The 59924-nt window shown below is 35.0% G+C and overlaps 2 protein-coding genes across 2 annotated transcripts; one reads left to right on the top strand and one right to left on the bottom strand.

Moving 5' to 3' along the window:
• The first annotated feature begins 5654 nt into the window (after positions 1–5654).
• LOC141846585 (uncharacterized) lies at positions 5655–49305 on the top strand. Its single transcript, XM_074734620.1, is given in 28 exon segments — positions 5655–6058; positions 7192–7351; positions 11492–11584; positions 11929–12028; positions 12160–12322; positions 15459–15630; positions 15853–15981; positions 16069–16677; positions 16784–17395; positions 17961–18026; positions 21165–21275; positions 21375–21620; positions 22586–22633; positions 22802–22942; positions 25910–26062; positions 26175–26237; positions 26330–26437; positions 26535–26618; positions 26748–26795; positions 27212–27286; positions 31641–31707; positions 31710–31735; positions 31832–31912; positions 31986–32057; positions 38921–38965; positions 40929–41012; positions 41090–41193; positions 48696–49305. Coding segments are annotated over 28 exon segments (3897 nt in total). The 5' UTR covers positions 5655–5942; the 3' UTR covers positions 48817–49305.
• A 713-nt stretch (positions 49306–50018) lies between these two features.
• Positions 50019–53470, bottom strand: LOC141846776 (cytochrome P450 709B2-like). The gene is made up of 5 exons (XM_074734821.1): positions 53200–53470; positions 52699–52922; positions 51287–51525; positions 50709–51078; positions 50019–50450 (listed from the first exon to the last, which is right to left on the bottom strand). Exons 1-5 carry the CDS (start codon positions 53468–53470, stop codon positions 50019–50021), a joined length of 1536 nt encoding a protein of 511 aa, XP_074590922.1.
• Positions 53471–59924: the final 6454 nt, after the last annotated feature.

Below are 59924 nucleotides of genomic sequence, written 5' to 3'. Positions count from 1 at the left end.
ATGCTTGGCAAGAAAAATCTAGAGGGGGATCAAGGATGATCGGATGTCTGACAAGCGACAAGTCCAAGCATGTCAAGGTGACCGAGTGTTTGACAATGAGAAAATCTTAGGGGAGTGAACTCTAGGTAGAAGTCTTAGAGGAATGAACTCCAAGAAAAGGTAAACTCAGTAGGTTAGGTAGACTTATAGGACTAAGGCTTTGTTGTGTTTGCTTGTTGTTCTTGTATATGGGTATTGCAGGAACTTGAAGTTGGAAATAAGACAAAGAATAGACGAATACAATTGGACGCAACTAGACTAAGTTTGAACAAGTTCGAAGTGAACCTGACATGAACCAGTCCGGTCGATTGAAAAATCGATTTGGTCAACAGGCTAGGTTCGATTGACTAAGTGTGGGCCCGAACTCAATTTGGTGATGTGACCTGGTTCAGTTGATCAGAAAGGTTTTGGTAGATAGATAAACCTGAAAATGATGCGATCGCATGTCTTGGTTTAGATTGAGAAGAATTTGATCGTGGGGATCAAGTTTGACCAAGTTTGATCGATCACACGAGGTTTATAGGTCAACCGATCAAGACCTATAAAAAGAATCTTTAGATCAGAGCTCAAGACATCTATCTCTCTACTTCTACTCTTCAACTTTGTTCTCGTGAAAACTCTCGAGGCTCTACTCGTGCGATCGAGGAAGTGTTAGGAGGAGTGTGAGCCACTCAGGGCTTTCAGACTGATCATCTACAAGTTTGTTTGCATTTACAAGATTTGCTTTAATTGTTTATATTCAAGCTTGTGTTATTAAATTTATAAGAGATTTCTTTGCCTTCAGAAAGTTCTACATAAATCTTGGAGTATCAATCCTGTGGATTGGAAACTAAGTAAAACCTTGATGTTATCCTTGTGTTGTTATTATTTAATTCCACTATAAGTACTTGTCTAATAGAAATGAACATATGACAAAATTGAGGAAGGTGACGATCGATATTTACCCTAGGGCTCTTGATTGGACTAACCGTTAAAGAAACAAGAAGACCAAAGATTGAGGGGGGGGGGGGGGAATTTAAAAGGTATGTTGGTAAATTCAATTTTCAAATTTCATGTTATTTGCTTTAAGTATAGGGAAAGAAATTACAAAAATAAGTATCATACTCTAAGATTTGTTGGATATATTTTATATGGACTAGCATAATTAACATATTGTTATTGGGCTTAGCTATAATGGGTAGGCTTGGCCCATTAAATCATAGCAGAGGCCCCTTCTCCTAACCTTAAAATGTGGTTGTCGCCCCATTGAGACATACACGAACATTCTGGAATTGGGCGATAGGAGAAGTTTCTCTGCGTTTTTCTCTATTGCTGTTTTGGATTTTTCTTACAGGAAAACAAGATTAACTCCTCGACATCTTCCGCTCCAGGTATTTTAACATCTAATTCTTTTATAGTGTTTTTGATCATTCATCGTATCTTGAATTAGATGTATAGTTTTTCCTTCAAATGGTATCAGAGCCAGGTTTCTGAGCCTCGATTTTGATTATTGGTCGAATCCTTTGTTTTTTTTTTTTTTTGTATTTTTCCTTGCCATCAACGCTGTTGAAGCCCTAAAATCCCTTAAAATCCCGATCAAGTTCTTGATTAAGGACATTTGGAGATTTTATTTTGTAATCCTAAAATCTGTTGAAGCGAAGTCGCGCCACTGAATGTCGCTTCCGATTAAGGAATTTGGAGTTCTGTTGAAGCGAAGCTGTTGAACGCCGCTTCCGATCTAGACTATGTTGATGTCTGTTGCCGCCGGTGGCGGATCTGGCGTCGACCGGCGAAGCCGTGGCTAGCGACGAACTGGTGAGCGGCTGGCGTCGGCGACGGCGCTGTGCGGACTGCAGGCGTCGGAGCTGGCCCACGACGCTGTGGAAGTTTTCTGACGCAGCGGCTGGCATCGGCGACTCGACGCTGGAGAGCATCGTCGAGTGGGCGACGTGGGCGTCGTGGTGGCGTGGATGGGTCGTGGGATTTTGGGAACCGGCGTCGTGCGGTTTGGGAACTACATGCCGTGTGAGGAAGAAACGTGCATTTTTAATAACAATGCACTTTTAATAACGTGCGGTTTGACGAGTCAGTCTTTTTAATGACATTATAAAAATGAACCGTGCATTTTTTTAATAAACAGTACGTTTTTAATTGAAGAAAAAAAATCATGGGATTTTTTGGAAAACTGAATTAAATAAATCAGATAAATGAACACGAGTACAGCCAGCAGTAGAGTACAGTGCGCACATGGAGAAGCGAGGATTGACTCGAGCAATCGTCGTCTACCTCCTGTTTTGCCTTGTGTGGTAGTCGTTCAACGCGGTCGCTGTGGCTTATCTGAATGCCTCCATGTAAAGCATGTTTCCATTTCCACCCACTTGTCTCTTTGCTGCTTCTCGTGTTAATGCAATGGTGCTCTGGTTTAGCAGTCTTTGCTGCTTGTACATTTACAACTAAGCTATATAGCATTTTACATCAGATTATGGGTTCCTCAAAATCACTGCTCAATCCAATAGGGTTCAACAAATAAACAACAACATTTGATTGATGCCTCGAGGTGGTCACACAACTAAAGCAAAATTCCTGTTTCAATTAAGGGCACATTTTAAATTATCTTGAATTTAAATTATATGTGATCATATAGTGATCAGGAGACAATGTCATACTATGGTTATACCTTTTTCGTATGAGAAATAACAAACTAATTTCTTCGGAGGTAATAAATATCGAGCTAACTTAGTATGGGACAGATTTTTGATAGCTGCAAATCTGGGCTTAGTATATTATTTCTATATTCTAGTTGCTGCTATAACATGGAAACATCCTCTTGCAACATAAAACATGATATCTCAAGTTCATTGGTAAAACCTCACTAGAAGCATAAGACTAACATGATATCTCCGTGTTCATTGGCAAAGGCCAAATATCTGGTGTTTACTCTTGTGCTTGTTGACAATGGATGATGTTATTTTGTCAATTTGTTGGTAATGTCTTGGCATGACAGGTTCTTAATCTCTTTTATGTAGTATTTACCAATTTTGAAGAATTTTGTAAGGATGAAAATTGTCCGGAGATTTCTAAATCATCAGAATTTCTATATGACAAAAGTACCCGTTGTTCACTTCCTGCTAAGAGAATTAAGGATATTTTTTTTAAGACCAGTTTGTATTGTTATTGATATTTTTTCATAGTTGTGAGCTCGCCTTCGCGAGACGGATTATGATAAAATATTATTGTTGGAAAATTATTATTAATGTGGCATTAGGAATTATTTTAATAATGCACTTACCCTATCGGTTTGTCTTTATTGATATAGTTCTAATGATTGGTAATTATATTTTAAAGTTTTCAGTATCCTTTCGATATTAGCTTTGAAAATATAATTATTCCCGTATTCAACCCCGAATACACACCTACATCCATCAATAACGATCCATTCCACTAGAGGATCATTATTGCACTACCAATCTAATCCCCAAATTACGTTATGAGTTCCTTCTTATTATTTTATGCATTGCTCCCGTGTTTAAGATATCGTATGTCCGTTAATTATCTGAGTTCACTGACAACTCAATAATCAACATCTAAGACCTTGAATAGTACCTGGCACACCGTATAGATAGTAACATCACCCAACTTACCGAGAATATTTGATCTGACGGAAAGATCTCACCCTTTGGTAAATCAAAGCAATAATTACTAACTATAGGTGCCCATTTATTACATCGGGATTAAGAGTGCATAATTATAATAACAGAGGTCTTGTTCAATTTGTGAGTCAGAGTAAATCGAACAACCTCAATGGTCCTACTCAATACACACAAAGTGCACTAGTGTAATTCTACAGTCAAGACAGACAGTCACCGAATTACACTACAACCGTTCCCGATGGTTTGTCCAAAGCCATCTTGGTTGTGAGCCTTAGTTTATAATTCACAAGGGACTGATAATCATGGTCTTCTGTGTCTCACAGACACCAAGTTATCTACAATGTAAATTAAGAGGACTTTATTGTAAAATACACTATTGCAATCATTTGACCAAAACATGATACTTTATTTCATAAATATTTATATACAAAAGAGCTAGTCTTTTCAGTATACTTCCTAATGTCATTTTGTTGGGTTTTCCCATTTATCCATATTCCATTTTGATGTTGGATCACAGGATATAAGTATCTTATAATGCATGATATCATTATTCCTTCGAATGTGATTTTCTGTATTATTAAGATGCTTATAGTTCCATTTTGGACATTTTCGTATTATGTGTTGACTTATTTTGACATCTTATTATGGTCGCACATTGTTGATTAATCTGATGTATTAATTATGCTGTCCAAGTGGGAGAATGTTGGATATATTTTATATGGACTAGCATAATTAACATATTGTTATTGGGCTTAGCTATAATGGGTAGGCTTGTCCCATTAAATCATAGCAGAGGCCCCTTCTCCTAACCTTAAAATGTGGTTGTCGCCCCATTGAGACATACACGAACATTCTGGAATTGGGCGATAGGAGAAGTTTCTCTGCGTTTTTTTCTATTGCTGTTTTGGATTTTTCTTACAGGAAAACAAGATTAACTCCTCGACATCTTCCGCTCCAGGTATTTTAACATCTAATTCTTTTATAGTGTTTTTGATCATTCATCGTATCTTGAATTAGATGTATAGTTTTTCCTTCAAGATTTGGATGACACAACTTGAGTTAAAGGAGAAATCAATGTTAGGAGTCCGAAGAAATAAAAAAATACATCATGTGCTTCAAGTGCCGGTGGTCTAGACACCATAAGAATCAATGTTTGAAGAAGAAGAACAAAAAAATTCACATGATTAGATGAAACAATTCAGGTTAATAAAATTTAAGAATTATGAAAATATCCTTTTTGAGATGGATGATAATAATAATCTTTGTTTAGATTATGTTAAAATAGATAATCTATTTGATCAAAACCTAGATCCAATTAACCATGAGAATAAATTTAATTTAAATAATTCAAATTTAATAAATCTAGATAATAAAATTAATCTGATCAAGTCATTGATCAAATTAATCAAAGTCTTGATAGGATATTTCATCTATTCAATTAATATAAACCTAATTTGAATTAGATCAAAAGGGATAACTTAGTGAGGTAAACTCCTCTTTTCATAAATATGAATTAATTAATTTGTTTAACTCGTTTTATCACTTTAATCAAACTAATAGAAATTAAAGTGATATAAAATTTATAAACTTTTATAACTTTGATCTTTATTATATTTTACTTTTATATTTAATAGTATATATTAAATATATATAATTTATAATTCATATACTAGTTTTTAAAAATTTATATACTTTTTTTAAATTTCTTTTAATATTTTAAAAATTTTATAATTTATATAATAATTTTGATCAAAATTATTATTTGATTTTATTTAGGCATCTTCGTACTGGATAATTATGAATGAAAATACAATAAATTTGATAAAAGATATCAAGAAAATTACTGACACCCTTTTACTAATTATTTAAAAATATTTTTTATTTTTTTATTTATAAAAAACCATTGCTTTAATTTTGAGCCATTTTACTTTTATACAATGCGCAACTGGATGAGAATGCAATGGTACCCACGGATTGAACCCAATCGCCTCCGCCTCCGCCTCCGCCTCCGCCTCCGCCAATTTAAAGACCCGTCCCTTCTTCGCCTTCCGCCATTCTCCCTCTCTCTCTCTCTTCCCTTCTCCTTCCCCTCGCGATCCATTTCTCCCTCGCTCGTCCATCTTCTTCCCCCGTGGGGGAAAGCCGAACCCCCTTGACATCGATCGACGCCGCCAAACCCTAGGCGCCGCTCGACGCAGCAGCAGCCACCCCGTGTCCCCTTCCGTCTCTGGAACAGTTTTAGGGTTCAATTTTGAGGCTCGGTGCGTACCACCCATGGCCACCGAAGACGGTGGTGGGATGGCGAAAGGTTTTGAGGCTTCAGTTGAGGGACGGGATGCCCTGCCCGAATCCGGTGTTGCGGTGGCCAGAGATTCTCTTCGAGCTCTCGCGTAAGATGTCGCGGTTTCCTTCTATTTTTTGTCCATGGTACTCTGTGAGCGTCTATAATCGGATTTCGGTTTGAAGCCCTGGGTTAATGATTAATTTGTTGAAAGAATTTCCGGGATTGTGGCCGAAATCTTCATGATAGAAAAAGCTATTACTTATCAACCCTTTCATAACCTATTCATCCCCTAAAATAACGTCTTGATGTGATGCATGTGTAGTTTTTTTGGTGTTTCCCTGCTCTGACTACCTAAGTTTTTCTCTAACGTTACATTCAAGAAGTTCAAATCCATTTATTTTGATATATATTTACAAACGCCATGTCAAATTGTATTTGCTGTGTTGCTGATCATGGGAGAATATTGAATATGTCAACTTAAACGTTTTCACAAATTATGCAAATTTTCTACATTCTATTTATTCATTTTTTGTAATGTAAAATGGAATTATTTGAGTTGAATTTAGTGGCAAGGTCTTGGAAGGCTTACAAGTCCTGGTGCATTGGCTCTGCTATTTCCTGTCTTAATGGGAATCTTATGCATAGGTATAATAACAAGAATATAAACCCGTGAGTTGCAACTAAGTGGAGCCTGCATTAATCTGATTTTATGAATCTGTGGCTATATGCTTTTTATATATTTCAAATTTAACTGCTCAAGTGATAATATGTTGTTGGGACCTAGTTAAACCAAATTCTGCTCCATGTATGTTTTTTGGGTTGCCATAATTAAATCAAATCATAGTTGACTGCGTTAATGTTTTATTTTACTTGTTGAAACCATAGACTTGCTGCCTCTTATACATTGCTGGTTGACCCTGTGACTGATTTAGTAAGGCTATGCTGGCTGCAAGAAAACTTTCCAACTTTCCATGATGTTTGTCAGCCAATTAATTGATTGCTTGTATTGAAGTTGATGCAATTGAGAATACCATTGTGGTTTGTTCAGCATGTCAAGTTTTGATATTTGATTTGCCAGCCAATGAATGTGTTGCCATTGCAACAAGAGTGGTGCAATCATCTTAATGTACTTTGTATGTCTTTCAGTTTGACGTTTTGAAGAAATAGCATTTTACTATTTGAATTCTCAATTCAATTTTCGTGTCTTTTAGGTACTAACAAGTTAGTTGAATTTGGCAGGTTGTTGAAGGATCTAGGTTCCAAAGTGTCAGAAGAGTTAATTGCTCTGATGCCAAACTTGTTGACAACTTTGAGACACCCAGATTTGTTTGTTGTTAAACAGTCAATTTCTAGTGGGACGGCTTTGTTTGGTGCTGTTTTAGAAGAAATTGCACTCCAGGTGCTATTTGTAGAGCAATTATACTACTACCAGAATCTTATGAAATTGTTCATGTAAATTTGAACCATCTTTGTTGTTTTAGTAATAACACTTGATTAATTGATGGTTACTCCTTTTCTAATTTTATGCTTCCATCCAGTATGTGTTTGCTACCACATTTGTGATGCGATTGTTTGTCTTGGAATTTGACTGAAGAAAGGTTGGTTGACCATCAAGTCTATGTGAGTGTTACATTTAAAAAAGATACATTGCCATATCTCAACCACGACTTTTACCGGCAGTCTCAAGCGGTAGGCGTTTGACCCACTACATAGTGTCAAGGTGGAGGCCTAGGCGATCCTTATTTAAAATCAAAATCAAAATAAGTTATAATGACAAGTAAACAAGCTAATAAGTGAATGCATAACAACGAAACATATAATATTTCACATGGCTATGAACATAGCATCACAAAACATATAAGCATATAACAATGTATATCCAATCAAACTAAGTTATCATAAATGTAAATTTATAATTCTATATTGGCACAATGCAAGAAAACATATAACGATATGACATTATAATCAAGAAAGTTAAATTAGTGTCAGGCTATAATATGATAACAAGTGTCATGTATCTTTATCACAATCTAAGTCTGGCCTCTCTAGGTGGAGAAAAACTATCAAAGAAGTTAAATAAACTTAATGAAAATAGGTGTTTGGACTGCTGTGTTTGGACCGCTTAGACTACTTTTTCGAACAACCGCTTAAAGGGGGCTGCTTGTTCGCTAGGCAAAGTCGTTCCCTACCAGCTCCCCCTAGGTAACCACTTAGATGGCTCTTTAGAACCAGAATGTTAGACTGTTCTTTAGAACCATAATTTGAATTTTGAACATTATTATTGAAACAATATTGTTGCTAGTTCACATTTCTTCATTCTACACCAAATTTTTTGACCACTAAAAGCTGATGTTTTATCATGCCAATCCCACTAATCTTTTTGTATTTTCCTTTTTCATGCTTTTATGGTGACATTGCAAGTCATCATAAAGAGAAGTGAGATTGTGATTCTACCAATTATCCCATATACAACTTCAAAATGATTACTATGATCATGTAATATTGATTGTCATTTACTGAGGGATACACCTAAATGATGTTGAGCATGAAAATCAATACATTTTGTCATTGAATACATGCATTACAAGTTAGTTAAAACTTCATAATGTTGTTGATTTTGTCATTGAACTTGTTATAAGATAAAACTATTTCCCAATATTAGTCGACAGTAGCTTCACCAGAAGAATCAGGGTTACACTTTAATTCATAAGGATAACTGTGAGGAGGGAGGGCAGTATATACAACTCTAGCATGCCTGCACTTCAAATCAGTGGCTTTGCGTGCATGTAAATCTCCTTACACTTATGTAGTGTTTTGCAATTTCCTGAATCCACAAAATGCAGCAATTCAATCTCTCAATAAATTTATATATTCATGCAATTTGCAATTCAGATTCAAAAGAAAATTGAGGTCCTCTAGTTTTATTGACTGGACAAAAAAAAAAAAAAGTATTGTTGTTTGTTCCATGAATAGAATTTTCTGTTGATCTATTTTTTTAGGTTTTATCACTTTAACTGCTTTTGTTTAATTTTGTTACTGAACGTACAAAAATTGAATAGAAAAATTGAAGCTTTGCTCTCATATGCCTAGAAAATACCAGTTCCCTGATCTTTGTGCAGATCCTATAATTTGGGGCTGTCTTTTCTGATAAGAAAGTTCTGTGCTTATTTACATTTTCTGCAATCATAATAAACTATTTTTAATGGTTTGAAATCAGCTTCTGGATCCTTCTTGACTGTTGAGTTTCTTCATGATTCTACTAGATTATTATCCTTTGAAAGTGTTGATTTATGGCCTCTTACTATGAGATAAAGCCTGGAAGACGTGGCATTTGTTTTTTCATCTTATTTTCTTTTTAAATTGAAGTGCTTATGTGCCATGAAACAATATCAAGCATACTCTAATCATTGTGTATTCTTGTTATTATGGTAAAAGGTTTGTGATAACTTTATCATGCTATTTAGTGCAAGAGTTCTTATTTTCCTGTCTAGAATATATGTAATGTTGGACCTAGTCCAGTCTAGGTCACCCTCTCGTGCACAAGGGCGAGTGTCAACAACAGTGTATAGATTTGTTTCCTTAACTGCTTGAACTTTTGTGCATAATGCAGGGTATATAGAAAGATACTCAAATTAATAACCTTATTGTTCTTCAAAGTTGCCTTCCTGATTGGAAGGAGAAACAACTTTGTGTTGTTGATGTTGGTGTAGGTTACTTAGTAGAATGCTGCTGTCAAGATTTGGAACTTAAGTCAGAAAGTAATCTGTTTATCTAGTTTCTTATGACAGTAGTCACTGTTTTAAGGCCTGGAAGTTTCAGCAATGCTGAAGCAGCTGTTGGTTAAAATCTATGGTTTTGTGTGGAAAAGGATTGTTGTTACTGAACAGTTTCTGATAATACAGTTTTTTCCATGAATACCAAATATTGTGTCATCAAATAGCTAGTGTTGTAATTCCTTTGTTAACCAATGTTGTTATGATTTTTTTTTACTTAAACCAAATCTGGAATAAGTATACTTATTCTTAAGATAGAACTATAATTACAGGATAAAATTATCATGTTTCTAAATTGATTACAAGCTGAGATTATCATGGTCTAAAAAGTCCCTGTTTGAGTCACATACAGGCCATGTAAGCAAATCAACCACATATAGATAGGCAATCGACACATGTAGTTTTAAATTTACTTGGTTTTTCTTACACAAATTTAGCTAAACCAAATTAATTTTAAAACTGGAGCTACCTTATTAAGTAGTTTTTAACTTGTAAGCTAACTTAAAATTTATTTCATAAGAGGTAAATACTTTTAAATATCAATACAAATATTTTTTAATATTCTAATGTTGACTGCATATACCTTCGCATATTGTGCATGTGCTATGCGGTGTTTGAAACCGCATACTGCTTCCTATTATGTTCTTTGGTGAGTCAATGACTATTTTATTTCCATGATCAACATATACAATATGAATTCTTCCCTAGTTCATCTACCTTTTTGATATTTATTAAATATTTCTGTTTATTCTGTGTTTTTGGTTGCAATTGTTAAATTCCTATTGATGTTGCAAAGAATGAAACTGACTCTGGTCATAGTGTGCAGTTATATTGCTTCTTCAATATGGATCATTGATTATTACTTCAACTATGTGCCAATTCGTAACTTTTTTTTCAATAATTTTTTTTTGTATTTCTGGCTCTTAAATCATTTTCTATGTACAAGGTGGTATAGATTTCTAGTCTACTTAGTATGTCAGTATGGAGTAAATTACATAGGCTGTTTAGGTTATTAAAAAAGTAATTAGCAAGTGTGGTTTACATCTACCCACTAGCATCTGATTGGCCTACAGAATTGTCTTATTGGTACATGGCAGATGTTTCTCTTGCATAGAAATGGATCATGACTATTGCCTATCTTGTAGATGGGCTTTTATTATGTTTCAATCCTTGATATCAGGAACAAATGACCAGATGCATTCAGTTGCACAAAGTGGATGCCTATAACAAAATACAACAACAATAAACTGGGAGTCTTAACTATTTAGGATCTTGTTTGAAGTCTATGTAAGACTCTATTGCTGGCGATATCTAGTACTATATTGGCTTTAGGACAATTATAGTGAATAAACATGTCAATGTTCATGAGATTGTTGACATAGTTTTACATTTAGAGGAAAAATGCAATCTTCACCTTTTCCATTCATGCTGAAGGTTGACATTAACAGTGTTGAATATGTTGCTAGAGTGTATATTTACTAGCTGTTACCTTCTGATCCTTTTGCACTTATGGCATAATGCTGTTCAACATATCAATTTTAACTGAAGGCATTTAACAATGGTAAAAGTTTTTTTGTTTTTCATTATTTTTAGTTTTTAATTGTTTTTTGTGTATTTGAGAACACCATTTACCATTTTTGGAGGCTTTTGGCAGTTTTCATCTTTTTTTCTCTGCTCTATTGCAATTTATGATAAATCTTTTAGTTTGTTGTTTTTTATTTCCTTATTCATACTTTTATCATTGACACGGTTTCATTACTTTACAGTTACATGGTTCTGGTAAAATTGAGCAATGGCTTGAAGAGCTGTGGTCTTGGATGGTCAAATTTAAGGAGTCAGTCTCTGCAATTTTGATGGAGGTATCCTTCTATTTTTAACTCCCCTGAGCTATTCTTGTGAATTATGGAAGTCGATGTTCCCTCCTAATACTTGGCAATTTCTTTTTTATAAAAAGATTTAGTTGCACATGTTTTCTAGCATCTTGATTTTTAAGATCATGTGGGTTTTCATCAAACTTAATTAATTCTGCTTCATCAAAGAATATGTGTTACATTGCCTAATGCACCAATGCATTTGATACGTGGAATTCACACTCTTAGTATTTTCCTTTTTTCTTTCTTCCTTTGTCTTCTTTCCTTTTTGTGTGATAATATCCTACTGGAATTTCTTTTGATTGACACTTCTTGGTCATTTTTTCTTGTAGCCTGGATCTATTGGAATCAAGATGCCTGCTCTAAAATTTATAGAAACTTGTATTTTGTATTTTACACCTGCTGAGGATAGTGGAGTATTTTCTACTCAAGGTACAATTCTAACTCATCACGTTCCTCATGTACAATCCATTTCCAACTTTACTTAGTTCTCTGCTTTGTAAAAAATTCATGAGGGAATGTTTGGAACTGATGTAAGGATATTCTTTCAATTTGTTTCTCAGGGAAATTCATGAGATTTAATGTTTCACATTTGCCAAGCAATAATTCAATTCTCAATCCAGCTGCTCTGGAAATTGAAGCAGATAGACATCTCAATTTTCTTCTTGATGTTTTGCTGTCTGCTAATACCTTCTGTGGTTCTTTTGTCATTGCTGTAATTAACACGTAAGAGTTATATCACTATTGTATCTACACTATCTTATGTTTAGACTGATTCCACTGTCATGAATGATGTTTTCCACTCTTGCAAAAACATTATATTTCATTCTGATCTTGGCATTTGTATACCAGCGTGAAAAGACATAACTCATGACTGCTGACAGCAACTGTTTGTTGCTCATCTGGCTGGATTTCAAATTCAATTATTTTTTGTTTTTTGATGCGAATGCATGCATGCTCAAACAATGATGTAATTTTGATTGATTGCTTGGTCAGTAGATAGAAAATGAGTGATATTATGGACTGCTGTGATGGATAAATGCGGGGAACTAATGCTGAAAGATTCAGACAGTGTATTCCTTGTGGAAGATATTGTTCAGTAATGCTGTAACATGAGAAATCTGGTTTGACTTTCTGTATTGAAAAAAGTTTGCATTTAGTTAATTAGAAGATCATGAATTTCATTAATAATACATAAACCATGCTATTTTGAATGTCCTTTGAATAGGATTTACATTCACTAATATATCCTTCTGCCTGATTTATCAAATCTTGTTAAGCTACATGCATCATTTGGTTGTATGAAGCATGTCATTGATTGATGAACTTTCAGCATGCCATACAATGCTAAGTATGGCAGTGGTGCATGTATCCACCGCTGAGTTTTACAAGTTGTGTCATTGGTATCCACCCTAACAACATAAGTTACCAGAACCAAATCATCTATTTTAATCTTTATAATTCAGTGAGCAGGGAGATATATGTGGTATACAGGTATGTGATTAAATCCAAAATGAAGAACTGTTTTCATTCATTTTCTTCCAACATGTGAATTGACCAAAGTTTAAAATACCGAGCCGTGTCGAGGTTTCGGTTTTGGACCGGAACGATACAATTTCAGTATCGTATTATGCCGTGCCGGTATAGTTTCAATATTTTTAAAATATAAAATATATTAACTAAAAATAAAAAATTTAATCTAAATATTTTAAAATACAAAAATAAAAAATTAAATATATTTTTAAAAAATAATAGGATAATTTTATGAGGTTTTAATTAAGTCTATTTAAATTATCTCAACTATAGATAGGAGTTGATTAAAATTATTAGTCTAAGTTATTATTAAAACCTAAGTTTAAAAGTCATCGTTCGCGTGACTGAGGTCCACGCGGCCTGCATGATGTCTCCGGAGGCGTTGTTGGATCCAGGCGACGCCTCCGGTGGCGTCGTTGGGCCTACGTGACGCCTTTGGAAGCGTCGTCAGGCTTCATCGGACTTGGGCAATGCCTCTGAATAACGTCTCGACCGGAATCGTTGGTGTCGGTGCCAGTTCGTCGGTATTGAGCGAAACAACTCGAGATTTCAATCCTTGGAATCGACATATGATTAGTCTATTTTTGTATATACACTCAGATTGAATGCTGCATGTTGGTTCAACCTACTTTGATCTGTTTTCTAGTGTAATCTTTTTATATTCGATTATTGGTTATATCATTTTAAAATGGATCATGTGAGACAACTAATCTATTCTACATATATTCTATAATCTGTATGCAAATTGCTTTTCCCCAATATTTCTTAACTTGGATATTTCTCTAGGCTTAATTGAATTGGAATTCCAATCTTGATATATTTTCGTGCTTTTAATAACCTTATTATCTACATTCCGGTCTCTTTGTCAATACGGGTTATTTTACTTTGGAAAACACGAAACAAGAAGCAACTATATAATGTTGGAAGGGAGATTCAACCTATACTTCAATTTCTCAGCAACTGCACACTTTCCTTCTATAAGCTTCAAGCTTGCACACCTTAAGGCGTTGTATTTCTGGTTAGTATGATATGGAATTCTCAAGTGCCGTCTGTACTTGTTGCCCATTGGCATATTCCAGTTGCTACCTGATGGGAGCATTCTTGCAGTTGTACCATGTAGGCTTTTGGCTCGTTTTTCCAATCTCCAACCTGTTTGCAACTGAAGAATTGTTCTCTCATAGAATTTACAAAATCATATCTGGAATTAGCCAAATGAGAGTCTGTAAACTGCTACTTGAGCAGTCAGGTAGCAAATGCTTCACAATTTGACAGTAGATCACAATAGAGGGAATTTGTCCACACATCTTGGATCTTTTTAGGAGTATGGCTTGTTTCAATGTCTCTCTGGATAAACTATCGTACATATATGAAATGCGTTTGCAATTCTTAGCTTTCACCATTTGGAGAAACTCTGTGCACAAATTTGGTTTCCCTCCCTTTAAAAGTCCAATTAGTATTGTCCAAACCACTTCATCAGGGCTCCAGTTCTGTTGAAGCGCATTCTGCAAAAGATTTTGAGCATCTTGAACCCTATCAACTTCACTTGTCACATATTAAGGCCTTGTAATCTATTATACTATACCTGGTTGAATACCTGCAGATTTCATTGCAATGAATGATTCCAATGCAAGATCGAGATTTAGATTATTTGCATGTACCTTTATCAAGGAAGCATATGCATTTTGTCAGGAAAGAGGCTCTTGTCAGCCAATTTCCCACAGCTTCAAAATCCAGAGAAATGTCAGAAATTAATCCAATACCTATAGCAAGCCACATTGTACTGCACTTGTATGGATCTTTGGAGCTTTTCTTTTATCTCCTATCTTCATTGGAATCACCAAGATAGCCCGTTCTTCTCGTGCAACGACAGCGACGTTGCAACCACAGCACTTGCCAAACCGCTGCTGTTGTTGCTCTGCAATTGTCTGAACATTGGAGGGAAACATGATCGGGAGAGGGGGGTCTAGTATCACGAGGGAGATCGTGAGAAGGAAAAGAAGGGCAGTGGGGAACCCCGTACTGGCAGCGGCGAACCCCGTACTAGCAGTGGCATGTGTGTTGTGAGCGAGGAAAATGGAGAACACATCGGTTTGGGGAAAATAAGATTTGGTTGATTAAATTTACACTTTTGCAAAAAGGTCCATAACATCACAAATAGGACCTTTACAAAGTTAAATAATATAACACTTTTACTGATGCATTTTGTTTTATGGACCATTCCTTTATTTGTAGTTTTACCCCAAGTTCTCTTGTTTGTGCATGCTAATGGAATCTTGTGTACTTATCTTGTTATTCTTTAACGTGTTTTTTTTTTTTTTATGGTTGACAGTCTTGCAACAATTGTAAAGAGAAGACCTCTTCGATACAAAGTTATTCTTTCTGCTTTGATTGCTTTCAATCCTAATTTTGAATCCCAAAAAGGTCATGCTTCAAGCATACAATACTCTCTAAGGACTGCTTTTGTAGGATTTCTACGGTGCAATCACCCATTATTCACTGAGGTAAAGTTCTTGTGCTTAATCCTTGTGTATTAATGGATGTTTTGTTTTTCCTTTTTACATCAAGGTACATCCTGTTCTAAGTTATTTATAATCTTTCTTATCATAAAGATGAAAATTTGGATAAGCAGATTGTCCCAGGTTGATGTTCAGATTGTTATACATTTTAATTTTACAAAAATACATTGAATTTTTTTCGCAATCTGTCAATTCTGTTAAATTCAGTCCAGAGAAAAGATAAACAAAGCATTGCGAGCAATAATCCCAGGTGAATCAATTGATCAAATTGTACGCCAAGTTGAGCGAATGGCAAGAACTATGGATCGTGTATCCCATGAAATTCGGTCCAATAAGGTAATGAAAATAGTGCCCTTCAACAACTAAATCATAATTGATATTGAGCTTAGAAAGGTTTATTGTGTTCTTTATTTGTGCTTCCAGAGGGAACCACCAGCTATTCAAGAACTGCAAATGGGGAATCAGATTAGGAACAAAATTTCACGACTCCCGAATGCTGCTCTTTCTGAAGAGTTGCCTGCTAAGAGAATAGAATTTGAGGAACCACTGAATATGGCACATTCTACACAAATGACATCTGATTTTCCAGATGATAATGATGATGGAAATGGTGATTATTCATCAAACACTTCTCTAGTGGATGGTGACTTATCAGCAGCTGAAAAGATGATTGCCATGATCGGTGCTCTCCTGGCTGAGGGGGAAAGAGGGGCTGAATCCCTTGAGCTTCTTATCTCCAATATTCATTCTGACCTTATGGCAGATATAGTTATAGAAACTATGAAGCATCTCCCTAAGAACTTAATGGTGGTATCAGTCTGGCACAATAATGCACCATTAAATGAAGAGACTCCCTCTTCCAGCATTTCTTCACAGGTTGTGCCAACCGCTGCAATTGTTTCTGCACCAACTCCTTCATTACCTGCTGAATTGGCATCTGCTGCTGTAGGGACAAATGGAGTTGGCATTTTCAGTCCCGATACATCTCCTGTCTCTAACCTTGCTGTTGAAGTTAGAAGGGATCCCAGGAGGGTATAATTATCTACTATTCTTTGTATTGATATTTTCCTTTTTCTGTTTTGTTGTTAGGCAAGCTCTGGAAACTGGATAGTTGATACATAATTCTATTCGTCTATAGGATCCTCGTCGTCTTGATCCACGTCGGCCAGGGCCAGTTGGAAGTCCACACTCTGCACCTTCAAACTCAGAGAATAGCAGTGATGCACAAACTGTACCATCTCAGCTCTCTAGTAAAGCTGTTCCTACTGCAGAAACTGTCATTGTTGAACAATCTTCCATGCCATTGACTTCTAAAACTGAGGTGGAACTTTCTGAAATACCAGATACTCAGAGAACAGGCAAAATGCAATCATTAGAAGCCTTGGAAGTCCAGGACAATGCCATGGCTGTGGAGCAAATTTCAGATGTCCATACACCACCAAACTTAACTTGTGAACAAGCTGTTGAAGAACATCTGGCAGCATCTACACCATCAGATGCTACTGCAAATGATGATGTTTATAATCTTCCAGAATTCGATGAATTTGCATCCCCTGATATAAACTCAATGGTCCCTGAAGAGGATTTTCATAATTTGATTGCACATCCATCTCTACTTGAGTTAAAAGATGAGCAGAGAAGCAATCTGCACAGGTTAGCTGTTAATCGGATTATCGAAGATTACAAGAAAATCCATGTCACAGGATCTAGTCAACCATGCCTTCCATTGCTTGCTCGTCTGGTTGCACGTGTAAGAACTATCCATTTTAATCTAATTGTTTAGGCTTTTGTGCATTGTCATGTGGTCTATGAGTTGTTTATTATTATTATTTTTTGTTGGATTCAATCCATTCCAAACGTCAATCACTGTTCCTACTAGTTTTGGTATTATATAATTGATATATAGCAATGCTTTATTTCTACATTACCTTATCTTCAGTACACATCTGCCATTTCCATGGTGCAATCGGAAGGGTAGAATATTTTCCTCGTCACTTTGTTTGCGCTAACTTGTTGCAGTAGTTAGGCTTTTTTATTTTTTTTTCTTTTTATGTGTCACCACAAGGCATTATGTTTGTATTTTATTGGTATTACTATAATGGTTTCCTATTTATGGTTAAAGTTTTATATTTTCTTGACTGACTAAATGCCATCTTCTTTTTTGGTTCTTAAAGTGAAATGTGAATGACTTTGCCACTTCCTGAAACATTCTAAATCTGATCTGCCACTTACATGTCTGACATGAAATGTTATCGTCTATGCTTAATTATAATTACTAAAGATGACTTGTAAGTGTTCTTATGTTCTTTTTGCAGAGTGGGCCTGATGATGACATTCTTAAGTTTTTAGAACATATTGTATTGGATTATCCTCATCACAAGGTACTTTTTCTTGCATGCCAAGATTGGCAAATGATTATTACTTCTAAGTTTTAGTATGTGCTATCCATGGTTTAAAATCTCGAACCGTGTCGAGATTTTGGTCCCGGATCGGAATGATACAGTTTCAGTACCATATCAAATTGTATCGATATATTTTGGTATTTTTAAATATAAAATATATTAATTAAAAATTAAAACTTTAATTTAAATATTTAAAAATAAAAATACAAAAATATAAAAAATAAAAAAATATATATTTTAAAAATATATATTAAATTAATAGAATAATTTTATTAGGCTTTAATTAAGCCTATTTAAATTATCTCAATCATAATTAGGAGTTGATTAAAATTATTAACCTAACTTATTTAATTAACCTAAGTTAAAAACCTTACTCCTATTCCACGCTGCCACAATCGCGGGTCGGTGCGACGCTTCTGGACTTGTCGCCGGGCCTGTGCGACGCATCCGGACTTGTCGCCAGTCCAGCGCGATGCATCCAGATATGTTGTAGTTTGCCGACACCGAAGGCATGCTTGTGCCGATGACGGTCATGGGCGGAATGAGATGTTTCGCTTGTATTGGGCGAAACGACTCGTTTCTAAACTATGGTGCTATCAATTAAATTTAAAATAGTGCAACATAACATAGATAAACCAAGGATTTTTAGTTAACTCACACACAAGGTTTTAGTTATGGAATTAGAGAGCTGTAGACATTATCATCTACATGCTATGTGGATCTGGTTAATTTGAATGCTTGTAAATAGGATGATTTTATTAATTCTTATGTCTTTAACTTGTTATCGTTGGTAGTGCAAGTAAACTTTGTTGCTATGCCTTTGTACAAATTATTTTTTCCCATTAGATCTTTCTTCCTATTCTAAATAAATGAACCATTACAGTTGTTCTCACCAAGGATTAAAATTTCGTGCCGAGTCGGTCGAAACGGGCGAAACATTTCGTTCCGCCCGTCGACCGACACCGGCACGACCTGGCACCAGACCCAGTCACAGGAGGGATCGTGCGACCTTGGCGACCGTACCGGAGTGGTAGCGCGACCCTAATGGCAGCGTCGGAGGGATCACGCGATCCCACAGTCGTGCCGGAGGGGTCACCAGATCGCGGGATCGCGCGACCTCGCGTTGGTGCATGTCGAGGTCGTGCGCGTGTCGGAAAAAAATTATTTTTAATTAAAATGGAACTTTAATTAACTAAATTAAAATTATCTAATTAATTATATATTTTATTTAAACCCTAATAAATTTTTATTTATTTATTATTATTTTTTAATGAATTCAATCAACCCCTAATCTAAATAAATAATCAAATATATTTCTTAAAATTTTAATCAAATTATCCCATTAAAATATATAAAATTTATTTAAAATTCTAATAAAATTTTATATATATTCCTAAAATCCTCCACTGGGGCTGTAGTGCCAAGACGACCTCCATGAGCTATTATAATCGTGATTTTTTTGTTTAGTTAAGTTTTTATTTTTTAAATATGTATTTTTTTAAAAAATAAACTATTATTAATAGTTATAAAATATTAAAAATTATTTCAAAATTTTTAAATAATTTTAAAAATTAATAAATATTTAATAAAATAATTTAATTTTTAAAAATAATTTAAAATTAAATATAAATTTATAATAATCTAAAATTTTAAAGAAAATATAATTCTTAAACATTTCAAATAAATTTTTTAAAATTAAAAATTTACAAATACATTCAAAAAAATAATTTAAGATTTTTAGATAATTTTATAATTATTTTTAACCTTTCAAATGATTTTACAATTTTAAATTTAATTTTGAATTTTGAATTTTAAAAATTACTTTTTTTTAAAATAATTTTTATAACAATTTAATAAGCATTATCTTATGAGAAATATTGAAATATAAATTCAACATTTCAACATATAAAACATATTTAATAATCAAATATTAATAAAATTAATATACATTTATATTTAAAATTTAAAAATATCGAAACTATATCGGCACGGCACGATACGATACCGAAATTGTATCGTTCCGGTCCGGGACCGAAACCTCGACACGGATTGAAATTTTAAACCTTGGTTCTCACCGCTATCATTGTTGTTTAGGAGATAATTTTAAAATGCTTTAGTTGGATTGATTTTCAACTAATTTTTTTGCCTTTGCTAGAGAAATGATAATTGATTTTAACTCTTTGTTTATCTAAGTTTTCTAGTAATTTTATAGTTGCTTTTTTGGTGTTGTAATGAACATCCAAAAACACATTGGATCAAGGTTTAAAATATCGAGCCGTGCCGAGGTTTCAGTCCAGGACCAGAACGATGTAGTTTTGGTATCATATCATACCGTGTCGGTATAATTTCAGTATTTTTAAAATATAAAATATATTAGCTAAATAAAAAAATTTAATTTAAAATTTCAAAAGTAAAAAATAAAATATTTTTTAAAAAATAATTGGATAATTTTACGAGGCTTTAATTAAGCCTATTTAATTATTCCCAACTATAGCTAGGAGGTGATTATTAAAATCTTATTAAAACTTAAGAAAAAAAGAAAAACACGAAGCTGACTGCGATCGACCACGCACGATCAAGGGAACGCGCTACACCTCTGGACGGTATTTTGGCTGGAACGCCTGTGCCAGTGCCGGTTTGCTGGCAGAACGAAATTTTTCGCCGGTATCGCATGATATGACTCAAGATTTTAATCCTTGCATTGGATATAGAAAATGCATTAACTTAGCTTAGAAGGCAGCAATTAGATGTTTTTACTACATAATGAATCATGCCTGAATAATGAATCACCCAGACATCTACCAAGATAGCTTAGATACTTATTGCTATAAATGGGCAGTCATTTGGTGTAGACATGTATGTGCGTGTTGATGAGGATGCTAGCTTGGATTGTTGGACTCTTAAGGTTATTTTTTGCTGACAAGTTGTTTCATGTCTTCCTATGACAGTGCTGGGAAGGAACATTATTTTTCTAGCTCTGAGTACTTGATTAACAATAACATGGTAGTTCAGTTTGATGGGATTCATACGTACTGTACAATACAGTGCAAAATTTCTTTCTCCCTTTTGTTGGTCATATATATATATTTTTTGGTTGCAACTCCTCTACCTTTGCAGGGCCACGAGCTTGCAATGCATGCCCTCTATTACCTGCAAGCAATAGTGATTTCCAAGGTAGACAATTGTTCCTCAGTGGCTACTAGTTACGAGAAATTTCTTCTGAGAATTGTAAGCATATGTCTGATGAAACAAATATTTGTTTATTTAAAAGCATAAGTCTCTTGTTGTATTAAAACTTTCTTTTTTGGTTGGCTACTACTTTGGAAGGCAAAGACATTGTTGGATTCCTTGCCAGCTACAGATAAATCCTTCAGTAAACTGCTTATTGAAGCTCCGATACTGCCGGACTCTTCATTGAAATTGTTGGAGGATTTGTGCCATTCAAATTATAATGAGCACCGTTTAGAAGAAACACATGATGGTGATCGTGTCACTCAAGGTCTTGTTGCAACATGGGGTTTAATTTTGGGACGTCCTTCTTATAGACAAGCTTGCTTGGATATTGTCTTGAAGGTTTGTCTTTTACCATAGTAATATATTGTGAAAGATACCATGAATTGACATGCTAAGAAAACCTAGATGATAAAGTGACTTTCTACTGCTTTATGTTTTTCTGTGAGTGAACTTATTACTCATTCTATTTACTCTGAGAGAATTATGTCATAGTGCTGGTTTTGTCCCTAAAGTAATGAATTAAAATAATGAACTTATAGTCAAATCATAATTCATTATGATCATGTATTTAGTTGGCAATTAATATAGTAGATAAAAATATGTGGCTTACATCTTCAGATGACAATGGGAACCCAATAATCAAGTATCGACAAGTACCTGCCCCATTTAGGTCAGTTTCGAGTTGTCATGGGAGTTCGTTGCACAACCCTAGATAGCCTCCCTCCGCCTATATATTGATATTATTAAGGGATAAACATATGACATATACACTCTTACAACTTTACATATTTAGATAATAGTCTGTCATGCAGGTGCGCGATTGTGCTTGATAATCAGGGTCAGGTTTGCTTAAAATTGCCAGCATTGGAGGATATCCACATATTTTTCCATTAAGTTAGGTACCTATGGTTTTGAGTACCCTTTTACTATCTAAACTAGCTATTTAAATGAGTTAAGATAGTAGATATTTGTTCTGCTACAAAATTAGTAAGTACCCAAAAAATGCAGGCATCCGACCTGCTCCTATCCCTAGTTATATCATTTATTCACTAGTTATTTAGGGTTGCCATAAATGAGTTGTTCCTTCTGCAATTTTTTCTTAAGCACACGTTTATTGCCTGTGTAAGAAACAAGATGAAAGCTTCTTTTTCAAGAAAGAAGTTTTGGATATGCAAATCATTGACAATTTACTAAATTTTGTTGTTAACGAAATGGAATGCATTGTCTATAGAGATTTCATAATCTTTATTCCTGAGTTCATTGATATCCAATGCTTCTTCTAATGTACTTTTATGTGGCTGTAGTGTGCCCTTCATCCTCAGGAAGAAGTTAGAGCTAAAGCTATTCGATTGGTATGTGTTTTTAAACTTCTTGAAGTTCTTTGCAGTCCAGCCTGAAATGCCTGTCAACATTTTCCGTACTTTGTTTATCCTTTAGGAATCTTTTTCTTGACTCGAAATATAGTTGCAAACATAGTAGGTTTATTTAATACTAACATTGCTCTATTATTCTATCCTTAGGTTGCAAACAAGCTTTATCTTCTGAACTATGCTTCAGGTAGTATCGAACAGTTTGCTATGCAAATGCTACTATCAGTTGTTGAACAGCAAAATTTTGAGGAGGATATCAGTACTCAAAACTCGAATGATCAACAAACACAAGTAATTTTATCCACACCTCTATTATTGCTATGAAAAATTACCCTTTGTATTTGACTATTCATTATAATTGTAAAAAAGTTATTCCATAGTTGATAGCTCTATCCCCTTCTTTTTCTCACAATTTTTGCATGCTTGTTTGTATTCTTTGTCATGTTGTATAATTAATTATGCTTCGAGGTAATCAATTCATGTTATTTAAACCATCCGTTGTGCTTCCAAGTAATATATTGTTGTAGTGGAATCAAGGATCAAGATCTTGAGCCGATTCGTCCGATACAAGCGAAACATTTCGTTCCACCCATGGATCAACACCAGCACAATCACGCCTCCAGTGCTGATGCGTCCCGAGGTCCTGCGGAGGTGTCGTCGGACCCTAATGACACGTCCAGAGGCGTCGTCAGACTCTAACCACGCGTCTGGAGGCGTCTCCGCTGCCGCGCAACGTGTCCGGAGGCGTCCCCGCTGCCGTGCAACGCGTCCGGAGGCGTCCCTGCTGCTGCGTAATGCGTCCAAAGGCGACACTAGACCTGCGCAACCGGTCCGGAGGCATCGTTGGACTCACACGACACCTCCAGAGGCTTAATTAAAGCCTAATAAAATTATCATATTAATTTAATATATATATTTAAAAAATTATTTTATTTTTTATATTTAAATATTTAGATTAATTTTTTTAGTTAAAATATTTTATATTTAAAAAAATACCAAAACTATATCGGAATGACACGATACGATCAAGGTTTAAAATATTGAGCCGTGCCGGAGTTTCGGTCCTGGACCGGACGATTAAGTTTCGGTATCGTATCGTACCGTGCCGGTATAGTTTCGGTATTTTTAAAATATAAAATATATTAATTAAAATAAAAAATTTAATCTAAATATTTAAAAATAAAAAATAAAATTTTTTTGATAATTTTATAGGTTTTAATAGGGCCTATTTAAATTATCCCGAATTATAACTTTGAACTATAGCTAGGAGTTGATTATTAAAATCTAATTAAAACCTAAAGTTTTAAAAACAAAAAAAAAACATCGCGCAGTCGCGCGATCGGTGCACGCGGACGCGGCTGCGCGGAGTGTCGTGGGGCCCCGGCGGCATCGCCGGCTCCGGGCGGCGCCTCCGGCGGCGTCGCCGGCCCTGGGCGGCGCCTCCGGCGGCGTCGCCGAGGCCTCGCGACGCCTCAGGAGCGTCACCGAGGCCGCGCGACGCAGCCGGAGGTTCCGCCCGGGGCCGGCGACGCCGCCCGACCGGAATTCATGTGTCGACGCTGTGCTGGTGCCGGTGCCGCGGCGGAACGAGATTTTTCGTGCGTATTGGGCGATACGGCACGAAATTTCAATCCTTGACCGAAACTATATCGTTGTGGTCTGGGATCAAAACCTTGACACGGGTCGAGATTTTAAACCTTGAGTAGAACGTTAATTACCATGTTGACGGCACTTAGGGTGCGTTTGGTTTAAGTTATTATACATAACTTTGGTTATGTTATTACCAAGTAATTATTTAACCAAGGTTATGGGGTATAAAATATATCATAATATTGTTTAGTTCAACTTATTTATTCGAAGGGAATAAAACATAATTAATTTGACATTTACTATATTACCCTTGATTCAATTTATTTTTAAAATAAAATAAATTAAATTAATAATAATATTAATAATAATAATGATGATAATAAATTAATAATATATAAAAAATAACTATAATTTTTAAATTTAAAATAAATTTATATAATTTTAATAAAATAATTCATTAAAATATTATTTTAATAAAATAATTTATTAAATTAATAAATATAATTTATTAATTTAATTTTTTTTTAAAATAAAAAAAATATATTTTAATAAAAATAATTCATTAAATTAATAAATATAATTCGTTAATTTTATTTTTAAAAATTTAAAATAAATTTTTATATATTTTAATAAAATAATTTGTTAAAATAATTATTTTAATAACATAATTCGTTAAATTAATAAATATAATTCATTAATTTTATTTTAATAAAATAATTTATTAAAATAATTATTTTAATAAAATAAATCCTTAAATTAATAAATATAATTTGTTAATTGTATTTTTTAAATTTAAAATAAATAAATAAATAAATATATAAAAATAAAATAATTTGTTAAAATAATTATTTTAATAAAATAATTTGTTAAATTAATAAATATAATTTGTTAATTTTATTTTTAAAAATTTAAAATAAATTATCTCTTTTAAATTTATAAGTATTTAAATTAAAATTTATTGAATTAATTAACTCGATTTTAATTAGATTTCATGGTACATTTTAATTAACTCAGTTTTAAAATCGAAGGGTAATTATGAAAAAAAAGTTTTGTTAACCTTCGGAATTGCAGAAACCTTGGGCTGTCAAGGTAATCATATTCCTGGGTTATGACCCATTTGTTGATGTGGCGGTGATGCTGCATTACTTGGGAATCGATCATAACCTGAATCAAACAAGGTTATCGCAGATAACCAAGGTTATTCAACGATAACCCCAACCAAAAGCCCCTTTAGGGATAGTGTCTCCTACCATTCTGATCTTGTATTGACAGCCAAGGTGTTTAGTTAGCATAAGCCCATTGGATTGGTAGGATTAATAATGGCGTTTAGTTTTATATTTGTACGCATCTGCTCAGGCACTTTTTGACAGTACACTAACTTCTATTTCTTTGGACTAACCAAATAATGAAAAAAGGAAAGAACATCAAATCTTTGTAATACTGGTTTTAATAAGATTAATTATCTTGGTTGCTTTACTGATACTTCCCTCTATCACAATTGTACTCAGACAAAATAGTCTATCTGGAGCATGAGCATTTGTCGAGGTCATTTCTAGTTTTGGCTCTTGACATTGCATTATTAGTACATTTTTCTTCTACAGCAATTGCACTTTAGGTTCATGCTGGTACATCTAATTGATATAAGATTGTTATCAAACGATTGGCCAGGATGAACTTATTGGTGGCCCCAGTCCTTCAGAGCCTGCTTCTTCTGAGAGCGAAAATAATAAAGATAATCAAGCTTCTGTGATGAAGGTTCCTGCATTATCTTTGTCACAAGCACAACAGAAAACATCCTTATTCTTTGCTCTATGCTCAAAGGTTTGTCTATGAAACCATACTTTATTGACATTGAAATTAGGAAAAAAAGTGTTTGAAGAACATCAACTAAAGTGTCCCCTTCTGTGCGACACTTCTCTGGTTTGTGTAGCAGAAACCAAGTCTTCTCCAATTTGTATTTGACATATATGGGAAGGCTCCAAAGGCTGTCAAGCAGGTATTTTGCTGCTCACTTGCCATGTTTTTTTAAAAATTGTATTTGGAAAGTTTAGATAGTTATTAGTAACAACAAACAAATGCTGCATGCAGTCTATTCATCAACACATTCCAGTCATTGTAAAGAATCTTAGCACATATTCTCAGCTATTGAAAATAATCTCTGATCCTCCAGAAGGAAGTAAAATTCTGATTGTTTTGGTATGTGAGTTTTCTGATGGATATTTGTTTCTATTATAAGTTGATAATGACCGTGTAATAACTTGTATCATTTTGGTTGTATTGCCATTGAACTAAGGTCTTGGAAACTCTAACTGAAGAGGCAACACCTTCGTCTGAGTTAATTGCCACAGTCAAGCATCTTTATGAGACTAAACTGAAGGTTGTTGCTTCTCTGTTTTTTTATTGCATCTGATTTTGTTTGATTATCAAATATATGGGAGAATGGTGTAACAGTGGCTGTTCGCTTGCTATGAGTTATTCTAATATTATATCTTTTTTTTTCTGTCAGGATGCAGTTATTCTCATTCCAATGCTGTCTTCTTTTTCAAAGGATGAGGTCTTATTACATTTTTTTGTGCATGTTTTCATCAAAGAAGAAATCTACCTCATTCCATTTTTCTTGACATTTTGTCAAGTTTACTGCTTGTTAGCATTGAAAGCCAGCCTTTTCTGAAATAACCAATGGTTACATATAACTTTTCTATGTGACTCTAGGTTTATTAATGCTAGTGATGATTACTATATTTCATCAGGACCATAAGGAGCTGCAGTATGTTCTACTTAGTTTCTTCTTTCATCTTCTTTACCAATTTTGGCATATGGTTTTCTATGAGGACCAATGTAGCTGAGATATGGTTGAAGATTTCATTTAAGAGAATGCACCTGTGTTCTTATTGACTGATCTAACATTTGTGTATTTGCTCTCAGGTGTTGCCTATATTGAGTGATCTAACATTGCATTTTTGCACTCAGGTGTTGCCTATCTTTCCACGTCTAGTTGATCTTCCCTTGGAGAAATTTCAAGCTGCATTAGCTCGCATTTTGCAGGTATATATTATTACTTTGTGATCTAAATATATACTCTACATACATACATATATACATATATATATATGTGTGTGTGTGTGTGTGTTTATATATGCACACAAAATTTTATATCTTTATTGTAGTTCAAGCTAGAAGCATTTGGAGTCAAGATATCCTTCAAGTGGGTTAGTGTTAACCCTTAAGGAACATTCTAACACTCCCTCTCATCTTGGGGCATAAATATTGATCCATTTCTATCTTGTAACACACAATAGATTGCCCCCTATTTGCCAATAACTGATAAGATTCTTGACGAATATAAAGAAATATAATAGATATAATGATCGGGAAACTTGATGAAATGATGCTATCAATTGATATTCAAAAGAGTTGATGATTCATTTGGACAGATATATGATTTTATGGGTTAAAGCAAAAAATATTTAGATTCGAAAGAGATGATGTAGTAACAAGGTTTAAAGGGTCATTATGCATTTCGGTTGATATGGTATGATTTTTATGTCATGCCATGCCAACACTTGGCACGTTTATATTCCAAGATCAACTCAAAAGAGTTTTAGTTTGTAATCCCCTTCCACACATACCGAGATGAACTAAAATGAATTTCAATCCCATAACTTCCTTTCATTACCTTTCAGTATTAGCCAATAGCAATTAGAAGATAGGTTAATTAAAATTTTGTAGCAATAATCTACAAAAATATAACAAACTTCTTAACTAATCCTTGTACCTTACTAACATTAAAATGAATGTATTAAATGAGAGCATTAGCTCTCATAGCATTCTAGTGAGATCAACCAAATAAAATTTTCAAGGCCCAGATTAACTAATGCTCCTAAGATTGTTGGGATTAATTTTTTCACATGTTATAAATATATCTCAGTTAACTAACAGGAACTGGATTTGAACTAGCACATTGGAATTGAAAGAGTACAAATAGGATATCAGCATCATTTTTGATGCAGCTGTGCTTGTTTTGTGCCTTCTTCCTATCTCCCTTTTAGTGTTTTATCTCCTCCCCATGATCGAGAAACAAAATCCAAAGAGAATCTTTCTTGTCTCGGCCTATATTGGATGAGACAACCTTCTTAGTTGGCACCATTGACTGTATTGGTATAGGTAACACAATGGCATTTACTCATTTGTCTTTGCTGACAAGGTATTAATATCAGGTAGCAGCTGAATGATACTGATGTATCAAACATTACTGCTTGAAACCTTGCTTAATAATGTTATAGTCTTCACTCAAGAGAGGATATTGGAACGTGACATGGACTTTCCATCTCTTACCACGATTGACAAAATTGATACCAATGTTAAGTTCAGGTGATAGTTAAAAAAAATCTTATCCAGCAAATTAGATTGGTAGAATTTGAAATCTGAGAAAATCCAAAAAAAAGGAAAATGTAATTTCATATATGAGATAACAAATAATATTGCATATTTTTCTTTCAGATTATTAATAACATAATATATAAATAAATTGTATAATTTTTAAATTAGATTCATGATATAAACTTATAATGTATTATCATAATATCAACAATATCATATTATTATCCTTACATGGGCAAAATTATACTATTATCATTTTAGATAAATAAGGTCTACCTAATTCCTTTGAGTATCTAGTTTAAACTTCTTCATCTATCTTTGTGAGGCAATTTATTTTTTTGGGAAATATCATATTGGTCTTTGCTGATATTGATCTAACTCAGGTGATCAACCTCAGTATCTTTCAATTTTGACAACCATAGAGTCTGCAGTCAGTAGGCAGACTGAAAAGTGTTGTGAATAAAAATGAGATTAGGCTTCCAAAATCTTGTGTGGGAAGATATTAGAAGACTGAATTGGGTTCCAACTATTTTACCATGAGAGAAATAGAGAAATATTGTCAACAAAAGTCTGACCATGACGTTGAGAGAAGAGAGACCTTGGGAAGAGATTAACAATAACTGTCTCATACAAATCACACACGATATCAAAAGGTGAATGAAAAATGAAATTGACGTTGTAGAAGAATCAAGGAAGGAGAAAGGCACTTTCCATGCATATGGTGAGAAGTAAAACCTTTAAATTGTTACTGTATTATTTTTCTTTCACCTTTTTAAATAATTTTTTTTAATAACTTCCCCTTTCCCCCCTCAAGTTTGTCCCCCCTCATGAGAACCTGCCACTTCTTTTTCTCTTAAATCATAATACTGCTTCTCTTTTTTACTGCCCAAAGTGTCCCTATTATTCTTTTCTTAATCATATTGGTCCCCTTTACCTCTTTTGGGCTGTGAGCTCTAGTGGTCCAAGATCTAGTACAGGAGATTAGGACATCTGTAGATATGGGTGAGGCTGCATGGGTGGGTTCTTGGTTGACATAAGGGGCTAGTGGGACTTACACTATAGCATAAACTTCCTTGTAGTTCTTGAGTCAGAAGTGGAACAATGGCAAAAGGGCATGCATGAAGATGGATAGCAGGGCGATTAAATTGCAATGTTACTTAGGGAGAAGTTTCCTTCACCATCAAGAATGCTACGATGCCAATGATAGAGCAGATTTAACCTTCATTATTTTTAATTTGCTTTTGATTAACCAATTAGCATAGATACCAATTATTGAGATATACATAGAACATGAGAAATAGAAGTGCTGGTGGTGATTTAAGTCTAAGGAGGTGGATAAGGGGATCCATTAAGTTGAACGAAGGGTGCAGAGACATGGAATCTAGTAAGGAGGTGACACAATGATGGAAAGATGTGCCATGCAAAAAGAGGTTGTACTAATGAGGTAAGGGAAGTATAGCACAAAGAAGAGGGGAGGAGCAAAGGTGAAGAGGCATTCTATCACATCAATGATCAAAGTCACAGTCCTAAGGGGATTGATAAAAGAAAAACATAAACTCTAGATTAATCTAACTCTGATAGAGTTGAGAGATAGACAATTGTATTATTGATAGTTAGGTTGATTGATTGTATAATTCACCATTACTCAATATCCCATATAGGATTAAAATTATATTCTAACTGTTATCTTATAAACAAGATGGTAATTTGTTTGCAATAAGCTTATTCTCCTTTAAGTTTAGATAGTGGCTTTAAACTCTTCTCGCGGCTCTATGACATGAAGCCTTCTCTGGGGATTGGGGGTTCACTCATGTAAATATTGGTTTCTCACATGCACAACCTTTTTCTTCTCATAGGATATAATATTTTGATGATTAGGAATTCTTATTAGCCTTTGTTTTTAGAGTAACACAGTTTTCTTTGATTAGGGTGCTTACTTTTTTGGCACCGGCTTCCTAAGAAAGAATTTTCCCTACAAATTATCTTTCTTTTGTTATATTGCCAAGGGATTGGCTATTATTGTTTCATGGATTCATATAACTTGTTAGATTAGTCTTTTGTCTCTACAGTTCGTCCTTGGCAGGATCTTTTTCTTCTTGGCTTGGAGGAAATTCTAGTGTCACCAAAATTAAAAGTTGGTTTTATGTGGGAGGTGGCAAACCACATATTATATGTGGTATGTGGGAGCGTATGTGGTCAAGATTATTATTTTTTAAATAATAGTTAATTAAACATTAAAAATGACTAACCTATATATCCAATAAAGCATATTAATCAATCAAACTTAGTTTACATTAACAAGTGCATCTAAAATAAATAAGTGATCAGTAAACACATACAATTCTCCATTTCTCATTGTAAGTAAACACATAACACAATAGAACATACATAACAAGATAATGCATATCCAATTTACTAGCCATAATCAAAAACATAAAACCAAAGGATATAAAAGAACAACATTAGAAGTGAAATTTGTAAAAAAAAAAAATTCTAGCCTAATACTTCCACCTGTGAGCAGTCCACTTGAACTACTTTTTAAAATTCCTGTCTTACGGAGGTTGCATATTAAGCATAAGATGCGGTTCAATGTCAAAACTGCCTAGGCAGCTTTTAACAAGTGGATGCCAAACTTTATAGTGGACTCTTTTTATTATAGTGCAATTATATATTTTCTCATTTATCTCTATAATGGGATTCTTCTATTCTTTTATTCTATCGCTCATTCTCCTTTGCAAGCTTCTTTTCGAATATTAAAATGGAGATATTATAACACCGTCTAGTTCCCAATTGTTCCTTTGTTTGCACGTTTGCATAAGTGATCTCCTTTTTCGTTTGCGCTTCTCATAATCTCGTTAATCTTACACCTATCTTTTTTTTACCTCTATGCATATGCCTTTGTTTTTTGAATGCGGTGTGTTGATTCTAACATTTAGAGAACAAATGTAACATCTGGAAATCAACCACTAGCTGATTTTTTTTAGATCTTATATTAGTACTAACTTTGTTGGATTCTTAGGGATCTGCACATACTGGCCCTGCTTTAACTCCTGCTGAAGTATTGATTGCAATTCACAATATTATTCCTCAAAAGACGGCGTTGCACTTAAGAAGGCTAGTTAAGCCGCTTCTCTTTTCATGTATTATTCTAGAATACTGCCTTTAGTGAGATTAAAATTATTTTACACTTGGATACTTTTTTATCTACAGATAACAGATGCTTGCACAACATGTTTTGAGCAACGTATAGTTTTCACTCAGCAAGTTCTAGAAAAATCATTGAATCATTTGGTATGCAGGAATAAAGCGTTATTTTTTTAGGTTTAATTTAGAGTCTGCGCTAATCAACAATTGTGACACTCAGGTTGAGCAAGTGCCCCTCCCTCTTCTTTTCATGAGAACTGTTATTCAAGCAATCGATGCTTTTCCATCTCTGGTAATTGTTAATGTATCTTCTGTTGTTTTACTTATTTGTTTTGCTCTACATTTGGATTCATAGCTCAAAGGTTTGTAATTTCTAAGCAAGCAATAAGCTTAAGATATAAAACTAGAATGACTTCGTGGACTCTGATATTGAAGTTCCAATTGGAATTCCTGGGGTCACTTTTGGGAGGTTTTATCAATTTGGTTAAGACTGGGATATATCATAAGGAATTGAGTCTTGATCTTGGTGCTTTTACAATTCTGACTTTGTGAAGCCAATTTGTTGCTAAATGCCTTTTTTGGGGTTCTAAATATTTATGCTGGAACCAATTTCAATATCTGACTTGAATGATTATATGCTTGCCAATCTGTGCTGAGACATCAGTTAGTGCTCTCATGTTAGTAGCTTGGTTCATTGAAGAAGAAATTCATCTCCATTCATGTTGAAGAACATCATGCTGACCATCTTCTATCCTTCCCTATTGAGACTGATGTCTGTTAGTCTTGTGACACTATGAAAGGAGGCAAGGAACATGGTACTATGTACTGATATTGTGCAACATCTCTATGTGATATTAGAACTGGATGTTTCACATGGGCGAGATTGAAATTTCAATTCTTGTGCTTTGTTTTGGTGTCAAGCTGCATCTTTGTGTGAGAGGACCCAATTTAGCATGATTCAAGCATACAATAGCCAAGTTTATCCCACTAGGTGGGGTTGGCTATATGAATCCTTTTATGCTATTGAATTTTATCCCCTACTATATCATCATACATATTTAAATAAATTTTCTTGCTTTATTGTTGCTAACCAAGTCTTTTTTGGTCTTCCTCTTTCTCGTTTGATGAGTGTATTTGTCATAGTTTTACATTGCCTATTGGAGTATTTATTGGTCGTCTAAGTATATGTCTGTATCATTTTAAACGTGTCTCTCGGAGTTTTCCCTCAATACATACAATTCCACATATCCATTTTAACATCTTTATCTCTGCAACTCTCATCTTCTGCTCATGTGCTCGAGTCATAACTCAACATTAAATGTCATATAACATAGCAGGTTTAATCGCTGTTTTGTAGGTTTTAGAGGTACTTTATGATCACATAAAATACTTGATGCTTTCCTCCATTTCAACTATCCTACTTGTATTCTATGTAAAACATCTCTCAATCCCTCCATCGTTTTGCAAAAATGATCCTAAATATTTAAAACTTTCAATTTCAGATAATTTGTCTTCTCCTATCTTAACTGTAAAATAATACAAGGGAATCTTCTTTTATTACAAGAAATAAGTCCCTATTTATACACAAATATATGGACCTATTCTAGGAGAACTATTCTATAAAAAAATATATATGTCTAAATATTCTAATACTCCCCCTTAAGCTGGAGAATATAAATCATATGTACTCAGCTTGTTACATATGTAGTCAATTCGAGGACCTCTCAGTGACTTGGTGAATATATCTACTAGTTGATCATGTGAGTTAACAAAACTAGTAGATATTTCACCAGACATGACTTTCTCTCTAACAAAGTGACAATCGACTTCAATATGCTTTGTTCTTATAAAAAATTGGATTCGAGCCGATATGCATGTCAGCTTGGTTGTCACATATAAGTGACATTTGTGTAACCTCTCCAAATCTTAGCTCTTGAAGCAACTGTTTGAGCCATATAAGCTCTTGACTGACTATGACCATAGTTCGATATTCTGCCTCTGCATTGGATCTTGCCACAACATTCTGCTTTTTGCTTTTCCAAGAAACAAGGTTATCTTCGACAAATATACAAAACCTAGAAGTAGATTTCCTATCAATGGGAGATCCTGCCCAATCTGCATCAGAATAGCCTACGACTCGAGTATGCCCTTTGTCTTCGTACAAAAGACCATTTCTTGGAGCGCCACTGATATATCAGATAATGCGAGTCACATCATCCCAATGTTCTTTGTATTGAGAGTTGAGAAATTGACTTACTACACTTACTGCAAATGAAATATCCGGACGAGTAACAGTAAGGTAACTTAGTCTCCCTACTAATCGCCTGTATCGTTCAGGATCTGGAAGAAGCTCCCCTTGATTTGGCATGAGCTTGACATTAGGATTTATGGGGGTGTCAATTGTCTTTGAGTTTAACATGTCTGTTTCTTCTAGAATATCCATTGCATAGTTCTTTTGGAATATGATAATCCCATCTTTGGACTGTACTACTTCTATCCCAAAAAAATATTTGACTTTGCCGAGATTTTTTGTCTGGAAATGTTTGAAAAGATTCTGTTTCACCTGTGAAATCCCGAGATAATCACTACCTGTGATAACAATATCATTAACATAAACTACCAAGTAGATGCAACCAGTAGATGAGTGACGATAAAAGATAGAATGGTCAGCCTAATTCCGAATCATGTCAAACTGTTGAATTACAGTACTAAATCTAGCGAACCATGCTCTGGGAGACTGCTTGAGGCCATATAAAGATTTCTGCAGGCGATATATAAGACCAAAAGACTCCCCCTGAGCAACAAAACTCGAAGGTTGCTCTATGTAGACTTCCTCGAGTAGGCCACTATGTAAGAAAATATTTTTGATGTCCAACTGATAAAGAGGCCAATGTCGAATCGCAGTAATGGACAGGAATAAGTGCATAGAGGACAGCTTGGCAATAGGAGAAAAAGTGTCCCCATAATCCAATCCAAAGATTTGAGTCATTTAGCAGTGAGGCGAGCCTTAAGCAGGTCAACCTTTCCGTCTAGACCAGCCTTCACCATATATACCCATCGACAATGGACAACTGACTTCCTTGGTGGTAGAAGAACGAGGTCCCAAGTCCCACTGCTCTGTAAGGCACGCATTTCATCGAGCATAGCTTGTTTCCATCCTGGATGGGCAAAGATATTACTTGCAATCTTCGGAAGAGAAATAGATGACAAGGAGGAAAGACAAGAAAAATAGGAAGGAGAAATACGATGATAACTCAAAGAAACATAATGAGGAGAAGGATTACGAGTGGAATGCATACCTTTTTGAAGTGCAATGTGAATATCAGACTCAGGAGTTGGATCAAAGGACGAGGCGAAAGACTTGGCTCCAAAGATGTGTCCATGGTAGCGTTAGTGGTGATCAGCGGCAAAGCAGGACGAGGTCTCCGGAGGTGACAGAGACTCTTCCGGAGGATAAAAGATAGCCATTGGTGCAAGCGTAGAAGGAGAAAACTCGGACGGAGATACATTAGGCCTAAAAAATGGAATCGAATTAAAGAACGTGACATCAGCAGAGCTGAAGTACCGACGGAAAGTAAGGGAATAACACTTGTACCCTTTCTGAGACCGTGGGTACCCAAGGAAGACACATTTATGAGACCGGGAAGAGAGTTTGTTAATGCTAGGATCGAGAGCATGAGCAAAACATATAGAACCAAAGACCTTAGGTGGTAAAGGATGAAGAGACTGATGAGGATAAATAACATGATGAGGTATTTGACCTTGTAGAGTGGAGGAAGGCATATAATTGATGAGATAACACGCAGTAAGTACAGCGTCACCCCAAAACTGAAGAGGAACATGAGAATGGAGAAGAAGAGTCCGGGTGATCTCAAGAAGATGACGATTCTTGCGTTTAACAACTCTATTCGGTTGAGGGGTATGAGGACAAGACACCATAAGACTTTAAGAAGGTCTGAAACGGAGTAGATAGATACTCACGTGCATTATCACTCTGTAATGTTCGAAGATAAATACCAAATTAAGTTTTAATTTCATAGAAAAAATATTGAAAAAGAGAAAACAACTTCAAACGATCCTTTATTAGATATAACCAAGTACAACGGAAAAAATTGTCTATAAAGGTAATAAAATATCGTGATCCCAATGTAGAAGAAACACGACTTGGACCCCAAACATCGGAATGAACTAAAGCAAAAGGTAACGTAGCCCGATTCACAGTGCGAGGAGAAAAAGAACTACGAAGATGCTTTTCTAATTGACATGATTCACAAGACAAAGAATCTAAGTGAGAAAGACTAGGATTTAATTGTTTCAACTTATTAAGACCATGATGTCCCAACTGAGCATGAATAAGAAGGAGAGATGCCGCTACCGAACCAACAAGAGAGGACTGTTGAAGCTGATATAGGCCATGAGATTCATATCCGAAGCCAATTATCCTCCCCGTACTCCTGTCCTGTAAGGAAACAGAAGATTTAGTAAACGAGATGACACAATCAAGAGACTGAGTAAACTGACTAATTGATAATAAATTAAAGGGAGCACCGGGAACCCTTTTAGTTTTGTCTTTGTTAATTGTGTTTCTGGTCGAGTTGGATACTATCTAGCTTGATTGGTGAACCCTTCTGAGCTGCTATCCGTACCACCATTTTGAACTTGTAGTAGATACATCTATTATTCCCTTTTGGCAGGTTATCTTCTACAAGTTGTCTTGTAAAGTTAACTTCAAATGCTTAGAAATGGTTCATCTGCCTTCGTCCATCAGGTTGTTCTCTACATGTTGTCCATGTTGCATGGTTAGCTACAGCTGCTCAGGATGGTTCATCTACTTTGATCTTCTCTAGCTCTACTATTATAGTTCCTACTTAGGGGTATAACTGCCTTTTAAGACTCCAGCTTCAGCAGATGCCTCATCTTAGTATCTTATCTTGTGAAGTACATCTTGTACTGCATTTATGAATGATATGATTTGGTAACATCTATTCATTCTTCACTCTTGAAAGAAATGTTTTGGTAACATCTATTCATTCTTCACTCTTGAAAGAAATGTTTTGGTAACATCTACATTCTTCACTCTTACATCACAGGTCGTGTACTAATGTTATGCTCGCTAATTGATTTTTCGCTTTAGTAAAAGATATTGGTATCTATTGCCCCATCATTATTACTGTCCTTTGTTCTTTATGTACTTGATTTCCCTTGGAATTTAACATCAGCCAATAAACTTATGAAAATTTTAAATTACTCAACAATTAATGGTAACTCATGTTTCCATTTAAGATTCATGGATAGGAAAGGTGATTGGCATCAAGCATGAGTCTCAGGTTCTGTTGATTTTATACACCTCAATCTACTCCTTTGGTTGATCCCTCCAAGTTTACAAAATCATAGTCGCCTTAGCTTTGAGACTTCCTAATCTATAAATAAGGGTGCCTAGTTTATCATAGCTTAATAGTATTAAGAGTGAATCCTGTCTGTTGAGAAAATCTGTCGAACTATCAAGTAGTTTTTATTAACTTTCTATATCATTCTTTAGTTCATATTTGGGAACCTAGTCGAATATTCTCTAAACTTGGTGGATATCTGTTGATAATTATTGAAGAATGACTTGTTTTTTTCATAATGAAGGGTGTTCTGGAGTCTATTGCATTTTATCTTCTTATTTCATCAATTATCTTATCCTAATACTCCCCAGTTGAATGGTGTAGCTAAAAGGAATACTCAACCTTGGTTGATACTTTAGACTGCTTTTACACTTTCTATTCACGTTTGGGTTCCACTTAGATTTTGACATAATATTATTCTTCTTGTATTTTTTTATATAAGTTGCATGTTTTCCTCTGTTCAGTTACCACGTGATCCTATCTACTGTCTTCCTCCTCGGTATTTGAGTGAAGCTATCTCCTAGAGCAACTATGCGTGCTTATTTTTTGCTACTCTTGATTTCAGATTGAAAAAGTGTTGCTACTTTCCTAAGTTACAACTATTTATTTCTGCCGATGTCACCTTCAACTACTATTAATTTTGTGGCTGAGGTAGTTTTGGTCTCTATCCTTTTAGCTATTTGTTACCTTCTCCAGCAAGATCGTCTCAACCTAAGCCTGCCCTAATGAGGCCCTACAATAAACAACTATGAGATTTTGTTGCTCCCTCCTATTTTGGATCTAGCTTTTAAGTTTGTGGCTGAGGTACTTTTGGTCCGTGTCTCTTTGTCTATTTGTGACCTTCTCCAATAAGATCGTCAAAACTAGAGTATGTACCATTGAGGGCCTACAACAAACCACTGTGAGATTTTGTTGCTCACCTTTGTTTTGGATTTTGCTTTCGATTAGGATCTTCCTATTTCTTCTTTGGTAAGGTACTTGTAACTGCGCTACCTCTCATCCTATGTCACACTTTTCATCATCTAGTTATTCTACCTAATGGGATAAGGCTTGTTTGTTGTTGTTAGTTGATGATCCCATGTATCTAAATGTCATATTAGTGCCAAGATATGGGAGCCATCAATTCTAGTAAATTACAAAAGATTGCTTGATATATTGAACTATCTCACAATCATAAAACTAGACATATCATAAGTGGTTTGTGATGACAGTGACCAGTGTATTTCTTGAGGCTCCATTCCATGATCATCTGGATAAAGCCTTATGAAATATATGGTACTTAAAGATATGAAAAATTCATCTATGTTAGAATCAAGCTCACTGACAAATTATGCATAGTCTTTTGAATTAGGAAGCTGATTGACAGGTTCTGGCATAGACAAAATATCCACATTAAGCTACTGCATCCTTCTGAATGGTTAATTCCTTAGGATTAAGTAGATTGTGCACAGAGGTGGAGCATAGGGTTATAGTTTTAGTTACTTGTGAACTTCTTTGGGTTAAACAGTGATGACCAATTGGGGCATGCTTATTCTGCAATGTCCAGTATATTTTTATCTTATGTTACATTGAATTGAGTTAATTATGTCTTGGATCCCTTTTCCTTTCTCGTCTCTCTCCTTGTTTCTTTTTCTTGAAGTTCCTTTCTTCTCTTCTCCTCTGTACCTTGTGATGCATTGCATAGTATGGAAGTGAATTTCTCTATTAATTGCTCATGACCATGAAATGTACAATCCTTATAACTTTCTGGTCTTGCTGCACCTTGCAGGTTGATTTTGTTATGGGTATACTTTCAAAGCTAGTGAAAAAGCAGGTAACAGATTATTTTTGTTTCACCATTGATGATGTTGTAGGATAGTTTTTCCTTTTTCTGTTTATTCTGTTTGGCATTGTTTTATATGTAACCAACCTTTGAAAAAGGATATGTGATCGACTCACTGCATAGCACATGGGCTATGTAGAGACATTATGTGGTCAACATTAAATTAATAAAACATTACTTAGGATAAAAATTACAAAATATAATTAAGCTTTCATTTGGTTGTAATAAGTTTTTTTAATTAATATTATAAGTGGAATAGATGATATATATATAAGACACATATATTTAGCAGTGTCGCTTGCAAAATAAGTGTTTATCATTTATAAGTTAGAAGCTAACAAATAGGGTAGCTTAAGATTTTAAATCAATTTGATTCGATCTAAATTTGTTCAGATGAACCAAATAAGAGCTTTTTGCTATTGCTTGTAAAGATTAAAATACATACTAGTGCCGGATCAAACCAGTTGGGTGTGTTCACTTATTCATCAAGCAATGCAGAGAAAGCAGAATAATAAAAAACTTATAAATAAAACAGGCATTAAGTAATTCCTTCCAATAAATTAGAAGAATAAAAAAATTTAAATAATCTCTTTATTTCAGCCTAAGTAAATATTTCCAAAATAATGTTTTTAGAAATGGTAAACTAGCCTAATTGTATACAACAACAACAACAACTAAGCCTTGTTCTACTAGGTGGGGTTGGCTAAACTAACCTAATTGTATCATTAAACAAAATTAAAATTTGTGAAACTACAAGATGTAATGTTTTAGTTATTTAGTTTTTCCATTCTAGGGTAAAGTTTTCTTCCCTCAAGCAGTTTGTTCTCAAAATCTACAAGTAAATCATTTAAATTCAAAACTTGCTTTCTTTCCTCTCCACTTAATTTCTGAACATGATCATATAAACGTATTTCCAATTCAAGGTAAACGATGACCAATTCTTTTCATATCATGCTATTGTTTTGCTTTATGTTGTGTCTAGTGCTTGTAATGTCTGAAGTGCATGATTGCTCACTTTGATTTTTTCATTGTAATTGCAATTGCATGTTTATCTCATGATCTACATGGTTTTTTGCGAATATAAACTTCCTGTATAGGTTATGGATGTGTAGGATCTAGCAGAGCTCAACTGCATTCGAGCCTTATCAAAAATCACAAATGAACTTGAGCAGTGTTCATTACCAACCTAGCTCAAACGCCTGTTTATAACTTCAGTTTCATTAAGCTCAACTAGAGTTAAGCTTCAGTTTATAACTTGATGCCAATTAGGTTTCACCAATATTAAATAATATTGGATAACTCAGAAGGGATTGAAGCATTTAAGCCATGCGTGGTAGGTCCATGGTTCATTTCCCAAATTGAGACCTTGTGCACTATATACGTGTAGCACAACAAAAACATGGTCTTAACAAAGAAATATTATTTTGATTACAATATAATTTAAAAATAAATATTTGTTGGATTCTAATTTTAGAATTAAGAATGTACTCATTGAAGCCATCAACTCCAAGGCAAGCTTTGGTACCATCATGGTACATGTACTTGACACAACTTACATGGTATAATTGTTTTATTAAAATTATATAATAATTTGTTATGATCAGCATAGATGAGGGAACTATACCTCTAGCTCATTAGACCCAACCACTAGGTCAAATGCTCAAGTGTAAGTTAATAGTAGCTCACTTATCCATGCTTATACACCCTACTTACTTGCCCAGCCCACAATATCCATGTGAGACTAAACTTGGATGCCTCAATTCCTTATGATAGATAGAACTCAAGATTCTTATAGATTTGATTTTTCTTTTTTTTCTTTAACTATTTTAATGGCTTCTACTTTGTCACTCGTAACAGTCATTTTTCATTGTTTGTTTTATTAATGATTTATTTTCTGGTTAGCCAAAACCTACATATGATGTCTCATCCTTTCTTTTTTTCTTTTTCAATGCAGATATGGAAGATGCCACAATTATGGGTGGGATTTTTGAAATGTGCTGCACAGACACAACCTCGTTCTTTTGATGTTCTACTTCAGGTTTATTATTTCCCCATTCAATAAATTCTTATTTTGCTTGAGTTAGTATGGTACTTATGTCAAATTACTTCTAACAGTTGCCATCACTTCATCTTGAGAGTGCTTTAAATCGACATCCTAACTTACGAACTCCACTTGCTGCTTATGCTAATCAACCGAACTTGAGGACTTCACTACCATGGTACTTCCATTTGTTACACATTTCATGATGATTTCTTTGATGAAAATTTCTACTGTGTTATAATCGTGATATAAATTTACATTGGGAATTCTCACACTTTAATAATCAAACATCGTAACTAATTCAGTTTTAAGTCGCTGAGCATCTACTATTTCTAACTTATAGCACCTACATAGTTGGGAAAGGAATTCTTTGCACTTCTGCTTATCAATTATGGTCACTAAAAATATTACAAGAAATCTTGTTTTATTACAAGAAATAAGACCTTATTATACACCAATTTAGGGATCTATTCTAGGAGAACTATTCTATAAAAAATATATATTTTTTATAGGCTAATATCCCTAAATATTCTAACACTCCCCCTCAAATTGGAGAATATAAATCATATGTTCCCAGTTTGTTACATATATAGTCAATTCGAGGACCTCTCAGTGACTTAGTGAATATATCTGCTAGTTGATCATGTAAGTTAACAAAACTAGTAGATATTTCATCAGATATGACTCTCTCTGACAAAGTGACAGTAGACTTCAATATGCTTTATTCTCTCATGAAAAATTGGATTTGAGGCGATATGCATGACGGCTTGGTTGTCATATATAAGTGACATTTGTGTAACCTCTCCAAATCTTAGCTCTTGAAGCAACTGTTTGAGCCATATAAGCTCTTGACTGGCTATGATCATAGTTCGATATTCTGTCTCTGCACTAGACCTTGCTACAACATTCTGCCTTTTGCTTTTTCAAGAAATAAGGTTATCTTCGATAAATATACAAAACCTAGAAGTAGATATTCTATTAATGGGAGATCTTGCCCAATCTGCATCAGAATACCTTACGACTCGAGTATATTCTTTATCTTCGTACAAAAGACCCTTTCCTGGAGCGCCTTTGATATATCGGATAATGCATGTCACAACATCCCAATGTTCCTTGCATGGAGAGTTGAGAAGCTGACTTACTACACTGACTGCAAATAAGATATCCGAACAAGTAACAGTAAGGTAGCTTAGTCTCCCTATTAATCGCCTGTATCGTTCAGGATCTTGAAGAGGCTCCCCCCTGATTTGGCATGAGCTTGACATTAGAATCTACGGGGGTGTCAACTGTCACTGCTGACATGAAGCTGAAGCAAGGAAAAATGTTTGTAGGTGAGAATATATTCAGAATTTCATATACTTACAGCTTCCCTATGGTTTTAGGTGATGGTATTCAAATGATCATTGGCTGCAATTTCATCCGAGCTATGCATGGAGGAGTTCGAATTGAAGGAAATGTGGTAACTTTCTATAAGAATATTACCATTATTAACACTTTACCTGCTGTAACATCTGCTGCAGCTATAGAGGAATTGGATATGGATGAAGATGAATATATCCAGATTCAGGATATGGTAAAATGTTCTATTGGGCAACTTCAGGGTAATTTTAAGGTACATTTTGAACCACTTCTGAAAGAATTAAAAGAACAAGGTTATATTGGGGAAAATCCTCTGCAGCATTGGGCTAAGAATCAAATTGTTTGTCATCTTGATATTAAAAATCCTGATTTTACTATTGAGGATAGACCTCTGAAGCATCTGACACCTTCTCAAAAGCAGTCTTTCACTAAACATGTTGAAGCTTTGCTGGAGTTAAAAGTTATAAGGCCAAGTAAGAGCAGACATAGAACTACTGCTATCATTGTTAACTCAGGTACCACTATTGATCCCAAAATCGGAAAGGAAGTTAAAGGCAAGGAGAGAATGGTCTTCAACTACAAGCGCCTTAATGATCTAACTCATAAGGATCAATATAGCCTCCCTGGAATAAAGACAATTCTTCAGAAGGTTGGTAAAAGTCAAATTTACTCTAAGTTTGATCTTAAGAGTGGTTTCCATCAGGTTGCTATGCATCCTGATTCTATTGAATGGACGACATTCTGGGTTCCTGATGGGCTTTATGAATGGCTGGTGATGCCTTTTGGCCTCAAAAATGCACCTGCAATATTCCAGCGCAAAATGGACAACTGCTTCAAAGGAACTAGTGAGTTTATAGCTGTTTATATTGATGATATTCTTGTTTTCTCCCAGAATGAGGAAGAACATGCTAAACATCTCAGAATAATGCTGGAAATTTGTAAGCAGCATGGCTTAGTTCTGAGCCCCACAAAGATGAAGATTGGTGTTCCTGAAATAGAATTCCTAGGGGCGGTGCTAAGAAATAAGAAAATCAAGCTCCAGCCTCATATAATTTCAAAAATTGTGGATTTCCAAGAAAAAGAGTTACTGTCCAAGAAGGGTATGAGATCCTGGTTGGGATTATTAAATTATGCCCGAAATTATATTCCAAATCTGGGGAAGTTACTTGGGCCTCTGTATGCTAAAACCAGCCCAAATGGGGATAAAAGGATGAATACGCAAGATTGGAATCTTGTGAATCAGATCAAAAAGACTGTTAAGAAGCTACCAGCCCTGGAGATTCCACCCGAAGACTGCTATGTTATACTTGAAACAGATGGGTGTATGGATGGGTGGGGAGGTATTTGTAAATGGAAGCCTAACAAGTTTGATCCTAAATCCTCAGAGAAAATATGTGCATATGCTAGTGGCAAGTTCAACCCCCCAAATCCACTATTGATGCTGAAATTCATGCTGTGATGAATTCTCTGGAAGCATTAAAAATATATTTCCTAGACAAGGAGGAATTGGTAATCAGGACAGATTGCCAGGCTATTATTAGCGTCTTCCAGAAATCTCCAAGTAATAAGCCATCAAGAGTCCGCTGGTTAGCTTTTACGGACTTCATTACTGGCATGGGAATTCCTATTCACTTTGAGCACATCGACGGAAAGGATAATCAGGTAGCTGATGCATTATCCCGTTTAATAACTTGTCTTGTTCCTACAGGATGGCCGGAAGCAGTAATGGATGACCTGGACCTAATAGCTCCAGCCCTACAAGAATTACAACAAAGGCCCAGCCCAGAAGCTCATGGGCAGATGATCCGGAGTTTGCAAACATTGACAGGCTGGATAACCGATATCTTCACCTCCTGCATTATCAACGTATGCGGGACCAGCATGGAGTATCTCTTAATGAATATCTTGCAGAATACAAGGACATACAACAACAACTGTATGAATTGGAGCAGCAAGCAGCTGAACACGTCATTAAAGCCATGGAGCAATACCGGACATTGCACTTCCTTAAGCTCCAAGAATTCAGAAGCCGACGAAGTACTACAGGAAACAACTTTTACGACAATTGGTACCCAGTTGTCAAGCAGATCAATGATCAACTTGAAGCAGCTTCAAACCTTACCCGTGAAGCAACAATCAGAACCGCTGCTTTCAAACTTCAGTGATAGTGCGGAAGTGGTGGACCACCCTAATAATACACTAGATTCTCTCCTTAGCGGAGAAGTATTGCATATAGCATGAGCTGTAAGATTCCTGAATGGATTGAGCCCCGGGGAGCCGTCCATTTAGGAAAGATATTGTATTATTGTGTGTTAGTGGGGAGACATCTGTAAAAGAGAGACTGATGGGAATGTCGATGGGGCCCAATGAGCACCCGATTCTCACCTCTCTCTACTAGTTCTCTCTATATAATGGTGTGTAATATATCGTCGCAAGGCACGCAGTGCATCACACTACAAGCCTTACTTCGATTAAGTCCGAGTCCTGTGAGTTTCAAGTTCCAAAGTTTGAGTCTGTAAGTTCCTACTACTACAATAAGAATCTTGTTAAGTTTGTGAGAGTCTTGCATTATTTCTTTTGTATTAGTAGATGTTCCGCTATCAGTTCAACTATGCAACCTCCCATATATGTTTTCTCTTTTTTGTCCACTTTGGAGTATCCAAGATAGTCTTCAATTTCAACATGCAAAAATCTAAAAGCTGCATCTCCTCTTCCATACTAAAAAAATGTTTTCAAATTGTCCAAGTATGGGAAAATAAAACTAGGTGTACCAAAATTGCTAATAGGAAATATAACACAATTAAAAAGTAACAAAATAAAAAATCATCAATTTCTAATTCATTGTCTGTCAACACAAATAACTTTTCTATGATGACATTTCTCTTAACACATTTTATCCCCTTGAAATGTCGCTCAAGGAACTTAGTACCCAATTTCAAATCGATGTTAACCGGTTGACCAATGCTAGGTAAACCTATAACGATTGAGAACTCCCTAGAAGTGAATGACACTATGATATTGCTTCCAAAACAAAAACTGCATGTCTCTACTTCAAAGCGTTTAAGCATTGCATAAACTCTTGAGGTGCTTATAGAAAGCTTTTGAATCTTTAACCAAGGTGCAAGAGGTGAAGCCTTAATTTTCTTTAATTGTAGTTCACCCAGTTTGGGAACCAATTGTTCCATGACTGACATAAATTTTGTTGGGGAACACCTTGAGTAACCTTTTCCACTTGGTCCAACATTTCCATCATTATCATCGGTATATTGTTTAGTTTTTGTCATTTCTAATTCACAAAAAACTTAATTAGCAATGATTTCAATAAATATTTTCATAAAATAAGTTAATAAGAAACACAACGTAACATATTAATCTACGTAATACATTTAGCAATATAGGGCAAAATCAGTACCACCAAAGTATCGATTGACGAAAGCCACAAAGATATGCCACTTAATATTAACTTATAAATAATTATTTTGACATCAATAAATTATCAAATTTTGGTATTTAAATGGCTAAAACAAGTATCTATTGACTAACATTAAGTACTTTTTCTACCGATTTAGGTATCATTATTTTATTTCATGAATAACACAAACAATAGTCGAATCAGGATATTTAATGAGCCAAAATCAGTATCTATTGACTCACATTAGATATAAAATCTTTTATAGCAATTTAGGTATCATATTTTTACATCATGAACGTCAAACAAAAGCCACTATTATTAACTTCAAAGTATAATTTCTTTATAACACCAAAAATCAATTCAGAATATTTCAAGCACAAAATCAAATACCTATTGACTCAAATTAGATGCTCTTTGTACCAATAAAAAAATATGTAATTATCACAAAAAATTTGTCTAAAATTGTATGTAAAATCAGTACCACAATAAGAACCGATTGACGAAGGCCACAAACATAAGTCACTTAATGTTAACTTTTAAATAATTTTTGTAACATCCCTAAATAATCAAATTTTGGTATTTAAATGGCCAAAACAAGTATCTATTAACTAACATTAAGTACTTTTTGTACCAATTTTGGTATCATTGTTTTATTTCATGAATAACACAAACAATAATCGAATCAGGGTACCTATTGACTCACATTAGATATAAAATCTTTGTAGCAATTTAGGTATCATGTTTTTACGTCATGAACGTCAAACAAAAGCCACTATTATTAACTTCAAAGTATAATTTCTTTATAACACCAAAAATCAATTCAGAATATTTCAGGCACAAAATCAAATACCTATGGACTCAAATTAGATGCTCTTTGTACCAATAAAAAAAATGTAATTATCACAAATTTTATCCAAAATTGTATGTAAAATCAGTACCACAACAAGAACCGATTAACGAAGGCCATAAACATAAGTCACTTAAATTTGACTTTTAAATAAATTTTTTAACATCCCCAAATAATCAAATTTTTGTGTTTAAATGGCCAAAACAAGTATCGATTGACTATCATTAAGTACTTTTTCTACCAATTTAGGTATTATTATTTTATTTCACGAATAACACAACCAATAATCGAATCAGGGTATTAATAAGCCAAAATAAGTACCTATTGACTCACATTAGGTACAACATTTTTTGTAACAATTTAGGTATCATATTTTTACTTCATGAACTTCAAACAAAAGTCACTATTATTAACTTCAAAGTATAATTTTTTTACATCTCCAAAAATTAAATTAAAATCTTTCAAGCACAAAATCAAATACCTATTGACTAAAATTAGATACTCTTTGTATCAATAAGTAATTATCATAAAAAATTTATCCAAAATTGTATGTAATCAAGCATATTTACTTTGTTTAATCTTTTTTGTGCACTTGCTCGTTGCTCTCCTTGATGCTTCTATCGCATTTGCTTGCTGTCATGGGTCGCTAGCTGTTGAAATAAGGGGACAAAATAGTTTTCAAGGGGGCGAGCAAATAGTTTGGTCAAGTGGGGGATGAAGCGGTCTAGGATTACCGTTGCGGGAGGGAAGACGACTTGTTGGTAAGAAATCACTGCTATCACATTTGCTGCCACAGGTCGCTAGTGGTCAAGGTAGGAGAGCCGATAGTTTTCTAGGCCTCAAGCAAATGGTTAGGTCGGGATCAATCGAGAGTTTCCGTTGGGGGAGGGAAGAAGATGGGTTGTTGGAAGATGAATCGGTGGGAGAAGATGGGTGGAAAAAATTAATCAAAATTATGTAAATTACAAGGGTAAAAATGAAAATTCAGCCTTATAGGGAGTTAAAACTAAGATGGGATAATTGTAAGGTATCAAATCCTTAAAAAAAACATATAGGGACTGAATCTAAATATAAACAAGAACAGAGGGATTTTACTCTAACTCTCCCTAAAAATATATCCTGATATTTTCTGTTTGACTAAGCTTGTCAAATTTTTATTTGACAAAAACCAAAATCCTTTCATAGTAAATAAATAAGAAAATAGATTTCATTAAACAATGGCCATCTCAGAAAAGATTTGTTAGAAACACAACTTGATGGTATTTTATTCTCACCCAAATCTCATTGCTAGGCTATTAGAAGTGAAGAGGTGCAGCAAAAATGGATACTGTGGAAATTAAAACCCTAAATCTAAACATGACCTAAAACGTATCCATCTCCCAGCATCTCCAGGTTTCTGTTTACAGCAAGCAGTGGTGCGTAGCATCGCACCACAATGATGCTTGCGGTTGTGTCGATATGATTTTTTGTGCTAAATAAGTTTTATTCACAGTTTAATAGGGCCAAAATTTGCATAGCTATAGGTTAATAGTGGCCAAAATTTGAAGGGTGTCTTTTTTGTTGGACATTTTCATCTCAACAAAGAATGTAAATGGCTGTTGGCAAAACTGTTGAATTTTTTTTACCATGATATGTTCAGGGTCAAAATGGCCTATTTTTTTGCTTGTGAGTGAAGATGAGAGAATGCTAAGATGAATGCATGGGATTATCAGAAACTACGAGATCCAAAATACTATTGAGAAGTTTGTAAGCTCAAATAAACCATTACACTAGAAAAATATACATATTCAATGGCATTCAATAAAATATATAAGTAGTTAGACAAAGTGAAGACCTTGAGAAAATTAAGACTATCTCCAATTGTTTAATCTTGCATATTGCATAGAGTTCAATTGAGGAGTAAGAACCATATGGCTGACCAAATAGTTAGGAAAAATATGAGTTGATTGATGTTGATAATATACATTTCTCTGTCCTAGTTACTAATAACCACGTGATGGTAACTGCATTTTCCATTTTATATTGAGTTTATTTTGAGATAAATTTACTTTGTTATGACCAGGCAAAGCCTCAAGGTGTTGGGTGTTCTTGATGAAACACAAGATGATACAAGACCATCTATTCCCACAACTTTGCAGGCTCCTGAAACAAAATCTTCAAGTCATGGTACAGCACTTCCATGATAATCAACGAGAAAAAAAAAAAAAATCTTGATGGCTCACTTGAGGAGAACCCCTCAGCTCTGTGGTGACTGAGATTCACAGACTGGCATCCAGCTTTAGACCCAGTTCGTTGCAATAGAGAAAAACAAGCTTGCGAAGAAACACGCCTAGCTATCAGAATGTACATTTGGAGGCAATGGAATAATATACAACACTACCTAGCTCACTCAACCACACAAGATTGTCCAGTCACGGTAGATATATAACAGGCTGAAGTTATAGATGCATCATAGTTGTATTTTAATGGCAAAAAATTGTTGGTCCTGAGTCCCAATTTGTTCTTGAGACGTATGTAGTTGGTTAGGGATAGTTCAGGTGCTCCAAACTCATTCATCTTTCAGTCATTAAATTTTCTTTTTTTTTTAAATGCAACCTCTATTGTTGGTTGCATTGCATGTTGTATATTGTAATTTATCGTGGTTCCCTTTTACAAGGTTAGTTTAGAGATCATGTTTTTATTTCTTGTTACATGATCATCCGGATATTATCAGTAGATTTGTTAAAAGCTTAAAGATAGTGACTACCTCAATTTTAACAACACAAACTTGAGGGGGAGTGTAGAAAGTTATATATTCTAATTATACAAACTGTATATTTAAGATATTCTAATTTAGGTAATTTAGAATATACTATAATATTATTTCTTATAAAGGTGTACAAGAAATCTTTTTTTTATATATATATAGCCCTTATAGGATGAATTAAAATATACAATCGAATTATTATTTTTTATATTGTCAACACGATCATATCAATTGTTGTCCCCTTAAGGAGTACAACATGATAATTATTTTCATACAACTAAAAAAATATTTTCTCATAAGGAATATTCTAACGAGCAAATAAATCAATGGATTTCTCCATATATTCATCATAATTATTCCAAATTTATATTCATAAAAATAACAAACACTGTGACATCTTGTTCGATATAGCTTGCATATATTCTTAATTAATTTCCATATGCAGCAACACTCAATCAAATTTTGTAATTGTGAGCCAAGTTGCCAATCATTCTAAGAAAACAGAAAAGAGAAAAAGAGTGATATATAAGTTTGTCGATCGATATAAAATTGTATCATAATTAAGTTTAATCATAAATATGTTTACAAATGAGATTATATATATAGTCCACTAGCTAACACCAAGAGGAATATTAATTCTTAATGTAGAGCCCTGAGAACAATTGGAAGACCATACTGAGGCACCACAATGGTAGCTGAATCGATGGGTACGTGCTTGTAGTTGGGTGATAAACTAAATGAAAATCTCTGAAGTATCATTGCCATCACTGTCTTCGCCTCCAACATGGCAAAGTTTTGACCTATACATGCTCTTGGCCCGATCGAGAATGTGAGAAATGCATTAGGATTCTTGGCAGCCTTAGTCATCCCGTTCTCGAATCTAAGTGGATTGAACTCGTTCGCATCGACTCCCCATATCTCTTTGTTCCTGTGAATTATTGATATTGGCATCATCAATAGGGTGCCCTTCATGATCTTAATGTTCCCTAGTATCATATCTTTAGCTGCCTTTCTTCTCAGCAACACTATCGGGCTATAAAGCCGCAAGCTCTCGAGGAGAACAAGAGTCATCTACGAGCATAGAAAACACAAATTAAATTTAGCCACAATTATTAATTAGGAAGAAATAGAGAACTAGCTAGATAATGCAATCTCCTAATTGAACTAAAGAAAAATTAAAGTGCTTGATTTAATTTAGATCCATGCACAATAATTATGAAAAGTGTTGGACTATATTGAATCTATTGTATCTAATTTTTCTTTGCATTATAAAAAATTATTTTCAATCATCCATAATCATAGAAAAAAAGAAGAGTAAATTTAGTTTACCAGGTTTAAATTGGTGATCATGTCTGCATTTGGGACTTGCAATCCGCACACCTTGCGCACCTCCTCCCTGAGCTTCTGCTGCCAGTCAGGGTTTGAGCTGAGCAAGAACATTGTCCACGTTAGCAAGTGAGAAGTGGTCTCATGGCCGGCCAAGAAGAACGTCTTGCACTCGTCGATGATCTCCTCCATGCTCAACTTCTGATCGTCGACCTGCACTTTCTCAGCTTCCAACAGCAATCCAAGTAGGTCAGTGCTACAGCCAGCTGCAATATCACTACGAGCCAGTCGATCTTTTATGATGTTCATGAACATGCTCCTTATTCTCTTCTTCAGTTTCCAGGTCTGGAGGTTCCTCTTGCTCGGAACATAGCTACAGAATTCAGAATTAATTAAGCTAAACCACTGTCAATCATGATCGAGTACTGTAATTAACTTGAGTGCACAAGTATATATATATATATATATATATATATATATATATATATATATATATATATATATATATATATATATATATATATATATATATATATATATATATATATATTATACATACATATATACACCTGATCGATCACCTGGATCCAGGAAAGTTAACAGTGAGAAAATTTTGTGTGACGAGGTTCAGCAGCTGTTTCTGTGCTAGAAATAGTTCCTTGCCCTCCTTAAAACTGCTTCCGAAAGCAGTATGAGAAATCACATCGGCTGTCACCACTTGGAATTGTTCAGACACTTCTACTTCCTTTCCTTCTCTGGCAGCTTCTTGCCATCCTTCTAACATCAGCTTCACGCACTCGCCCATTGTCTTAGTCAGTAACTACGTACGTACGAAGATAATTAATATAATTAAGATGTCCATTAACCAATTAATTAATTAATACTGGCATGCACATAACTAACAATTGGAAGATAATGTACACCATTCTTTTATTTGCTAGGTTAGTGGTCTTTTCCTCACCTTTATGATGAGGTATGCTAAGAAGTCAATTGGTTTGAAACCTTATGATGGATGATGAATCGACCTTTTTATTAATATATGATTATATTCTTTTGTTCAATTTTTCTATCGGCTCTTATGATGCTTCTTATACATGTTAGATCGACATGCTTTGTAAAAATGATAATTTATCTATAACTCCTTAACTTTATGACATATGACTGATATTATATATTTGCTTATATTATTATTATTTAATGCTATGGCATATGCCTTATTTTAATGATATACCTAAGATGATTAGGTAACTATTACATATGATTACTATTATTATTTTAATTCTCTATTTGCTTACTAATATATATAAATGTGTTTATTAATATATATATTAATGCTCTTATTGTAATGACATACTTAAGATGATAAAATACTTATGACATATGATTAGTATTATTATTGTAACGTTCTTATTTGCTTGCTAATATATATTAAGAGGAATCAATAAGATGATTACATGCTTATCACACACAACATGCTTAATATGTAATAAGTGAAAAAAAGAATGATTACATGCATGCTACTCATAACATGCTTAATATAGTAAGCAAAACCAATAATATTAAATAAATATATGTTATAACAGTAAAATCAATAAAATAAATATATATTATAACCAATAATATGCTTAATATGCCAATCGAGTCAAGCAAATATAATGAGCACTTGATCAGGACAAAATTTAATTTCATGGCTTCCAATCACAAGTATCATATCACCAATAAGCATACAAACTACTAGACATTATCAGTCATATATATCCATGTGAGCATGCATTCACGTGTTTCTTTTTTTATTAGTAAATATAAATTTATTGATTAATTAAATTGGAATGTGCATCCTATCAAATTAATAGTATTAATTATTTTTCTTTTGGCATCTTCTATTGTTTTTTAGTGTTTTGGTAAGAATTGAATTGTGGATGTGTTTAGCAAAAGCAATAATGTGTTGGGAATTAAAATGAATTAAATCATGCACGTAGGTACGTACGCTGACCTTGAGTTTATCCATGGAGAATGCAGGGTTGACAATTCGCCGATGCCTCACCCATTCGGCCCCTTCTATGTAGACCAGCCCCTTGCCGACGAGTGCCAGCGCCTCCGGCGACGGCGCCAGCCTCGAATAAAAGCCAAACTTTTTCGACAGGACTTGCCTCACCATCTCCGGCTGGCTGATGCACACCGACGGCTGCGCTCCCACCCAAAACAAAAACGTCTCGCCTGCATGCATGCATGCACCCAACTCAACACAACAACTAACAGTACGTAGGTAGTAATATAATTAATCAGCATGCATGCATGAGTAATGATAGATAACATGAAAATGTAATATAAAATTTCAGCATGACACACACAATGCATGGACATCCCATGTGAATGGGACCCACTTACATGTATGTCAATTTCATACTACAATTTTTCATGCTATCTATCATTGCTCCAATATATATATATATATATATATATATATATATGATATCCATGCACCAGACCAGACCGTATTCTGCTATCCATTTGGCCAAGTGGGGGAGCACTCTGGTGGTGATATCGTGGGCGTCGATGTCCAAGACGACCTCCATTGCAGCCCTTCTTATGCTTTGGATTTCCCTCAGTGACCCGAACCAAGGCTCGTAGGGAGGGCCTCTCACCCCTTGTTTGCCGAAAGCTTGGGTTACCACGTATGGTCGCCACAGGAATATCTTCCATAAGTAATGGAAGAAGACCAGCACCGGCAGGAGTACTGCAATCAGCAGCGCAATGAGAGCCATGGAGGAACAAGGATCGATCGATGTTAATTTCTTTATATACATATATATAATATGTATATTATTGTTGGTGTCATGGCTGATGCGTGCATGAGAGGGATTAATTAGTTAACTAATTGCGTATGGCCGGCCGCCGTCCTCGCTGATAGATTAATGCATACCATACCCACTTTGCCAATCGAGACTAAGAGTTTTTAATCATTAATAAGCATTAAGAAGGAAATAAATATATGTATGGCAATGGCAGCCGTCCTTAGTTAGTTAGGAACATGTAAAGTATAGATGGGCCGGGGGTGCAACACCATTCATTTATATTGCACGAGGAACAGAAAGGCAAGTACGAACACATGGTTGCAATTAAATTTCTAGTTATAGGTTAGGATCAACTAAATTGCCTTTACAACAAACTAATTAAAACACTATTGCTAAGCATGTTGGTCCATATGACCCGAGAATAGGACTAAATTAATATATATATATATATATATATATATATATATATATATATATATATATATATATATATATATATATATATAGAGGATTAAAAAGGTACTGTAAGTACCCACTGCATTGCGCCATGCTTTGACACAGAAAAGATTTTTATGTCAACTTCAATTATTAATCTATTTTTATTAAGAATAAATTATAAGACAAATCATATATTATTGGAAAGCTACGGATGCTTAATTTCCAATAAAAAATAGTACTCACAATAATATATTTCTATAAAAAATTATGATCATTTTGATTGAAGTCCATTAGGTTGGACATGCTATTCGAGAAACCTTTATAACAGTGTTTGAGAAAGATGAACTCACTTAGAAAAGTTGAAAGTTTATTTGGGAAAGTTAGAAATCTATTTAGGAAAGATGAACCCACTCGAGAAAGTTGAAAATCTACTTGAGAAAGATTTATAGTAGTCCTTGGGAAAGACTAATCTACTCAGGAATTTAAAGATTAATATTCTATTCGAGAATTGAAAGAATCAATTAGTTTTTGGTATTTTTGAAGATTTTTTTAGTACTTGCAAGATTATAAGTCTTTAATGTCTTTGCATGTTTTGTTTCATTGTCAAACACACCTTTCATTATATTCTCGAGACCCTAAGAAATATAAATCTCATTTAAAACATATAAAGGGCCATCTTTTTTTGTATTGTTGGAGGAGGATTTTTTGAGATTAAAATATATTGTGAGCTTTTAATCTTGTTAGAAGATTTATTTTTTTGTTATTTCTCTACTCTTTGATGTATTTCCTAGAGTGGTGAGGATTGAAAGTGCCTTGTATTACCTCGTATTTCTTCTACACTTTTCAATATCAAGTTGGTATCAAAGCTTTGGTTCACAATGGTTGTCGGAGAAGACAAAGGTCAATGGTGATGATCCTATAGCTCGTCAAAGTGACCTTCATGATGTCAAGTTGGATGACTTAAGGAGACAAGTGCAACAACTCAAGCAACATCCCACACGTGGCGAACCTTTGGAACATGATGTTGAGGGTCATGATTCAGAGGTTGATTATGCAAATTAGGAAATGAGTTTAATCCATTTCATGGTAATGGAAATGATGATTCCGATGATAATGCATCTTGGGGTTGAAGATATCGAAGGAACAATGTTCGTGAAAAATTTTTTGACTTCAAAGTTGACATCCTAGATTTTGATGGCAGAAATGATCCTAATGAATTCATAGATTGGCTCAACTCCATTGAGAGAATCTTTGAATTTAAAGAAATTTTAGAAGACCGTAAAGTGAAGTTTGTTACTATCAAGTTGAAGAAATATGCATCCATTTGGCGGGAGCACCTAAAGAAGCAACGAGCTCATGATGACAAGCAAAAGATTCAAATGTGAGACAAGATAAAAAAAGGAATTGCACAAAAAAAATTTATCGAATAATTATCGTCAAATTATTTTTCTCAAATATCACAATCTCAAGAAAAAAGATCTGTCTGTTGAAGACTACATTATTGAATGTACGAATCTCATGATGAGACATGATATTGTCAACCCAGAGGGTCAGTCTATTGCTTGATTTCTTAGAGGACTTTGATATGAGATTGATTGAAAATGTTGTCCAGCTGCAACCATGCATATTGGACTTATTATGCAAGTTGGCTCTTAAAGTGAAAAAATAATAAAAATAGTCCAAATGGTTTGGTGGTTGTTTCTCTTTAAGTGGTGGTGCTTTTAACTGAGGGAGCGCATATACTTCAAAAAACACATCCACATCAAAAAAGACAAATCAAAAGGTTGTTGCAAGCAAGGAGAACAATGTAGGTTTTGTTAAACCAAATGGTCCTAACAATAAAAAAAACATGTTTCAAATGCAAAGGTTTTGGATACTTCGCTGTAAATTGTCCAAATCGCAATATTATTACTCTTGTTAAGGAAGAAGATGTGGAGGAACCTTATAGAGGCAGCACCTATCTACAATGAATCAGATAGAGAAGAGATTACTTATGAAGATCATGGAGAATATTTGGTGGAATGACGTAGCCTCAATGCTACTTATGTTGAAGATCATTCATGGCTTCACAACAATATCTTTCAGACTAGATGCACTTCTTATGGTAAAATGTGCAATATCATCATTGATGGAGGAAGTTGCGAAGAATATTGTGCCTACTACGATGGTGGAGAAGTTGAAACTAAAGACCAAAGATCATCCTCAATCTTACAAGCTATCATGGCTTCGAAAAAGGTAATGAGTTGAATGTAACTCAAAGATGTCTTGTTTAATTTTCTATTCGCAATAAGTATAAGATGAAGTTTAGTGCAATGTTATTCCTATGAATGCTTGTCATTTTCTTCTTGTAGACCTTGACAATTTGATAGGAAAACTCATTATGACGACTTCAAGAATACTTATACTTTTATTAAAGATGGTGAGAAGATTATGTTAGGGCCAAATGCGGTGGAAAATATTCTTAACTCTCACAAGGGGATGGAAATACTTTATTTTCCAATTCTCAAGTGGAAAAGGCAATTTGTGAATCTGTTGGAGCATTTGCGTTGATAGTTTTGGAAGAGAATAAAGAAGGTCATGTTATCCCTTCACAAGTTCAACCTCTTCTCTAAGAATTTCAAGATGTGGTGCCTAAGAAATTCCCCCGAGACTCCCTCCAATGTGAAATATTCAACATTGCATTGATTTAATCCTCGATGCTTCAATTCCAAACAAGGCAGCCTATAGAATGAGTCCTAAGATGCATAAAGAGTTGCAAAGGCAAATTGAGGACCTTTTGGCTGAAGGTCTTGTCCAAGAAAGTAAGAGCCCTTGTGCTATCCTGACCCTTCTTGTGCTGAAGAAAGATGGTTTGAGGTACATGCGCATTGATAGTACAATAGTAGAATGGTGAACAAAATCACTATATGTTGGTGCAGGAAACACTAGATGATCAAATCTTAGTTTTGATAATGACAAAATGTTCAAGTTAAGTGTGTGATGTTTACTGATGAGTTGATCTAAGTGTGCAGGTAGCATAGAAAAGTCCTATTGGAGACTAGGTAATGGAAGTCCTAATGGAAATTAGGCAGCGGAAGTCCTAGTGGAGACTAGGCAGTGGAAGTCCTGGCTGGAGGTGGGCAGACCTAATCTGGAGGATTAGGTGGGAAGTCCTGATCAGGAGGACTAGGCAGGAAGACTTGGTAGATCAAATACACCAAGTGGAAGTATAGGCAGGTCAGGTGGACCAGATGTCTAGCGGTGGCAATCATGGGGGCTAAGGATCGAGGCTAAGCAGAAGTTCAACAAATTTGGAGGACTTAGTTGGCAACAGGTAAATTCTTCCGAATGGAGTGGGTGAGGGTGTGTTCCCAATAAGGAGAATAGTAAGCATCGTTCTGACCCCGGGCTTCACTGGAAATTCGAAGTCAAGACCAAAATAGTTTGTTAAAACTATTACACTTTCCTGTTAGATTTTTATTTTGTGCTAACTTGTAATGTAAGAAAGGAGGGGCTAAAACTTTGTGTTCTGGGCGCCCTTATCTGGATCTAGGTGATCGACCTCCAGGCACCCGGATTGGTTTCAGGCGACTGGATGTCAGCGAAATGGGGCCAGCGAAGCAGTGAGGTGGCAGAGTCCCAGTGGTGGGACACCTCAGCTTCTAGGCGCCCGGAGTGGTTCTAGCGCCATGATCTAGATAAGGCATTGCGGAGTCAAGGTTGATCCAAAACCTCCATGTCAGCATAGAGGCACCCGGAAAGGGATGCAGGCGCCCGAAAGTGCCGAGTCAGCAGCGTCGATAGTGGATCAATGGACAGGCAGGCGTTCGGAAAGGCTTCCAGGCGCCCGGATACCCTAATAAAAGAGCCTCGAGGGAGAGCCCTTGAAGCATCATTCTACAATCAAGCGACAACTGTCTGCACATGAAGCTTCAACCAGGAACGTCGTCGTAACACCGAAGAGCTGCACCATAATTTATGATCATCACTCTGTCAGTATATTTACTTTATGTTTAATTTTATTAGGTCGGTATATTTGTTACCGGTCCTACACTTTTTGTAAATCGCTAACTCCCTTTCATAAAAGGGAATTTATATAGTTGATTGTCCATCAGAAATGATCCTTTGATCGTGGGCCTTAGAGTAGCAGCCTGTGGCTATGAATCAAGTAAATCCCTATGTTTGTTTTCCTTTTCCACTGTATTCTTGATTTCTATTTACACAAGGATTTATGACTTTTATACAAATTATGAAAATGTAATGAAAGCGTTATTTACCCCCTCTAGCGCTCAACTATCCTACAATTGGTATCAGAGCGAGGGGTGCTCGAACACAGTGCAACCACTGATCGAGCAAGTTTTCTAATTTTTCATTTTCAATTCATTCTATTTTCTCCCGCACTGCTAATTTAAGACAAAGTCTTAGTACATTTCAGAAGTTTTTGTTGTGTGCAAGATTTCAATAGCCCATCAGGAAGGATACTACACTGTCAAGCCACCTCTGTTCTCTGAGGAGGATTTCATCTATTGGAAGGGCAGAATGGAGTATCACCTAAAGACTCAGGTGGGCATGTAGATCATCATCAAAACTAGGTTCACAATCCCAATTGATAATGACAGCCTTCCACAAATCGTGCGAAAAATGGGATGCGACAACCAAAAGAAAAATCAAAGTCGACACTAAGGCAACCCAAACACTACAATGTGGGTTGACCAAAGAAGAACTAAACAGAGTCCGCTCGTAGATCAACACAAAAGATCTATGGGACAAGCTCACAGAACTTTACGAAGGAACATCTGATGCGTAGGTCAACAAACGTGATCTTCTTCTCAATAAATTTTACAAAATCAAGATGATGGAAGGTGAATCCGCTAGTGGACTGCATGCGCACATCCAAGACCTACTAAATGGGTTCCATGCAATCGACCAACCCATTAAAAATTGGGATGTAATCAGGTATGCACTGAAAGCGTTCCCTAGGAACACTTTGTGGCATCCATGGTTGATACTTACAAGGTCTCTAGGGACCTTTCAAAAATTAAGCTTGATGAACTATTTTTTGAATTTGAACGTCATTCCAACTAAGAAAGGTATATCTCTTATTGCAGGACCAACCAAAGAGAAAAAGTCCAAAACCCCAGTTAAAGATAAATCTAACGAATCATCAGGATCTGAAAGCAACAATGAAGTCACCACCGAACTAGTAAATCTAGTTTGGAAGATGCTAAGGAAGAAGCACGGACTTAGAAGGTCGGAGATGAAGAAGGTGCTGCAGAAAGTCAACTCCAACAAACCACCCACAAACAAGACAATTTGCTATGGATGTAAGGAGAAAGGGAACTTCAAGTCTGAATTCCCTAATCTAGAAGAAAAAGCGCAAGACCAAGAAGAAGGCGCTCAAAGCAATATGGGATGAGTCATCTTCAGAGGACTTAGAAGAGGAAGCCAACACAAGCTTCCTAGCATTCCCAGCTTGAGATGAACCAACTGGAATAGAAAGCAAATCAGACAGTGACTCAAGTACAAGCCACGGATCTACATATGTTTCAGAAGGACCCATTGTTGGTGTAGAGAGCACCAGATAATCGAACCTTAATTTTGACAATGGCAAGAGGTTCAAGTTAAGTGTGTGGTGTTTACTAATGAGCTGATCTAAGTATGCAGGTAGCACAGGAAAGTTCTAGTTGAGGCTAGGCACAGGCAAGTCCTAGTGGATACTAGGCAATGGAAATCCTAGTGGAGACTAGGCCGTGGAAGTCATGGCTGGAGGCTACGCAGACCTAACTTAGAGGGTTAGGTGCGAAGTCCTGGTCTGGAGCACTAGACAGGAAGATTTGGCGGATCAAGTACACTAGGTGGAAGTTTAGGTAGGTCAGGTGGACCAGATGTCTAATAGTGGAAGTCTAGGCAGGTCAGATAGATCATATGTCTAGCAGTAAAAGTTTATGCAAGTCAGGTGGACCAGATATCTAACAAAAAATTTTGGGGGGCTGAAGATCGAGGCTAA

This window comes from Curcuma longa, chromosome 15, assembly GCF_044706935.1.
Source record: "Curcuma longa cultivar G26 ecotype Majalengka, Jawa Barat chromosome 15, ITB_CL_G26_1.1, whole genome shotgun sequence".
Classification (NCBI taxonomy): Eukaryota; Viridiplantae; Streptophyta; class Magnoliopsida; order Zingiberales; family Zingiberaceae; genus Curcuma; species Curcuma longa.
Note: the sequence above shows the minus strand (reverse complement) of the source record. Positions and strands in the feature narration are given on the sequence as shown.

Excerpts from the sequence above, each read along its gene's own strand:
- LOC141846776 (XM_074734821.1), bottom strand. The coding sequence starts at position 53,470 with ATGGCTCTCATTGCGCTGCTGATTGCAGTACTCCTGCCGGTGCTGGTC. Across the intron at positions 52,923-53,199 it reads CAAATGGATAGCAGAATACG|GCGAGACGTTTTTGTTTTGG; the intron begins GTCTGGTCTGGT and ends GCATGCATGCAG. Across the intron at positions 51,079-51,286 it reads GTTAACTTTCCTGGATCCAG|CTATGTTCCGAGCAAGAGGA; the intron begins GTGATCGATCAG and ends TGAATTCTGTAG.